Below are 71078 nucleotides of genomic sequence, written 5' to 3' on the forward strand. Positions count from 1 at the left end.
CTCTCCGCCGACGCGGGACCTGAAGATCCTCTACTTTGACGCCGCTCTTGAGCTTGAGCAGCACAGTCATGGTGGTTGAAGGCTTGTCCCCCATGCCTTGGACGCGCCACCTCTCCCGGCTTACCTCCTCCACCTTGGCGAAAGCCGCGAATGCCGTCCGGACGTCCTCATCGGCCACGCCGTACAGTAACCAGTGACGCCTTAGCTTCAAATGCTGGTCCTGCGGGTCAACGATGACGCACCGTCGTCCCTTCACCTGCAGTTCCTCGTGGGCTATCAGCCGTTTCGTGGCGGTCGCATCAGTGAGGGTCACCGCCCAGACATGGTTTATCTGGTTCGCGCCTATACATACCACCTCCGGCAGCAAGCCCGTTGGCAGCAGGGCGTCCCTAAAATCCTCGACCTTGTAGGGTCTGGCACGCACATCACCGTGCAAAAACACGGTATTATTCGCCACTCGTCCTTTTGGAAATTGAGGCAGAATAAATGGGTATTCATTATCATAGTCGTTGGTCCTGTTACCGCGGCCAAAAGTGAACGCTGCCGCTGCCCTGGAAGAGGCCATGATTCTACGACCGTTCAGCTCGGTGGCCGGAAGCAGAATGCATGAGCTATAACACAAATTGCACGATTGCACAGATTGCACGATTGCACAATGTCGCTTGACCCGATAAGATGTAAATTTATTCCGATATGAAGGTGCAGGACGTGAGCGCAACGAAAGCGATTACTTTAACTCAAGATGCGTGCCGTAATGTGCGCAGTTCGATGTAATTGATTTTTTCGATGTAATAATCACTTATGAAGACAAAAACAAAATAATTTCGGCAGAGTGGAGGTACCAGGGATCAAACCCGTGGCTTCTCGCATGCAAAGCGAGCGCTCCACCTCGGAGCTATGCCATCGCATTTTTTCCCTTATTGCCAGTCCTCGACATATAACAACACAAATTGCACGAACACTATACAAAAGTTAAAAGCAATATTGTCACGTTGTAGTGACGCTGAAGAAAACAGTCGTAAAACTGTGTATGACGAAACTGATTCTTTATTGGGCGAACCTGTGCCCACAAACGCAAGCTACACTCGAAGCACAACGATAGCGGCGAACACAGTCGGCGATCGCCGAAATCTGATCCGCGGTGAAACGCGCCGGCTTTTATACATGAGTCATCGAATGTTCCAGAATAATCCCTGGTACCCGCAGTGTCTTCCAGAAAGTTCTAGACAATTCGCGTCGGTCATACAATCAGATAACATAAGCGTCGGTGAAAACAGGCAACGGAAAGAAGCATCGATAACGTTCTAGAAACTTCCGATACAGGCGTGTCCTGCGCCGAGCGATAACGTTTAACATTTGTTAGCCGGTGGAAAGCGGCCACCGGTGAAAGATAAACATGTATACGTGTCAGTACCCTCCCCTTATAAAGCATCGTCCCGATGCTACAAACAAATGTGAAAGCGAAAACAAAACCACGCGTAATAAAGAAAAAAAAAAAAACAAAGTAACAAAGTACCTAAGTTCGTCAGCGGGCGTAGCAAGGCTTAAGACGCACCACGTGGATGACTTCACGTCGTGCGCGACGCCGCTGTGATTGCGAAATGCCGTCTGGCACGACCTCATAGTCCAGTACGCCAATACGTCGGATGATCTTATATGGTCCGAAATAGCGACGTAACAGTTTCTCGCTAAGTCCTCGTCGGCGTATCGGAGTCCAGACCCAAACACGGTCGCCGGGCTGGTACTCGACGTAGCGGCGTCGAAGATTGTAGTGTCGGCTGTCGGTCCTCTGCTGGTTCTTGATGCGCAGGCGGGCGAGCTGTCAACCTTCTTCGGCATGCTGCAAATAGCTGGCAACGTCGAGATTTTCTTCGTCGGTGACGTTCGGTAGCACGGCGTCAAGCGTCGTTGCCGGGTTCCTACCGTAGACCAGGTGGAACGGCGCCATGTGCGTCGTTTCTTGCACGGCCGTGTTGTATGCGAAGGTCACGTACGGAAGGATGGCATCCCACGTCTTGTGTTCGACGTCGACGTACATTGCCAGCATGTCAGCGATGGTCTTTTTAGGCTTTCGGTGAGGCCATTCGTCTGCGGGTGGTAGGCGGTGGTCCGGCGATGGCTTGTCTGGCTGTATCGCAGGACGGCTTGAGTTAGTTCTGCCGTAAAGGCTGTACCTCTGTCGTTGACGAGGACTTCTGGGGCACCGTGACGCAGGAGGATGTTCTCAACGAAGAGTCGGGCTACCTCGGCGGCACCGCCTTTGGGCAAGGCTTTTGCTTCGGCGTAGCGGGTGAGGTAGTCCGTAGCTACGACGATCCATTTATTCCCGGACGTCGACGTCGGAAAAGGCCCCAGTAAGTCCATCCCCATCTGCTGGAACGGTCGGCGAGGTGGTTCGATCGGCTGTAGAAGTCCGGCTGGCCTTGTCGGCGGTTTTTTCCGTCGCTGACAGTCTCGGCATGTCCTTAAGTGACGGGTGACGTCGGCACAGAGGCGAGGCCAGTAGTATTTTTCTTGTATCCTCGCGAGCGTGCGGGATAAACCGAGGTGTCCAGCCGTTGGGTCGTCATGAAGAGCTTGCAGAACCTCTGGACGCAATGCTGAGGGTACCACGAGGAGGTAGTTGGCTCGAAGAGGCGAGAAGTTCGTCTTTAAAAGAATGTCGTTTTACAAGAAAAACGACGCCAATCCTCGCCTGAACACCTTGGGCACAATGACGGTCTTGCCCTCCAGGTAGTCTACAAGGCTTCTTAGTTCCGGGACGGCTCGCTGTTTTTCGGCGAATTCGTCGGCACTGATGGGTCCCAAGAAAGTATCGTCATCCTGGTCGTCATGTGGCGGCGGTTTGACGGGGGCGCGAGACAAGCAGTCGGCGTCTAAGTGCTTTCGCCCGGACTTGTAAACGACGGATGTCGAATGCTTGAAGTCTCAGACTCCATCGTGCGAGGCGACCTGAAGGATCTTTCAAGTTAGCTAGCCAACACAAGGCGTGGTGGTCGCACACAGCTTTGAAGGGCCTGCCATAGAGGTAGGGGCGTAACTTTGATGTAGCCCAGATGATGGCGAGGCACTCCTTTTCTGTTGTGGAATAATTTGCTTTCGCCTTCGATAGCGACCGGCTAGCGTAACTTACAACCTTTTCTAGTCCGTCAGTCCTCTGCACAAGCACGGCGCCGAGTCCTACGCTGCTTGCATCGGTGTGGACTTCGGTATCGGCGTTTTCGTCGAAATGCGCAAGTATTGGCAGTGATTGCAGGCGTCGCTTCAGTTCTTCAAATGCTTCTACTTGCGGCGTCTCCCACTTGAACTCGACGTCGGCCTTCGTGAGGGACGTCAGCGGCTCCGCGATCCGTGAAAAGTCTTTGACGAAGCGCCTGTAATAGGCGCACAGTCCAAGAAATCTACGCATTGCCTTCTTGTCGGCGGGCGGATGAAAGTTGGAGATGGCCGCAGTTTTCTGAGTGTCCGGGCGCACTCCAGACTTGTTGATGACGTGGCCCAAAAACAAGAGCTCCTCATATGCGAAGCGCCACTTTTCTGGCCTTAACGTGAGTCCGGAGGTTTTGATTGCTTGAAGAACTATTTCAAGGCGCCGCAAGTGTTCTTCGAAGTTTGAGGCAAACACAACGACGTCGTTCAAATAGACGAGGCAAGTCTGCCACTTCAAGCCTGCCAGTACTTGTATCCACGACGCGTTGGAAGGTCGCAGGTGCCGAGAAAAGACCAAACGGCATGACCTTGAACTCGAACAGTCCGCCTGGTGTTATAAAGGCAGTCTTCTCCCGGTCCCTCTCGTCGACTTCGATTTGCCAGTAGCCGGTTTTGAGGTCAATCGACGAAAAATCCCTTGCGTTGTAGAGTCGATCCAAGGCGTCGTCAATCCGTGGGAGAGGGTATACGTCCTTCTTCGTGATTTTGTTGAGGCGACGGTAATCGACGCAGAAACGTAGGGTACCATCCTTCTTCGTCAGCACCACGTGGGACGCCCACGGACTCTTGGACGGCTGGATGATGTCGTCGCGTAGCATTGCGTCGACTTGTTGCCTTATGGCCTCGCGTTCACGCTCCGAGACTCGGCACGGGCTCTGACGGAGTAGACACCACTTTTTTTGCGTGCTCACGTTGGTTTCGACGGGAATTCAGGGCGCAGGCTCCTTTCCCAAACGTATCACCCCTGAAGGAAGCCGAACGCCAGGCCGGGGCACACTTGTACCCATTTGAACCAGTGGGTGCCCGGCGGCGGTGGGAATCGAACCCACAGCCTCCCGCAGCCGGGCGGGGCATATTCGTCGGTTATGATGCGGTGCTTGGCGACAGGTGTTTGTGGAATTTTTGATGACGACGAGAAGCAGTCCTTGTATCGCAGGAGCAGGGCTTTTAGCTGTTCTTTCTTATGCATGGGAAGGTTCTGATTGACGTCAAACGCTGGTTCAGGTACTACAGTCGTTGCAGGTGCGCTGGAATCCGTGAAGGCGAAAGCACTGCTGGCTTGTACTATTTCATCGATGTAGGCGACCGTGGTGCATTTGTTAATGTGCTTGTATTCGTGGCTGAAGTTCGTGAGCATCACTCTTGCTTTCCCTTCACGTAGCTGAGCTATATCTCTAGCGACGCAAATTTCAAGGTCGTCGTGGTTGCCACTGGGCTCCGGCGAGGTAGTCGGCGATGTCGCGCGGTCGTTCACCTCGCCGTCAACGCGCCGCGTCCAGTGCGAGGTGAACGACCGCGCGAGATCGCCGACTACCTCGCCGGAGCCCTGTGGCAACCACGACTACCCTCACGCTCGCCGTCATCAGGCCGCTACATCTCGCCGCATCGCCGTCAGTACACCGGTCCCACCCGGGGCCGATCTCCTACCCCGCACCTCCACCAGATGTCACGTTGTAGTGACGCTGATAACGAGTGGTAACGAGCGATAACGTTTAACATTTGTTAGCCGGTGGAAAGTGGCCACCGGTGGAAGATAAACATGCATACGTGTCAATATATACATTCTTTGCCATCCGCTACTCCGGCATGACGTTGTCATGTTAAAATTCCTTGAGTGCTGCCCGGAGTTCAAGCCTAGACAGCCACTCGGGAACAGTCTGTTGCGACTTCAACAGTTCTATATATATATACCGCTGCATGCATTCTCGGAAGTTTACACGCGCCGGTCTGGCATTAGGCTCACAGTGGTACCCCGCCATTCTCGAGCGCCAAAGACAGTGGAGGCCCGTAAGCATGATTAAATCATACGGGAATCCTTCGTCGTCATCTACTGGCAAAAATCTGATTCCCTACGGATTTATTTCTTAGCTCCTTTTTTAAAGCCATTTGCAACACGTCCCAGAAATAGACCCCCTCCCAACAGTGGATGAAGACATGATCTATGTTTTCTGGTTTTTTCCAAATAAGGCAGTTAGTTCCCCATGGCAAGTAGAACTTACGTTGCTCCAGGAATATTTGAACGTGTAAAGTCCCGGTATGTAATTTAAAGAAGAATGATTTGGTGGCTGGTTGCACTGGCATCTTTCTCACCCTTTTCAAAACGTCTAGGCCTGGGCCTCCACTGTACACGGCTCGGTACATGGGCACAAGTAAAACACTATCACACAAATCACGATATAACTTTTTGCGTTTTACAGTCCACAAATATGCATTTGAAGAACGAACACGTAAAACGGAAACACTATCGACTATTTCCCGGAAGAAACCAAGGACTGAACCTGTCATGGTTTCGGTACCGACAACACGCTCGGGAACTTCTCTTGATAGTCTAATTTGGATAGCGGTGCGCAGAAATGGGTCATTCGTATCACGAAAGAAAACGAACCTGTTAACAAGCTGACGCAAGAAGGCGTGCGCCAACCCTAGACCGCCATCCTGAACACGCCGCAAGAGATTATCTCGCCTGCATCGCTCCCAGCTTGATGCCCACACGAAAACAGCGAACACGCGGTGCAGTTTCTGCACATTAATCCGAGAGCACTGTAGGATCTGCATTACGTACCAGATTTTTGTCGCGAGAAACAAATTGCACGCGGTAGCTCTCCCGAATATTGACAAGTGGCTGGCTTTCCATCTGCCCTCTTTTTCTTTTATCTCTTTTGTCCGCTCCTTCCAGTACTCGCTACTGTCCTTGCAGGCATCAAGAGGTGCGCCAAGGTACTTAACTGGTGTCGTAACCCAGTTTACGTTAGAAAAGTGGTCTGGGGCAGACGCCCACCTTCCATGCCAAAAACCCAAACATTTCTGCCAGTTCACAAAGCTATTAGTGACTTCACCAAACCTTCTGACGATACTAACGGTATCCAATACACCCTGCGTATCTTTACAGCATACTGCCACATCGTCAGCATAAGCCAATAACTTGACCTCTAGTTAAAACCCGTTAATGTAATCATTTTGGATTATAGCCTGACAGAGTTTCTATCTCAACACAAAACAAGAGTGGGCTGAGTAGACAACCCTGGCGAACGGAGCGCTTCACATTAATGGGGCCCCCAACGTCTTAATAATTATAAGTCTCGTATAGCAGCTCCGGTACGCGATGATGTCGGGATATGGGGGGATTGCCCACGGCACCCTGGCTCGACACACCGAGCCCCGCGGTTGGCGCATGCCTGTGCATCAACCGCGGTCCGGTACAAGCTCGAGGAAACAAAAGACTACAACCACGTGTACGCTCGGAAAACATTTATTACGACTGCAACTAACACTTCGAGCAGGCCAGCTAGCTAGAGTTGACATCGCTGAGGGTTCCCTCGAAGAGAATAATACACTAGGTAAAGAAGGATAGGATAGGAATAAACTTTATATGTCCAACGGTTATGGCTGTTGGTACCCGGGGCTAGGTAAAGAAGGGCTCCCGACTTACCAACTGGGGAATACGGGCGGCCGCGGCAAGAACGCGGTTGACTAACCACGTGCGGGAATACGGGAGCGGCGGCGGAGACTTCCGCCATCGCCGCCTGCTGGGGACCAAAGAGACTCGGGCGATGTCAGCGGGATCTCACGTGACCCACCCGGTGGCGCTGATAGCGCTTGCGATGCCCGTGCGCCACCCGCGGAAGGAAAGTTTCCCCTCTCCCAACTCTCCCTGGCGCGCATGCGTCTGGCGCGCATGCGTCTGCCGCGACGTTCGCTGTGCGTGCGGCGGTCATGGGACCCGAGGGTTCCCACAATGGTCATTCCCTCTGTGATTATGCGGCCAAAATTAACATGTTTCAGGATGGTAAGCAAGAGCTCATGCGAAACGCAATCGAACGCTTTCTCCAAGTCCAGCTGGAGGATCGCTACTGCATCGTATATGGCGTCACAACACTCAAGCACACACTTCATCTTATGAATGTTAGTCAAAATGGTTCTACCTCGGATGCCGCACGTCTGGTGCGGGCCGACTACTTCCTTAATAACTGACTGCACCCGACGTGCCAGTACCTTCATCAATATTTTGTAGTCGCAGTTAGTCAGCGTTATGGGTCTGCTCGATGAAAGTTGCTTGAGCTTTTCGGTCTCTTCTGTTTTCGGTATTAATACTGTATGGGACTGACCAAAGGATGGTGGAAGCATTTTCAGTTCCTATGCTTCATTGAAGACTGCAGTTAGTCTAGGGGTTAGGTGGTCTTTGAATGTTTTGTACCAAGCGGCACAAAGACAGTCTGGACCTGGTGACTTACCAGGGTTGCAGGTCTTCGATAGCCTTCATCACTTCAAGTTCTGTTATTAGCCGTTCTAACGTGTATTTAACTTCACTGGACAGCTGCGGCATTCGCTCCAAAAATAAGTGTTTGAAACCTTGCATATTGACGGGCCTGAATGCGAATCGGTTTTGAAAATGGTAAAAAAAAAACACTTCCTATGGTATTGTTATCAGTTACTACCACCCCGTCGTGTTCGATGGCCTCAACCTGCTTGCGTCTGGAGTGCTTTTTTTCAAATCCCAGCGCTCTTTTCGTAGGCATTTCCCCACACGCTAGTTTTACTGCTGTCGCGCGCACGAGCGCCCCCCGATAACGCTCTTCGTCGAACGCCTCGAGTTTCTTCTTAACAGAGCACATATAATCTTGATAAGCGCCCGATTGCATGCATTCGAGCGTCGCAAATTTTTCCAAAAGTGTTTTTAAAGTCTGTTCTCTTGCCTTTTCTTGATATCGCAGTACACTACTCCTTTCGATAGCCTTCATTTTAATAATTTGCTTCATCAACTCGAATTCCTCGCCAAACTTAATAGAACTGTCTGTTCCGAGACTATTCAGAACTTCGTTAAACGTGTCATCACGTAGAAGCTGAGCGTTAATTTTCCACAATTCCCAGACAAATTCCTTTCGGTCTTTCTTATGGCCCACCCTGCATTTTACCAGGCAGTGGTCAGAAAACGATATTGCAGTCATGGCATAACTCTGGCATTTATCTACTAAATCGTAAGATAGATACACACGGTCCAATCGTGCGTGACTTGCACCCTGAAAGTGAATGTATCTCACGTCTCGGTCAGAACGAAAACACTCAGCGATGTCTTCTAGTTCAAATTCGCTTATAATCTGCGCCAGGATGTCGCTGCTTTTGTCATAAACAACACGTCGCGTAGACCTATCCTGGGAATTCAATACGCAATTGAAATCACCCACACAGGCTCTTATTTTGTTTGCAGAGAAGTGTTGCCTTAGGTTACAAAAGAAATTTGCCCTCTTCCACTGTATTAGGCGCATAAACGCACACCACGCGCCATTGGACATCACAATAGCTGAAGTAACAAATGACAAGTCGGCCAGAAGTGCATAAAAAGTAACCCTCTATGACAAGCCCTGGGAGCTTCTTCACGAACAATACACACCCATCCGACGTCCCTAAGGCGTGGCTCACTACCGCATAGTGCATATAGGTGAACCTTTGCACCATGCTCCCGGTCTGCTCCTTGCCGTCTCCCTTGGTTTCTTGCACGGTTAAAACGTCGAGGTCTTGGTCCACTAGTAGTCGGTACACCTGACTCTGTTTCCTTTTGGTGGCCAGACCTCGAACGTTTAGCGTGCCGAGGCTAAGCGACGTGTTGGAAGCCATTACTGATACAAAAAGGAGGGAAGAAGGCCCGGAGCATGGTGCTCACTTCAACGTCTAGCAGTCCGCTAGACGCCTCCGTGGCCATCCGGTGGCTGTCGGTCGAATTCGTCTGCGGTCGGCTTTGCGGCGGGCCTACGGTCGGCCTCCAGGTTCGGCTTAGGCTTGAGGGTCGAGCGCCTTCCGGACAACGTCTTAGCGGGCGGAGCCTCAGGATCACCGCCGGCCTTTCCGTCGACTTTCTCGTCCTGCTGCAGGGTCCTCTCGATCGATGCCAAAACGCCTTCGACGCGCGCGTTGGTGGGGGTTGTGCTGTCTTCCGCTGCCTGCATAGAGTCAGTAACCTGCTGGGGGCTCTCAGTTTCTGCCGGGGTCTTCGTCACGCTCCCGAGAGTTGCTGCTGGCTCCTTGAGGGGAGGGACATCATCCCGTTCTGCTTTCGTCGGGGTGGTCGTCCCACTCGCTTCTGCCGCCACGTTGCCGCTTCCGGCTCCCTTGGCCGCGTCCTCCGCCTCGATTACGTCCATCATGTGGTCTAATGTCAACGGCTCACTCTCCGACGAACCCGCGGCTACTGCGTAAGAGCGAACAATGTCCGCGTCGACGTGGCCGAAAAGCCTGCACCTGGAGCAACGGGGTACCTTACATTCTCGTCTAACGTGGTCAGAACCCTTAAAGCGCAGACACTGCATAAGGCGAGCCGGGGCGACCACAAGTGCGAGTTCCCCGGCGACGCGTATCTGATGGGGCAAGTCGTCGACGTTCATCCAAGTCTTCAGCTGCAGTAGCACTGCTCGAGTCGTCGAGCCCTTGTCGAAGACACCATCCACTCGCCAGCGCTCGCGGGTCACCTCGGTCACTTTGACGAAGGAAGCCAGTGCCATCTTCACGTTCTCGTCTTCCACTCCATGCAGAAGCCAGTGGAGACCCAGCTTCACCTGTTGTTCCTTCGGGTCGATGACCAGGCAGCGACGCCCCTTGACCTGCAGCTCCTTCAGCACCGCCAGCTTTTTGGAAGCCTTGGCTGTGTTCATCGTCACCGCCCACACATGGTTGATTTGGTACGCTCCAAGGGCGACGACGCCCTAGAGCATACCTACAGCTTGAAGCGCATCCCTAAAATCTTCTACACGGAACGGGCAAACGCGAGCGCGGAGACGCTCGTGTTCAAAACACCGTATTTAATAAGATGCGTCCTGTTGGTACTCGTGGCAAAACGATCTGGTAGCCCTTATCATTCCCAGTCAAAAGCCTGTTGCCGCGGCTGACAGCCGCATTAGCCGTTCCGCAGGAGCCCATGATCGCGCGATCCGTTTAGCTCGGAAGCCGGAAGCAGAATACAATGCTTGCAAGCATCAATAATACTCGCTTCATGCGGCTTAATAATGAAGTTCTTATACGGAAAGGTGAGCGTCTTGTATCGAATCACATATAATATCGCTTAAGCCGCTAAAATGTACACTGATTACGATGAGTAGGCGCAGGACGGGACTGCAAGGAAAGCGATTAGTTTACCGCCAGATGCGTGCCGTAAAGTGCGTAGTCCGATGTAATTGATTCCCTTGACGTAGTCACCTCCGAAGTCAAAAACAAAAAAGTATTTTCACGGAGTGGAGGTACCGGGGATCGAACCCGGGGCTTCTCGCATGCAAAGCGAGCGCTCTACCTCTGAGCTATATCCCATTTTTTTCTTTATTACCGGTAAGCAGCGGTACATAGGAATACCAACATAACTAACATATATACATACACAGGTGGACTTCACATCCGTTAAGTATAAATAATAAGCACACGCAGCCTGTCATACTGTAACAGGCTTTGTTCAGAATTTCTTAAGATTGGCCAGGGGTTCCATCCTGGCCATACAAGGTGGGGGACACTCTTGTGTTGCAACCACATCAAGTAAACGTCTTCTTTGTTCCCGGAAATACACATGGGCTGGTCTTCTATCGGGATCGCAATAGAAGCCTGCCATGCGGGAGCGCCATATACAGTAGAGGCTTGTCAGCATAATCTGATCAAAAGGTGTTCCGTCATCGTCATCTATCGGCAAAAATCTGATGCCATGTGGGTCAAGAGGAAGTTCTTTCTTTATTGTACGCTGTAAAACATCCCAGAAGTATACTCCCTCCCAGCAGTGTAAGAAAACATGGTCTATGGTCTCAGGTTGTTTGCAAATGACACATTGTGTGCCCCATGGCATGTAAAAGCCTCTTTCTTCTAGGAACGTTGTAACTGAAAGTGTACCTGTGTGTAGTTTGAGAAAGAAACTTTTCATACCTGGCGGTACCTGCATTCTTTTGACGCGTTTAAAGACATTCTGGCCTGGGCCTCGACTGCATATGGCTCTGTACAGAGGTGGGGAAAAGGCTGTCCATTAAATCACTGCGCAGCTTTTTCCTTGAGACCGTAAACAAATATTCTTTCGAATACCGTACAGCAAGGAAACGAACACTGAAAACAATTTCCATGTAGAAACCAAACACTGCCGCCGGCACACCTTGGGAGCATACAATCAACTCTGGCAACAAGTGCGCGAGTCTAACTCTACAGACTGTTTGCAAAAATGGATCACCGTTGTACCGAAAGAAAATAAAACGCCCAACTAATTGCCTAACGAATAGGTAGGCCCAGCCCCAATCCTCTATCTTTCACCCGTCTGAACAAATTGTTGCGACAACATCTCTCCCATCCAGATCCCCACACAAACACAGCAAAAACTCTGTGGAACTTCTGCACATTGGCCCTGTTACAGAAAATGAATTGCATGACATACCATAGCTTAGCGACGAAAAACAAGTTGCATACAGTAGCCCTGGCAAATACTGAAAGGTATTTGGCTTTCCACGCCTCAGCCTTCTCCTTGGCACTTTTAAGCTGGCCCTGCCAGTATTCGTCACTCTGTTTGTAAGCTTCGAGAGGTGCGCCTAAGTACCTTACTGGCGTTGTTGACCACTTGATTTCACCGAAGTTTTTTACAACATTAATCGTCTGTAAAACGCTCTCCTTGTCTTTGCAACACACAGCTACGTCGTCAGCATAGGCCAGGAGTTTGACTTCTGACGCTTGCATCTTAAACCCATGAATACATTTGTTCTCAATAACTGCCAAACACAAACTCTCTAGATAAATACAGAACAGAAGTGGGCTGGCTGGGCAACCTTGACGCACGGAACGTTGAATGCTGATGGGGGCCCCCAATGACTTGTTAATTATAATCTTAGTAGTGCCGTTCCGGTACGCCATGGCTACCCCGTAAGTAATTATGGACCCGACATTTATATGCTTAAGAATGGCAAATAAAATACTATGAGCAACACAGTCAAAAGCTTTCTCCAAATCAAGTTGGAGAATCGCAACTCGCGCCCTTAAGGCATCACAACGTTCTAGAATCGGTCTCATTATGTGTACGTTCGTGTTAATGCTTCGTCATTTGATTGCGCATGTTTGGTGCCGATCTACTATGGTTTCCCTTACTGTTTGTAACCTGTCTGCGATGATCTTCATGAATATTTTGTAATCACTGTTGGTAAGTGATATTGGTCTGTACGATGTTACATGTTTCAGTTTCGCAGGCTGGTCAGTCTTGGGGATAAGTACGGTGTGCGCTTGCACGAGAGAATGTGGCAATGCGTTTACTTCATACGCTTCGTTAAACACGTCAGCGAGTAGAGGCGATAGATCTGATTTAAACTGTTTATAAAAAGTGGCACACAGGCCGTCCGGACCGGGTGATTTTCCGGCTTTTAAGTTTTCAATTGCTTTTTCAACTTCATGAGCTGATATCGGTGCCTCCAGTCCGCTCTTCGTCTCGTCGCTTACTTGCGGCATACGTCCCAAAAACGCAGCTCTAAAGGCGTCTACGTCAACAGTTCTTGATGCAAAAAGTTGTTGGAAGTTCTCGAAAAATGCTTTTGCTATCTCCTCAGCGTCGGTTATTTCGTTACTATCTACTTCAATAGTATCTATGTGATTGCGCCGCGCATGCGTTTTCTCCAGACCAAGCGCGCGTTTAGTTGGCGTCTCATCTGCTGTCAGTGCCTCTGCCCTCGCGCGTATAATCGCTTCTCGATATCGCTCTTCATCGCATAACTCCAATTTCACTTTGATGCTGCGTAAATCGTCTTTGTATGCGCCTGGCTGGCTGCACTCTAAGGCCGTTAATTTTTCCAACACTGCCCTTAGTTCTTTCTCTTTAGCTCTTTCTTCGTACTTTAATTTACAGGAACGGTCGATGGCGGTTAATTTAATTCGTTGTTTAAAATTTTCCCATCTTTCAGTGATTTGCGCCACGTTGTTTTCTACTTCCTTCAGATGTTCCTGTACATTGCTTAGAAAAGACTCGTCCTTTAACCAATTTGGAATTCATTTTCCACATTTCCCACGTGAAAGTGTTGCCTTTTCCTTTGCGTCCAACGCATGTCTATACCAAAGTGGTCGGTGAAAGAGAGAGGCATGACATCGTAGCTGCAACATAAGCGTATAACATCTAGTGTCATGTATATCCTGTCTAGACGAGCGTGACTATTGCCTTGGAAGTGCGTGTATTGAACCTGGCGTGTTCCGACTAGGCCATCAGCTACGTTGTCCAAGTCACACTCGGCTAATAATTCACTGAGGACATGACAGCTGTTATCACTTGTTCGCTTGCCTGTTCTATCTCGATCGCTGAGTACACAGTTAAAATCTCCCATCATAATTACTTTTCTATGCATGTATATATGCGCCTTTAACGAGGAAAAAAACTTCTTGCTTTCATCGCATATATTGGGTGCATATATACATATCACCCGCCCCGAATCATCACCGAGAGCGAAGTCACAGTACACTAGTCTGCCTGAAGAGCATGAAAAATAATTTTCGATCAATAGCCCGGGCAGCTTCTTAATAAATAAAATAACACCTGCCGACGCTCCTTTGGCATGGCTCACTACCGCGTAATACAAAGGCGTAAACCTTAGCACCATGCCCCGGGTCTCCTCCTCCCCTTCGACTTTTGTCTCCTGCACGGCTAGAACATCGAGGTCTTGGTCCACCATCATCCGGTACACTTGGCTTTGCTTACGTTTGGCGGCCAGACCTCTCACGTTTAGCGTGCCCAAGCTAAGCGTCGGGTTGGATGCCATTGCTACTACGGGAAAGAGAGAAAGGCCCGGAGCATCGTGCTCACCGCAACGTCTAGCCAGCAGCTAGACGCCCCCGGGACCGTCCGGTGGTCTGGCATGGTCCGTAGTCGGTGGTGGCTTGTCGCCCTCCTTCCTGTCCCGAGGGATGTTTGGACAGGGCTTGAAGCTGCTCCTTGTTATCATAGTTGACTTTGCAGGCGGACCGTCGGCGTGATTCTTAGCAGTTGCTTTGCCGTCGGTGGCGTCTAGCGGCCTTTTGAAGGGAGTGTTGCCACTCACATCCATAGCGTCGCTGTTGGGGCCGGGTCACCACTTTCTGCCACGTACGCGGATTCATCGGATACCAGGCGGTTTTCACTGCTTTTCTCCGGTTCTTCAGGAGGACCTGAAGGCTCGTCTTTCTTTTGGGGAGTAGCAAGTACGCCTTCCATACCTCCCTGTGTTGTTGTCGCCTCCGCATTGTTGGCGCTCACCTCGTCACCCGCCCCTTTGGCGGCGTCCTCGGCTTCAGCAGCATCCGTCCTCATCTCTGCGGTGACTTCGCTTGCTGGTGGCCCCATGGCTGTAGCGTACGTGCGTACACACTGATCTTCAGTATGGCCAAAATTACGGCATCGCGAGCATTGCGACACCTTGCACTCGCGATGGACATGCCCGACACCTTTGCATCGTTGGTACTGCATCGGCCGTCCAGGCACCACGATAAGGGCTAGTTCACCTGCAACTCGGATTTGGTGCGGAAGGTCGTCTACTTTCCATTCCGCTCTTCAGTTTCAATCGAACGGTTCGAGACGTTGAATCCTTATCTCCGACGCCTTTGACGCGCCATCGTTCTCGCGTCACTTCAATGACCTCGCCCAAGGGCTGCCAGCGCTGTCTTTACATCTTCGTCCTCCACCCAGTACAGCAACCAATGAAGGCGAAGGCGTACCTGTTGGTCTTGAGGGTCGACGACTACGCAGCGACGCCCTTTCACGTTGAGTTCTTTCAATGCCAGCAGTTTCTTCGCCGCCTCGTCGTTCGAGAAGGTGACCGCCCAAACATTATTGATCTGGTAGGCACCAAGGGCCACGACTTCCGGTAGCAATCCAGTCGGGACGAGCACGTCTCGGAAATCTCCGACCCTGTAGGGCCTTGCTCGCACGTCGCCATGTAAAAACACGGTGTTATTTACAACACGTCCCTTGGGCAGAGGTGGCAAAATAAACTGATAACTCGCTTCCTCGTTATCGATAAGCCTGTTACCGCGGCTGGTGGCGGCAAAAGCTGCTCCTTCGGAGCCCATGATTCACACGTCCGCACAGCTCGGCTGCCGGAAGCAGAATCTGAGCTATACCCCCACAATGCTTGCAAGCGTCAATAATACTGGCTTCATGCGGCTTAGTAATGAAGTTCTTATACGCAAAGGTGAGCATCTTGTATCGAATCACATATGATATCGCTTGAGCCGCTAAAATGTACACTGATTACGATGAGGAAGCGCAGGACGGGACTGCAAGGAAAGCGATTAGTTTACCGCCAGATGCGTGCCCAAATGTGCGAAGTCCGATGTAATTGATTTCCTAGACGTGATCGCCTCTGAAGTCAAAAAGAAAAATACCCCCGCAATGCTTGCAAGCGTGAATAATACTTACTTCATGTGGTATCGTGATGAAGTATTTATACGCAAAGGTGAGCTACTCGTATCGAATCACATATGATATCGCTTGAGCCGCTAAAATGTACACTGATTACGATGAGGAAGCGCAAGACGGGACTGCAAGGAAAGCGATTAGTTTACCGCCAGATGCGTGCCCTAATGTGCGAAGTCCGATGTAATTGATTTACTTGACGTAATCACCCCGGAAGTCAAAAAGAAAAATACCCCCGCAATGCTTCCAAGCGTGAATAATATTTTCTTCATACAGTATCGTGATGAATTTTTTATACGCAAAGGTGAGCTACATGTTTCGAATCACATATGATATCGCTTGAGCCGATAAAATGTACACTTCTCACGATGAGGAGGCGCAGGACGGGACTGCAAGGAGAGCGATTAGTTTACCGCCAGATGCGTGCCCAAATGTGCGAAGTCCGATGTAATTGATTTCCTTGACGTGATCGCCTCTGAAGTCAAAAAGAAAAATACCCCCGCAATGCTTGCAAGCGTGAATAATACTTACTTCATGCGGTATCGTGATGAAGTTTTTATACGCAAAGGTGAGCTAGTTGTATCGAATCACGTATAATATTGTCACGGGGATTCACAAGTGCACTGGAGAGACAATATATACAGGCTGCTGCTACCAGAGAATGGCTGACAGCATCTCACGAAGCATGTCCCGTCTTCTTCCTCTTCGCGTAGCACAGCGGTCCTTTAATGGCAGGCTCATACGCAATGCCTCGTAACATCACCCCCGGCGGACTGAGCGCCGTCACGGCGCCTTCTAAAATGAGTCAGCACTGCTGGTGTAGTGGGGTTTTAGCCGCGACACATGGACAACATCAGCAGCAGACGCAAAAGAAGAAGATGGGCGATCTCGGAGCGGAGTGATGAGGTAGTCAACATCGTTGAGCTTGCGGAGAACCTTGTAGGGTCCTGTGTAGCGACGGAGGAGCTTCTCGCACAGGCCTTGGCGTCGAGACGGCGTCCAGAGTAGGACCAGAGATTCAGGAGGGTACTCTACTTCGCGGTGCCGGCTATCATAGCGCTCTTTTTGGGAGGCCTGCGACGCACACATCCTAGTGTGAGCAACCTGGCGAGCCATTCTGGCTCGGGAGAGGACGTCCTGAGCATATGCGGTTGGTACGGATGGATCAGCAGGAAGGAGCGTCTCGAAGGGCAACGCAGGGTTGCGGCCGTACAGGAGAAAGAACGGCGAATAGCCGGCAGTTTCATGTCGGGACGAGTTGTAGGCAAAAGTAACGTAGGGTAGGGCGGCGTCCCAATCGCGGTGATCAGTAGAGACGTACATGGACAGCATATCCGTGATAGTTCGGTTGAGCCGCTCGGTAAGACCGTTGGTCTGTGGATGATAGGCTGTCGTAAGGCGATGTTCAGTAGAGCAGCTACGCAGAATTTCGTCAATGACCTTTGCAAGGAAACAGCGTTCACGATCCGTAAGAAGCTGACGCGGAGCTCCGTGTCGAAGAATGACGTCATTGATAAGAAAGTCTGCAACGTCGGTAGCGCAGCTACTGGGCATGGCGCGCGTGATGGCATATCTGGTGGCGTAGTCAGTTGCGACGGCAATCCATTTGATGCCGGATACGGACGTAGGGAAAGGTCCGAGCAAGTCAAGGCCGATGCGGAAGAAAGGCTCCGGTGGAATGTCGACAGGTTGAAGCAGGCCAGCCTGAGGAAGAGCAGGACGTTTGCGCCGTTGACAGCGTTCGCAGGCAGCAACGTATCGGCGCACCGAACGATATAAGTCAGGCCAAAAGAACTGCTGTCGCACGCGGTCGTAGGTGCGTGAAACGCCGAGGTGTCCGGCAGTTGGAGCATCATGTAGATGTTGAAGAATGGTGGTGCGCAGGTGTCGGGGAATAACTAGCAAGAATTCTGGACCATCAGGTTTCATGTTGCCACGGTAAAGGACGTCATCGCGTAGGACATACTGGCGTAGAGCAGGGTCGGAACGCGCAGAAGAGAGTCGCTGAATGGTGAGCTTTAGGGCTGCATCCCGACGCTGTTCGTTGCCGATGTCGCGTAGATCACAGATGGCCAGCACACAGGAATCATGCTCATGGTCAGCGAGGCTAGCAGGGTCCACAGGATAGCGCGAAAGACAATCGGCATCCTGATGTAGCCTACCCGATTTATAAAGTACCTCAAAGGTATATTCCTGTAGCCTCAGAGCCCAGCGACCAAGGCGACCAGTTGGGTCCTTGAGCGAGGACAGCCAACAAAGAGCGTGGTGGTCGGTAAGAACCGAGAATGCGCGGCCGTACAAATACGGGCGAAATTTTGCGACAGCCCAAACCAATGCAGGGCACTCGCGCTCTGTGATAGAATAGTTCCGTTCTGATGTGGAGAGCAGGCGGCTGGCGTATGCAATAACACGTGTGTGGCCATGCTGGTGCTGAGCGAGGACGGCGCTGATTCCATGCCCACTAGCATCTGTGCGAACCTCAGTAGGCGCGGATGGGTCAAAGTGAGCCAAGATAGGCGGTGAAGTGAGCAAGTTGGTCAGCGCCGAGAATGCGGTTGCTTGGTCGGGGCCCCACAAGAAGGGCACGTCCTTCTTGAGAAGGTCGGTGAGGGGTCGGGCTATGATGGCGAAGTTGCGTATAAAACGGCGGAAGTAGGAGCATAATCCAACGAAACTTCGAAAGTTCTTAACAGCGCTAATCTTGGCAGGGTCAGGTTGGACACCTGTAGCACTTACAAGATGACCAAGCACATTGATTTGTTGCCTGCCGAAATTACACTTTTTGGAGTTTAGCTGGAGTCCTGCTCGACGAAAGACAGCTATAATGGTCGCCAAACGAGTAAGGTGGCTTTAAAACGTTGGGGAAAACACAATGACGTCGCCTAGGTAGCAGAGGCAGATAGACCATTTGTAGCCACGAAGGAGAGAGTCCATCATGCGTTCGAACGTTGCGGGGGCGTTGCACAGTCCAAATGGCATAACTTTGAACTGATAGAGGCCGTCCGGTGTGATAAAGGCAGTCTTTTCTCTATCGAAGTCATCAACAGAAATCTGCCAGTAACCCGAGCGCAGGTCGATGGATGAGAAGTACTTCGCACCGTGAAGACAGTCCAGGGCGTCATCGATCCGTGGCAGCGGATATACGTCCTTGCGCGTTATTTTGTTTAAGGCACGATAGTCGACGCAAAATCTCCAGCTGCCATCCTTCTTTTTGACCAAGACGACAGGTGACGCCCACGGACTTGAGGAAGCCTCTATGACGTCTTTAGAGAGCATCTTGTCGACTTCTCGTTGTATGACCTGGCGTTCGGAATGGGACACACGATAGGGTCGCCGTCTGATAGGAATAGCATCTCCGGTATTTATTCGATGACTTACGAGAGACGTTTGACCGAGAGGGCGGTCATCGAAGTCGAAGATATCCCTATAGGTCGTTATCAGGTGGTGGAGTTCCGTGGCTTGACAAGTCGGAAGATCAGGGGCAATCATCGTGGTAATTTCGTCGGGGAGTGGACTTGCCGGACCGCTTGCGAGAAAGGACGAACAAGTGTCCGCGCCTAGTGCCGCGACGTCGCATCCATCAAGCGCAGACACGTTGGCCACTGAGATGCCTTGCGGGAGAGCTTGAGTCGAGTTGCTGAAGTTCAGAAGCGGGAGCTGGACGTGGTTGTCGACAACAGTCACGAGGGTGTGTGGCACAGCAATATTTCTGGTCAACAGTACTTCAACTAGTGGAGACACTATGTAGTCGCCGTATGGAACTGGAGATGCCGTCGTCAAGGCAACACACGTGGCGGCTTGCGGTGCCAACCGAACATAATCGACAGAGCATAAGCGGTATGATGGTAAATCTGGATCATCCGCCAGTTGAGGAAGCTCAAGTTGAAGGATGCCGGTTGCACAGTCAATGAGAGCGGCATGGGCCGACAAGAAATCAAGTCCGAGAATGACGTCGTTGGGGCATTGCTCGAGAACCGTAAACAAAACAGATATATGGTGACCGGCGATGGTGATGCGAGCTGTGCACATTCCGATGACTACGGGACTTCTTCCATCAGCGACGCGAATAATACCAGTAGCGGCGGGGGTAAGTACTTTCTTAAGGCGACGACGAAGGTGATTACTCATCACGGATATTTGTGCCCCAGTATCGACGAGTGCGGGAACAGTTAAGCCGTCAACGTCAACGTCGATCAAGTTTCGTCGCGTCGGCAATACGAGGAGAGGTTTTGAGGTGCAAGTCGAAGATGCAGCGTCACCTCTAAGAGCTGCATCCCTTAGTTTCCCTGTTGAAGGTTGAGCGGCGATGTCGGACGTCGTCGTAGAGGCGAAGGAGACGACGGCCGACGCGCTGGCGGCGAACGGGACTGATGACCTCGGGGCGACGGGGAACGACTGTGCGGCGTAGGGGTGGCATCGACGTTGTACGGCTCAAAAGGCTGGAAGCGGCGGTAGCTATCAATGTTGTATGGTTGGTATGGCTGAGCGGGCTGAAAACGGCGGTAGTTGTCGGTGCGGCTAGCAGTGTCATCCCGGGTTAACGGCGACACCCAACGGTTGTTGCAATGGCGCGCAACGTGACCGATACGGCGGCAGTGGAAGCAAATCGGCCGATCATCTGCCATCCGCCATTCAGCCGGATTACGAGAGCGCGGATAAAACCATTGTTCCTGGGGCGGTGATCTCGGGCGAGGCGGCGACCTAGGGCGAAAGTCAGTTGTCCGAGACTGAGAAACGGTGCAGACGGCGAAACCCAAGTTGCCGAGTTCCTCCCGCACAATGGACTGGACCAGGGAAATGGCGGGCAAGTGAAAATCGCCGAGGCCGTTGTTGGGGAGAGCAGGAGCAATAGCTTCGATTTCCCGACGGACGATTCGTGTAATTTCCGACGGTGGCGATGACTGCAGACGAGAGGCCTGTCCGTCTTCGCATGATGACGTCGGGTCGGTGTTCGGTAGCCGAGCGAATGACCTCGCAATACGCCGACTTTTGGCCTGCTCAAAACGCCGGCATTCGTCAATAATTGCGTCGACGGTCGCACAACTTCAGCACAGTAATAGGTTGAACGCATCGTCTGCGATTCCCTTTAGTACGTGACGAACCTCGTCCGACTCCGTCATGTTCATGTCCACTATACGGCAAAGAGCCAAGACGTCCTGAATGTAGGAGATGTATGGTTCCGTGGACGTCTGAGCGCGGATGGACAGCTCTTGCGTAGCGGCCGCCTTTCGACCCATGGGCTTCCCAAAAAAGGCACTAAGTTTTGTTTTGAAGGTGTCCCAACTTCGAATTTCTGCCTCATGGTTATCGAACCACACCTTTGCCGTTCCTTTGAGGTAAAACAGCACGTTCGCCAGCATCATCGTCGGGTCCCAACGACTGACCTCACTGATGCGTTCATAATTGGCAATCCAATCGTCGACGTCAACTTCATCCGTACCGCAGAACGTTCCCGGGTCTTTAAGGTGCGTAACGACGATCGTTGACGTTGTGCTCGGCGCTGGTGCAGGCATCGCACTGGCCGGCGCAGGCGGCGTGGTCGTGGTCTCGTCTGTCATAATGATGACCCCGACTCGACGACCACTGCGGAGCTCCGTTGTACAGCGCGTCTTCTGGTACCCCGCAGCTCCACCAAATTGTCACGGGGATTCACAAGTACACTGGAGAGACAATATATACAGGCTGCTGCTACCAGAGAATGGCTGACAGCATCTCACGAAGCATGTCCCGTCTTCTTCCTCTTCGCGTAGCACAGCGGTCCTTTAATGGCAGGCTCATACGCAATGCCTCGTAACAATATCGCTTGAGCCGCTAAAATGTACACTACTCACGATGAGGAAGCGCCAGACGGGACTGCAAGGAAAGCGATTAGTTTACCGCCAGATGCGTGCACTAATGTGCGAAGTCCGATGTAATTCATTTACTTGACGTAATCGCCTCTGAAGTCAAAAAGAAAAATACCCCCGCAATGCTTGCAAGCGTAAATAATACTTACTTCATGCGGTATCGTGATGAAGTTTTTATACGCAAAGGTGAGCTAGTTGTATCGAATCACGTATAATATCGCTTGAGCCGCTAAAATGTACACTTCTCACGATGAGGAAGCGCAAGACGGGACTGCAAGGAAAGCGATTTGTTTACCGCCAGATGCGTGCCGTAAAGTGCGCAATCCGATGTAATTTATTTCCTTGACGTAGTCCCCTCTGAAGTCAAAAACAAAAAGTAATTTCATGGACTGGAGGTACCGGGGATCGAACCCGGGGCTTCTCGCATGCAAAGCGAGCGCTCTACCTCTGAGCTATACCCCCACTTTTTTTTCTTTATTGCATGGAAATATTAGTAGTTATATGCGAAAATTAGTTGTGTTACATATATACATACATGGCTATACCCCCACAATGCTTGCAAGCGTGAATAATACAGGCTTCATGCGGCTTAGTAATGAAGTTCTTATACGCAAAGGTGAGCATCTTGTATCGAATCACATATGATATCGCTTGAGCCGCCAAAATGTACACTGATTACGATGAGGAAGCGCAGGACGGGACTGCAAGGAAAGCGATTAGTTCACCGCCAGATGCGTGCCCTAATGTGCGAAGTCCGATGTAATTGATTTACTTGACGTAATCGCCTCTGAAGTCAAAAAGGAAAATACCCCCGCAATGCTTGCAAGCGTAAATAATACTTACTTCATGCGGTATCGTGATGAAGTTTTTATACGCAAAGGTGAGCTAGTTGTATCGAATCACGTATAATATCGCTTGAGCCGCTAAAATGTACACTTCTCACGATGAGGAAGCGCAAGACGGGAATGCAAGGAAAGCGATTAGTTTACCGCCAGATGCGTGCCGTAAAGTGCGCAATCCGATGTAATTTATTTCCTTGACGTAGTCCCCTCTGATGTCAAAAACAAAAAGTAATTTCACGGACTGGAGATACCGGGGATCGCACCCGGGGCTTCTCGCATGCAAAGCGAGCGCTCTACCTCTGAGCTATATCCCCACAATGCTTGCAAGCTTGAATAATACTGGCTTCATGCGGCTTAGTAATGAAGTTCTTATACGAAAAGGTGATCATCTTCTATCGAATCACATATGATATCGCTTGAGCCGCTAAAATGTACACTGATTACGATGAGGAAGCGCAGGACGGGACTGCAAGGAAAGCGATTAGTTTACCGCCAGATGCGTGCCCTAATGTGCGAAGTCCGATGTAATTGATTTACTTGACGTAATCGCCTCTGAAGTCAAAAAGGAAAATACCCCCGCAATGCTTGCAAGCGTAAATAATACTTACTTCATGCGGTATCGTGATGAAGTTTTTATACGCAAAGGTGAGCTAGTTGTATCGAATCACGTATAATATCGCTTGAGCCGCTAAAATGTACACTTCTCACGATGAGGAAGCGCAAGACGGGAATGCAAGGAAAGCGATTAGTTTACCGCCAGATGCGTGCCGTAAAGTGCGCAATCCGATGTAATTTATTTCCTTGACGTAGTCCCCTCTGATGTCAAAAACAAAAAGTAATTTCACGGACTGGAGGTACCGGGGATCGAACCCGGGGCTTCTCGCATGCAAAGCGAGTGCTCTACCTCTGAGCTATACCCCCACAATGCTTGCAAGCTTGAATAATACAGGCTTCATGCGGCTTAGTAATGAAGTTCTTATACGCAAAGGTGAGCATCTTGTATCGAATCACATATTTTATCGCTTGAGCCGCTAAAATGTACACTGATTACGATGAGGAAGCGCAGGACGGGACTGCAAGGAAAGCGATTAGTTTACCGCCAGATGCGTGCCCTAATGTGCGAAGTCCGATGTAATTGATTTACTTGACGTAATCGCCTCTGATGTCAAAAAGGAAAATACCCCCGCAATGCTTGCAAGCGTAAATAATACTTACTTCATGCGGTATCGTGATGAATTTGTTATACGCAAAGGTGAGCTAGATGTATCGAATCACGTATAATATCGCTTGAGCCGCTAAAATGTACACTTCTCACGATGAGGAAGCGCAAGACGGGAATGCAAGGAAAGCGATTAGTTTACCGCCAGATGCGTGCCGTAAAGTGCGCAATCCGATGTAATTTATTTCCTTGACGTAGTCCCCTCCGATGTCAAAAACAAAAAGTAATTTCACGGACTGGAGGTACCGGGGATCGAACCCGGGGCTTCTCGCATGCAAAGCGAGCGCTCTACCTATGAGCTATACCCCCACAACGCTTGCAAGCTTGAATAATACAGGCTTCATGCGGCTTAGTAATGAAGTTATACGCAAAGGTGAGCATCTTGTATCGAATCACATATTTTATCGCTTGAGCCGCTAAAATGTACACTGATTACGATGAGGAAGCGCAGGACGGGACTGCAAGGAAAGCGATTAGTTTACCGCCAGATGCGTGCCCTAATGTGCGAAGTCCGATGTAATTCATTTACTTGACGTAATCACCTCTGAAGTGAAAAAAGAAAAATACCCCCGCAATGCTTGCAAGCGTGAATAATACTTACTTCATGCGGTATCGTGATGAAGTTTTTATACGCAAAGGTGAGCTACTTGTATCGAATCACGTATAATATCGCTTGAGCCGCTAAAATGTACACTTCTCACGATGAGGAAGTGCAAGACGGGACTGCAAGGAAAGCGATTAGTTTACCGCCAGATGCGTGCCCTAATGTGCGAAGTCCGATGTAATTGATTTACTTGACGTAGTCCCCTCTGAAGTCAAAAACAAAAAGTAATTTCACGGACTGGAGGTACCGGGGATCGAACCCGGGACTTCTCGCATGCAAAGCGAGCACTCTACCTCTGAGCTATACCCCCACAATGCTTGCAAGCGTGAATAATACTTACGTCATGCGGTATCGTGATGAAGTTTTTATACGCAAAGGTGAGCTAGTTGTATCGAATCACGTATAATATTGCTTCATTCTGCTTCCGGCCACCGAGCGTGACGGTTCGTAGGATCATGGCCTCTTCAAGGGCAGCGACAGCGGTCACTTTTTGCCGCGGTAACAGGACCAACGACGATGACAACGAATATCCGTTTATTCTGCCTCAACTGCCCCAAGGACGAGTGGCGATTAATACCGTGTTTTTGCACGGTGACGTGCGTGCCAGACCTTACAAGGTCGAGGATTTCAGGGACGCCCTGCTGCCGACAGGCTTGCTGCCGGAGGTGCTATGCATAGGGGCGTACCAGATTAACCACGTCTGGGCGGTGACGCTCAAGGATGCGACCGCCACAAAACGACTGGTGGCCCACAAGGAGCTCCAGGTGAAGGGACGACGGTGCGTCATCGTCGACCCACAGGACCAGCAGGTAAAGCTTAGGCTTCACTGGCTTCTGTACGGCGTGGCCGATGAGGACATCCGGACGGCGTTCGCGGCTTTCGGCAAGGTGGAGGAGGTAAGCCGGGAGAGGTGGCGCGTCCAAGGCATGGGGGACAAGGCGTCAACCACCAGGACCGTGCTGCGCAAGCTGAAGAGCGGCGTTAAAGTGGAGGACCTCCCACATCAGGTCCGCGTCGGCGGAGAGTTGGCCTTGGTAGTTGTTCCCGGCCGGCCCATGCAGTGCTTGCGTCGCCAGGGCACGGGACACGTCCGCCGTGAATGTAAAGTCCCCCGCTGTTCACGGTGCAGACGTTTCAGCCACGTGGACGCTGACTGCGTGAAATCCTACGCCGCCGTGACGGGCCCTGCTGCGACTGACGTTGCGGCGGAGCACGTCATGGACGTGGTGGAGGCGGAGGACGCTGCGAAAGGAGCCGGAGACCCGGTACCACAACCGACAGGCAGTGCTGCGTTGGACGTAAATGCAGACGTCAAGGTGGCTAAGGCCGCTGCGAAGCCGAGTACGTCGGCACAAGTCGCGAATGCAGAGTAGCAGGTGACGGGGATCGTTAGTGAAGACGCACCCTTTGACGACATGGCGGCAATGGAACAAGACGAGGGAATCAACGACGGCGACCGGACTACGACTCCCGCTCCAGTCAAGCGACCCCACGACGAGACAAAGGACCGAGAGGAGGGTGCAACGAGTTCCAGCGAGGGGCCGCCGACAAAGACGCCTCTTGGGAGGCGATTAGGCTTCAAGCCAAAGCCCAACATCCCGCCGGAGAGAACGCCTGGCGACAAAGCGCCTCCCACGAACAACGCCGGCAAGCCGGAAGGTCCCGGAGGCGGCTAGCCGAGGGCTAGTCGTGAAAGGTAAGCACCATGCTCCTGGGCCTACCTCATTCTTTAGTACAGCATGGCACCTGAACCGTCTCTCAGTATTGCCACACTAAACGTGCGAGGCTTGGCGGCTAGCCGTAGGCAAAGTCAAGTCCTACGGTTGGTCACTGACCACGACATAGACGTTCTAGCTGTCCAGGAGAGCAAGGTAGACGGGGAGGAGGAGACTGGGAGCATGGTGCGGCGTTTCACGTCTAGATATTATGCGGTCGTGAGCCACGCGGTAGGGACGTCCGCTGGATGTGTCGTGTTGGTTAACAAGTTACGAGAACTGGTTGTTCAAAGTGTGTTTTCATGTCAGTCAGGAAGGATTGTTATGTGCGATTTTGTTTATTGTGAAGTTGAATTCCGAGTCATATGCATATATGCGCCGAATGGTGTAGAAGAACGTGCATTATTTTTTTCCAATCTTTTTCAGTATATTAGCAGTGAAAAGTGCATGCTTTTGTTGGGGGATTTCAACTGTGTTTTGAGTGCTCGGGATAGATCGAATAATGCTGGTATCCGCGATAAAAGCAGTCATATATTGTCTAGGCTGATTGTGAAAGGGAACTAGACGATGAATGTGAGTGTCTGGAGGGGGAGAGGGAAGTGATGTATACGCGATTTCAAGGTAGTAGCCATGCGCGGTTAGACCGCTTGTACATGTCACAGGACATGATTCCAAAGTGCCACAGTTATTCTGTTGCACCTGTGTCGTTCTCCGATCACTGCTTGGTGATGTGTACCATAGGAATGAAGAAGAAGAGTCAATCTTTCAACTGGGACCAATGGAAAATGAATGCCTTACTACTAAAAGACGCGCCATTTGTAGACGCAATTCATGAGGCCGTTATGGAATTAAGCGATGTATGTATTGAAACAATAGCAGAGAAATGGGAATGGTTCAAACAGAAGGTAAAAATGAAAGCAATAGAAAGATCGAGCTGCTTAAGTGTGCGAGGGAAATGAAAGAACGACACTTACCAAAGATACTTAAACAGCTGTCAGCGCTGGAGTGCGAAGAGCCAGGGGCGTATAAGGAAGATATGCGAACCATTAAAGAACAAATTGAACAGTTGGACAAAGCACGCTATCAAGGTGCTATTGTGCGCGCAAGAGCAAACGCATTAGTAGCGGGGGAGACGCTCACCAAAAGGGCGCTTGGACTTGAAAAAGCTCATGGTCGACGTAATCATGTCGATAAGATCTCGTGGAACGGCACGCTTGTCGACGATAATAAGAGCATTGGCCGAGCGTTTTTAGACTATTACCAGTCACTGTTTGCATATCAAGAAGCCAATGTAGATGAGTTCAAAAAGGTTTTTCTCAGTCGCATGCCGCGATTGAGTGACGACACGAAGGACCTATTAGAAGGGAATATCAGAGAGCACGAAGTCGAAAAAGCAATAAATGATTTGAACAATGGCAAATCACCCGGACCTGACGGTCTCAGCGCATGTTTTTATAAAGCCTTCAAGAAAGAACTGTCGCCCTTGCTAACAGACATGTTTAACGCTGCGTATGTGAACAAAGCTTTGCCGCCTTCTTTTGGTAAAGCGCATACCATCTTGATACCTAAGAGTGACAAAGCGGAGAAACTTAGGCTCGTGACATCTTATAGGCCGATATCGTTAACCAATGTTGATTATAAGATTTTCATGAAGGTTTTCGCAGCCAGACTTCAAAGCGTCTTCAAAGAAATAGTTGCAGACCACCAAACGTGTGGGATCAAAGGGAGGTCAATTTTTTCGAATATTCACACGATGCGGTGCGTGCTCAAGTGCTGTGACATCACTTACGATGGCGTCGCAGTGCTCCAGCTTGACCTCGAGAAAGCGTTTGACTGTGTGTCTCATGATATTTTGTTTGCCATTCTGGATCACGTTAATGTAGGTGCCATCATCACTGAGGGAGTGGCGTTGGCGTATCAGAACTGCACAACACGCTTAATTGTGAATAAATCATTGGGGGCCCCCATTAACGTCATGCGTTCTGTGCGTCAAGGCTGCCCCCTCAGTCCTCTTTTGTTTGCAATTTATATAGAAACGATGTGTTTGGCAATAATTAAGAACGAGCAAATACGAGGTTATAGCTTGGCAGCCACAGAAGTCAAGCTCCTGGCATATGCAGATGATATAGCCGTGTGTTGTACAAACAGAGAAAGTGTAACAGAAACGATACGCGTTGTGAAGCAGTATTGTGATGTGCCGGGCAGTAAAGTGAACTGGGGTAAGTCCCTCCGTTTGTGGCACGGAGAGTGGTCTTCGGCCCCGGACAACTTTGCGAATGTGAGCTGGGTGAAAATCCCTACCAAGTATCTCGGTGTTCCCATGGACAGTTACAAACATAGCGAGGGATACTGGACGAACCAAATAAAAGAAACAAGAGAAAAAGCAGACAGGTGGAAAGGCATCAACCTGTCCATTTTCGCAAGGGCAACTGTATGTAATATGTTTTTCATTACGAAGTTGTGGTACGTCATGCAGACGTTGTTTTGTTCAAGGGTAAACGTGCAAACGTTGCACAGAGTGTTCGCCGTTTTTATCTGGGACTCCAACTGGGAAAGATGTAGCCGAACAAACCTGTTCAGGCGTGTGAAGGAAGGGGGGCTGGGCTTGGCGCATCTTTTTGTACGACAGCTTGTCAATAGATTTTTGTTTTTTCGGGATGTGCGCGATCCGTTTCTGCGTACGGTATTACAGCTCAGGTTAAGAGCCGCTTTGCCGGCACTCATTGTTAGTACCAACAGTATGCCCGGAACGATTCGCGGCTATCTAAAAGAAGTTGTTGATAGTGTGCGCTTTCTTTCTGTGCGTTTTTCTTTCGATTATTTATCTGGCGTGAAAAGAAAGACGTTATATAGAGATGTATGCGATATTGTATTCCCAGTGCCATTGTACAGAGCGGTATACAGTGGAGGACCAGGACAGGATGTCCTTAAACGGGTGAAAAGAATGGAGGTACCTACTGGGGTAAAAACATTCTTTTTTAGGCTACACTCAGGAACACTGTCAGTGAAAACATTCATGGAAGAATGTGGCTTCCTGGTACCATGGGGCTCATATTGTTTGATCTGCAAGCAACCTGAAACCATAGATCATGTGTTCTTGCATTGCTGGGAAGGTGTCTACTTCTGGGACGTCCTAAAACGGACAATGAAGAAGGATTTTCCATTGAGTCCGCATGGGATAAGGTACCTAGCGATAAACAATGAGGACGGAGTTCCATACGATTTAATAATGCTCCAGGGCCTCCACTGTTTATGGCGGGCGAGGATGGCTGGGTACCATTGCGACCCAGACGCTAGGCCTGCACGCATTTATTTTCGAGAGAGTATGTCTCGCTTTATTGCAATAAAGAAAACACAAGATTGTGTACCCGATTGGCTGTCGAGGCTAGAACCTTTGACAGCTTTAAAAGAATTTTAGATAGACAACGCCAGTCCATGTAGGACAGGTGGCTTTTCTGTTTTTCAATATGTTTTGTAGTTATTTTTGTGCTATTGTTCTCTAGTGTGTGCTCTGTAAACTGACAAAGACCGGCAATAAATAAAATACAAAAAAAAACGTATAATATCGCTTGAGCCGCTAAAATGTACACTGATTACGATGAGGAAGCGCAGGACGGGACTGCAAGGAAAGCGATTAGTTTACCGCCAGATGCGTGCCCTAATGTGCGAAGTCCGATGGAATTCATTTACTTGACGTAATCACCTCTGAAGTCAAAAAGAAAAATACCCCCGCAATGCTTGCAAGCGTGAATAATACTTACTTCATGCGGTATCGTGATGAAGTTTTTATACGCAAAGGTGAGCTAGCTTGTATCGAATCACGTATAATATCGCTTGAGCCGCTAAAATGTACACTGATTACGATGAGGAAGCGCAGGACGGGACTGCAAGGAAAGCGATTAGTTTACCGCCAGATGCGTGCCCTAATGTGCGAAGTCCGATGTAATTATTTACTTGACGTAATCACCTCTGAAGTCAAAAAGAAAAATACCCCCGCAATGCTTGCAAGCGTGAATAATACTTACTTCATGCGGTACCGTGATGAAGTTTTATACGCAAAGGTGAGCTACTTGTATCGAATCACATATTTATCGCTTGAGCCGCTAAAATGTACACTGATTACGATGAGGAAGCGCAGGACGGGACTGCAAGGAAAGCGATTAGTTTACCGCCAGATGCGTGCCCTAATGTGCGAAGTCCGATGTAATTGATTTACTTGACGTAATCACCTCTGAAGTCAAAAAGAAAAATACCCACGCAATGCTTGCAAGCGTGAATAATACTACTTCATGCGGTATCGTGATGAAGTTTTTATACGCAAAGGTGAGCTGCTTGTATCGAATCACGTATAATATCGCTTGAGCCGCTAAAATGTACACTTCTCACGATGAGGAAGCGCAAGACGGGACTGCAAGGAAAGCGATTAGTTTACCGCCAGAAGCGTGCCCTAATGTGCGAAGTCCGATGTAATTGATTTACTTGACGTAATCACCTCTGAAGTCAAAAAGAAAAATACCCCCGCAATGCTTGCAAGCGTGAATAATACTTACTTCATGCGGTACCGTGATGAAGTTTTTATACGCAAAGGTGAGCTACTTGTATCGAATCACGTATAATATCGCTTGAGCCGCTAAAATGTACACTGATTACGATGAGGAAGCGCAGGACGGGACTGCAAGGAAAGCGATTAGTTTACCGCCAGATGCGTGCCCTAATGTGCGAAGTCCGATGTAATTCATTTACTTGACGTAATCACCTCTGAAGTCAAAAAGAAAAATACCCCCGCAATGCTTGCAAGCGTGAATAATACTTACTTCATGCGGTATCGTGATGAAGTTTTATACGCAAAGGTGAGCTAGTTGTATCGAATCACGTATAATATCGCTTGAGCCGCTAAAATGTACACTGATTACGATGAGGAAGCGCAGGACGGGACTGCAAGGAAAGCGATTAGTTTACCGCCAGATGCGTGCCCTAATGTGCGAAGTCCGATGTAATTGATTTACTTGACGTAATCACCTCTGAAGTCAAAAAGAAAAATACCCCCGCAATGCTTGCAAGCGTGAATAATACTTACTTCATGCGGTATCGTGATGAAGTTTTTATACGCAAAGGTGAGCTAGTTGTATCGAATCACGTATAATATCGCTTGAGCCGCTAAAATGTACACTGATTACGATGAGGAAGCGCAGGACGGGACTGCAAGGAAAGCGATTAGTTTACCGCCAGATGCGTGCCCTAATGTGCGAAGTCCGATGTAATTCATTTACTTGACGTAATCACCTCTGAAGTCAAAAAGAAAAATACCCCCGCAATGCTTGCAAGCGTGAATAATACTTACTTCATGCGGTATCGTGATGAAGTTTTTATACGCAAAGGTGAGCTAGTTGTATCGAATCACGTATAATATCGCTTGAGCCGCTAAAATGTACACTGATTACGATGAGGAAGCGCAGGACGGGACTGCAAGGAAAGCGATTAGTTTACCGCCAGATGCGTGCCCTAATGTGCGAAGTCCGATGTAATTATTTACTTGACGTAATCACCTCTGAAGTCAAAAAGAAAAATACCCCCGCAATGCTTGCAAGCGTGAATAATACTTACTTCATGCGGTATCGTGATGAAGTTTTTATACGCAAAGGTGAGCTAGTTGTATCGAATCACGTATAATATCGCTTGAGCCGCTAAAATGTACACTTCTCACGATGAGGAAGCGCAGGACGGGACTGCAAGGAAAGCGATTAGTTTACCGCCAGATGCGTGCCCTAATGTGCGAAGTCCGATGTAATTGATTTACTTGACGTAATCACCTCTGAAGTCAAAAAGAAAAATACCCCCGCAATGCTTGCAAGCGTGAATAATACTTACTTCATGCGGTATCGTGATGAAGTTTTATACGCAAAGGTGAGCTAGCTTGTATCGAATCACGTATAATATCGCTTGAGCCGCTAAAATGTACACTGATTACGATGAGGAAGCGCAGGACGGGACTGCAAGGAAAGCGATTAGTTTACCGCCAGATGCGTGCCGTAATGTGCGCAGTCCGATGTAATTTATTTCCTTGACGTAGTTCCCTGTGAAGTCAAAAACAAAAAGTAATTTCACGGACTGGAGGTACCGGGGATCGAACCCGGGGCTTCTCGCATGCAAAGCGAGCGCTCTACCTCTGAGCTATACCCCCACAATACTTGCAAGCGTGAATAATACTTACTTTATGCGGTATCGTGATGAAGTTTTTATACGCAAAGGTGAGCTAGTTGTATAGAATCACGTATAATATCGCTTGAGCCGCTAAAATGTACACTGATTACGATGAGGAAGCGCAGGACGGGACTGCAAGGAAAGCGATTAGTTTACCGCCAGATGCGTGCCCTAATGTGCGAAGTCCGATGTAATTCATTTACTTGACGTAATCACCTCTGAAGTCAAAAAGAAAAATACCCCCGCAATGCTTGCAAGCGTGAATAATACTTACTTCATGCGGTATCGTGATGAAGTTTTTATACGCAAAGGTGAGCTAGTTGTATCGAATCACGTATAATATCGCTTGAGCCGCTAAAATGTACACTTCTCACGATGAGGAAGCGCAAGACGGGACTGCAAGGAAAGCGATTAGTTTACCGCCAGATGCGTGCCGTAAAGTGCGCAATCCGATGTAATTTATTTCCTTGACGTAGTCCCCTCTGAAGTCAAAAACAAAAAGTAATTTCACGGACTGGAGGTACCGGGGATCGAACCCGGGGCTTCTCGCATGCAAAGCGAGCGCTCTACCTCTGAGCTATACCCCCACAATACTTGCAAGCGTGAATATACTTACTTTATGCGGTATCGTGATGAAGTTTTATACGCAAAGGTGAGCTAGTTGTATCGAATCACGTATAATATCGCTTGAGCCGCTAAAATGTACACTGATTACGATGAGGAAGCGCAGGACGGGACTGCAAGGAAAGCGATTAGTTTACCGCCAGATGCGTGCCCTAATGTGCGAAGTCCGATGTAATTCATTTACTTGACGTAATCACCTCTGAAGTCAAAAAGAAAAATACCCCCGCAATGCTTGCAAGCGTGAATAATACTTACTTCATGCGGTATCGTGATGAAGTTTTTATACGCAAAGGTGAGCTAGCTTGTATCGAATCACGTATAATATCGCTTGAGCCGCTAAAATGTACACTGATTACGATGAGGAAGCGCAGGACGGGACTGCAAGGAAAGCGATTAGTTTACCGCCAGATGCGTGCCCTAATGTGCGAAGTCCGATGTAATTATTTACTTGACGTAATCACCTCTGAAGTCAAAAAGAAAAATACCCCCGCAATGCTTGCAAGCGTGAATAATACTTACTTCATGCGGTACCGTGATGAAGTTTTTATACGCAAAGGTGAGCTAGCTTGTATCGAATCACATATTATATCGCTTGAGCCGCTAAAATGTACACTGATTACGATGAGGAAGCGCAGGACGGGACTGCAAGGAAAGCGATTAGTTTACCGCCAGATGCGTGCCCTAATGTGCGAAGTCCGATGTAATTCATTTACTTGACGTAATCACCTCTGAAGTCAAAAAGAAAAATACCCCCGCAATGCTTGCAAGCGTGAATAATACTTACTTCATGCGGTATCGTGATGAAGTTTTTATACGCAAAGGTGAGCTAGCTTGTATCGAATCACGTATAATATCGCTTGAGCCGCTAAAATGTACACTGATTACGATGAGGAAGCGCAGGACGGGACTGCAAGGAAAGCGATTAGTTTACCGCCAGATGCGTGCCCTAATGTGCGAAGTCCGATGTAATTGATTTACTTGACGTAATCACCTCTGAAGTCAAAAAGAAAAATACCCCCGCAATGCTTGCAAGCGTGAATAATACTTACTTCATGCGGTATCGTGATGAAGTTTTTATACGCAAAGGTGAGCTACTTGTATCGAATCACGTATATTATCGCTTGAGCCGCTAAAATGTACACTGATTACGATGAGGAAGCGCAGGACGGGACTGCAAGGAAAGCGATTAGTTTACCGCCAGATGCGTGCCCTAATGTGCGAAGTCCGATGTAATTGATTTACTTGACGTAATCACCTCTGAAGTCAAAAAAGAAAAATACCCCCGCAATGCTTGCAAGCGTGAATAATACTTACTTCATGCTGGTATCGTGATGAAGTTTTTATACGCAAAGGTGAGCTACTTGTATCGAATCACGTATAATATCGCTTGAGCCGCTAAAATGTACACTTCTCACGATGAGGAAGCGCAAGACGGGACTGCAAGGAAAGCGATTAGTTTACCGCCAGATGCGTGCCCTAATGTGCGAAGTCCGATGTAATTTATTTCCTTGACGTAGTCCCCTCTGAATGTCAAAAACAAAAAGTAATTTCACGGACTGGAGGTACCGGGGATCGAACCCGGGGCTTCTCGCATGCAAAGCGAGCGCTCTACCTCTGAGCTATACCCCCACAATGCTTGCAAGCGTGAATAATACTTACTTCATGCGGTATCGTGATGAAGTTTTTATACGCAAAGGTGAGCTAGTTGTATCGAATCACGTATAATATCGCTTGAGCCGCTAAAATGTACACTGATTACGATGAGGAAGCGCAGGACGGGACTGCAAGGAAAGCGATTAGTTTACCGCCAGATGCGTGCCCTAATGTGCGAAGTCCGATGTAATTGATTTACTTGACGTAATCACCTCTGAAGTCAAAAAGAAAAATACCCCCGCAATGCTTGCAAGCGTGAATAATACTTACTTCATGCGGTATCGTGATGAAGTTTTTATACGCAAAGGTGAGCTAGTTGTATCGAATCACGTATAATATCGCTTGAGCCGCTAAAATGTACACTTCTCACGATGAGGAAGCGCAAGACGGGACTGCAAGGAAAGCGATTAGTTTACCGCCAGATGCGTGCCCTAATGTGCGAAGTCCGATGTAATTGATTTACTTGACGTAATCACCTCTGAAGTCAAAAAGAAAAATACCCCCGCAATGCTTGCAAGCGTGAATAATACTTACTTCATGCGGTATCGTGATGAAGTTTTTATACGCAAAGGTGAGCTACTTGTATCGAATCACGTATAATATCGCTTGCGCCGCTAAAATGTACACTGATTACGATGAGGAAGCGCAGGACGGGACTGCAAGTAAAGCGATTAGTTTGCCGCCAGATGCGTGCCCTAATGTGCGAAGTCCGATGTAATTTATTTCCTTGACGTAGTCCCCTCTGATGTCAAAAACAAAAAGTAATTTCACGGACTGGAGGTACCGGGGATCGAACCCGGGGCTTCTCGCATGCAAAGCGAGCGCTCTACCTCTGAGCTATACCCCCACAATGCTTGCAAGCGTGAATAATACTTACTTTATGCGGTATCCGTGATGAAGTTTTTATACGCAAAGGTGAGCTACTTGTATCGAATCACATATTTTATCGCTTGAGCCGCTAAAATGTACACTGATTACGATGAGGAAGCGCAGGACGGGACTGCAAGGAAAGCGATTAGTTTACCGCCAGATGCGTGCCCTAATGTGCGAAGTCCGATGTAATTCATTTACTTGACGTAATCACCCCTGAAGTCAAAAAGAAAAATACCCCCGCAATGCTTGCAAGCGTGAATAATACTTACTTCATGCGGTATCGTGATGAAGTTTTTATACGCAAAGGTGAGCTAGTTTTATCGAATCACGTATAATACCGCTTGAGCCGATAAAATGTACACTTCTCACGATGAGGAAGCGCGAGACGGGACTGCAAGGAAAGCAATTAGTTTACCGCCAGATGCGTGCCGTAAAGTGCGCAATCCGATGTAATTTCTTTCCTTGACGTAGCCCCCCTCTGAAGTCAAAAACAAAAAGTAATTTCACGGACTGGAGGTACCGGGGATCGAACCCGGGGCTTCTCGCATGCAAAGCGAGCGCTCTACCTCTGAGCTATACCCCCACAATGCTTGCAAGCGTCAATTATACTGGCTTCATGTGGCTTAGTAATGAAGTTCTTATACGCAAAGGTGAGCATCTTGTATCGCATCACATATGATATCGCTTTAGCCGCTAAAATGTACACTGATTACGATGAGGAAGCGCACGACGGGACTGCAAGGAAAGCGATTAGTTTACCGCCAGATGCGTGCCCTAATGTGCGAAGTCCGATGTAATTCATTTACTTGACGTAATCACCTCTGAAGTCAAAAAGAAAAATACCCCCGCAATGCTTGCAAGCGTGAATAATACTTACTTCATGCGGTATCGTGATGAAGTTTTTATACGCAAAGGTGAGCTAGCTGTATCGAATCACGTATAATATCGCTTGAGCCGCTAAAATGTACACTGATTACGATGAGGAAGCGCAGGACGGGACTGCAAGGAAAGCGATTAGTTTACCGCCAGATGCGTGCCCTAATGTGCGAAGTCCGATGTAATTTATTTACTTGAGGTAATCACCTCTGAAGTCAAAAAGAAAAATACCCCCGCAATGCTTGCAAGCGTGAATAATACTTACTTCATGCGGTACCGTGATGAAGTTTTTATACGCAAAGGTGAGCTACTTGTATCGAATCACATATTATATCGCTTGAGCCGCTAAAATGTACACTGATTACGATGAGGAAGCGCAGGACGGGACTGCAAGGAAAGCGATTAGTTTACCGCCAGATGCGTGCCCTAATGTGCGAAGTCCGATGTAATTCATTTAATTGACGTAATCACCTCTGAAGTAAAAAAAAATACCCCCGCAATGCTTGCAAGCGTGAATAATACTTACTTCATGCGGTACCGTGATGAAGTTTTTATACGCAAAGGTGAGCTACTTGTATCGAATCACGTATATCGCTTGCGCCGCTAAAATGTACACTGATTACGATGAGGAAGCGCAGGACGGGACTGCAAGTAAAGCGATTAGTTTACCGCCAGATGCGTGCCCTAATGTGCGAAGTCCGATGTAATTCATTTACTTGACGTAATCACCTCTGAAGTCAAAAAGAAAAATACCCCCGCAATGCTTGCAAGCGTGAATAATACTTACTTCATGCGGTATCGTGATGAAGTTTTTATACGCAAAGGTGAGCTACTTGTATCGAATCACATATGATATCGCTTGAGCCGCTAAAATGTACACTGATTACGATGAGGAAGCGCAGGACGGGACTGCAAGGAAAGCGATTAGTTTACCGCCAGATGCGTGCCCTAATGTGCGAAGTCCGATGTAATTGATTTACTTGACGTAATCACCTCTGAAGTCAAAAAAGAAAAATACCCCCGCAATGCTTGCAAGCGTGAATAATACTTACTTCATGTGGTATCGTGATGAAGTTTTTATACGCAAAGGTGAGCTACTTGTATCGAATCACGTATAATATCGCTTGAGCCGCTAAAATGTACACTTCTCAAGATGAGGAAGCGCAAGACGGGACTGCAAGGAAAGCGATTAGTTTGCCGCCAGATGCGTGCCCTAATGTGCGAAGTCCGATGTAATTTATTTCCTTGACGTAGTCCCCTCTGATGTCAAAAACAAAAAGTAATTTCACGGACTGGAGGTACCGGGGATCGAACCCGGGGCTTCTCGCATGCAAAGCGAGCGCTCTACCTCTGAGCTATACCCCCACAATGCTTGCAAGCGTGAATAATACTTACTTCATGCGGTATCGTGATGAAGTTTTTATACGCAAAGGTGAGCTAGTGTATCGAATCACGTATAATATCGCTTGAGCCGCTAAAATGTACACTGATTACGATGAGGAAGCGCAGGACGGGACTGCAAGGAAAGCGATTAGTTTACCGCCAGATGCGTGCCCTAATGTGCGAAGTCCGATGTAATTAATTTACTTGACGTAATCACCTCTGAAGTCAAAAAGAAAAATACCCCCGCAATGCTTGCAAGCGTGAATAATACTTACTTCATGCGGTATCGTGATGAAGTTTTTATACGCAAAGGTGAGCTAGTTGTATCGAATCACGTATAATATCGCTTGAGCCGCTAAAATGTACACTTCTCACGATGAGGAAGCGCAAGACGGGACTGCAAGGAAAGCGATTAGTTTACCGCCAGATGCGTGCCCTAATGTGCGAAGTCCGATGTAATTGATTTACTTGACGTAATCACCTCTGAAGTCAAAAAGAAAAATACCCCCGCAATGCTTGCAAGCGTGAATAATACTTACTTCATGCGGTATCGTGATGAAGTTTTTATACGCAAAGGTGAGCTACTTGTATCGAATCACGTATAATATCGCTTGCGCCGCTAAAATGTACACTGATTACGATGAGGAAGCGCAGGACGGGACTGCAAGTAAAGCGATTAGTTTGCCGCCAGATGCGTGCCCTAATGTGCGAAGTCCGATGTAATTTATTTCCTTGACGTAGTCCCCTCTGATGTCAAAAACAAAAAGTAATTTCACGGACTGGAGGTACCGGGGATCGAACCCGGGGCTTCTCGCATGCAAAGCGAGCGCTCTACCTCTGAGCTATACCCCCACAATGCTTGCAAGCGTGAATAATACTTACTTTATGCGGTACCGTGATGAAGTTTTTATACGCAAAGGTGAGCTACTTGTATCGAATCACATATTTTATCGTTTGAGCCGCTAAAATGTACACTGATTACGATGAGGAAGCGCAGGACGGGACTGCAAGGAAAGCGATTAGTTTACCGCCAGATGCGTGCCCTAATGTGCGAAGTCCGATGTAATTGATTTACTTGACGTAATCACCTCTGAAGTCAAAAAAGAAAAATACCCCCGCAATGCTTGCAAGCGTGAATAATACTTACTTCATGTGGTATCGTGATGAAGTTTTTATACGCAAAGGTGAGCTACTTGTATCGAATCACGTATAATATCGCTTGAGCCGCTAAAATGTACACTTCTCAAGATGAGGAAGCGCAAGACGGGACTGCAAGGAAAGCGATTAGTTTGCCGCCAGATGCGTGCCCTAATGTGCGAAGTCCGATGTAATTTATTTCCTTGACGTAGTCCCCTCTGATGTCAAAAACAAAAAGTAATTTCACGGACTGGAGGTACCGGGGATCGAACCCGGGGCTTCTCGCATGCAAAGCGAGCGCTCTACCTCTGAGCTATACCCCCACAATGCTTGCAAGCGTGAATAATACTTACTTCATGCGGTATCGTGATGAAGTTTTTATACGCAAAGGTGAGCTAGTGGTATCGAATCACGTATAATATCGCTTGAGCCGCTAAAATGTACACTGATTACGATGAGGAAGCGCAGGACGGGACTGCAAGGAAAGCGATTAGTTTACCGCCAGATGCGTGCCCTAATGTGCGAAGTCCGATGTAATTAATTTATTGACGTAATCACCCCTGAAGTCAAAAAGAAAAATACCCCCGCAATGCTTGCAAGCGTGAATAATACTTACTTCATGCGTTATCGTGATGAAGTTTTTATACGCAAAGGTGAGCTAGTTGTATCGAATCACGTATAATATCGCTTGAGCCGCTAAAATGTACACTTCTCACGATGAGGAAGCGCAAGACGGGACTGCAAGGAAAGCGATTAGTTTACCGCCAGATGCGTGCCCTAATGTGCGAAGTCCGATGTAATTGATTTACTTGACGTAATCACCTCTGAAGTCAAAAAGAAAAATACCCCCGCAATGCTTGCAAGCGTGAATAATACTTACTTCATGCGGTATCGTGATGAAGTTTTTATACGCAAAGGTGAGCTACTTGTATCGAATCACGTATAATATCGCTTGCGCCGCTAAAATGTACACTGATTACGATGAGGAAGCGCAGGACGGGACTGCAAGTAAAGCGATTAGTTTGCCGCCAGATGCGTGCCCTAATGTGCGAAGTCCGATGTAATTTATTTCCTTGACGTAGTCCCCTCTGATGTCAAAAACAAAAAGTAATTTCACGGACTGGAGGTACCGGGGATCGAACCCGGGGCTTCTCGCATGCAAAGCGAGCGCTCTACCTCTGAGCTATACCCCCACAATGCTTGCAAGCGTGAATAATACTTACTTCATGCGGTATCGAGATGAAGTTTTTATACGCAAAGGTGAGCTAGTTGTATCGAATCACGTATAATATCGCTTGAGCCGCTAAAATGTACACTGATTACGATGAGGAAGCGCAGGACGGGACTGCAAGGAAAGCGATTAGTTTACCGCCAGATGCGTGCCCTAATGTGCGAAGTCCGATGTAATTCATTTACTTGACGTAATCACCTCTGAAGTCAAAAAGAAAAATACCCCCGCAATGCTTGCAAGCGTGAATAATACTTACTTCATGCGGTATCGTGATGAAGTTTTTATACGCAAAGGTGAGCTAGTTGTATCGAATCACGTATAATATCGCTTGAGCCGCTAAAATGTACACTGATTACGATGAGGAAGCGCAGGACGGGACTGCAAGGAAAGCGATTAGTTTACCGCCAGATGCGTGCCCTAATGTGCGAAGTCCGATGTAATTCATTTACTTGACGTAATCACCTCTGAAGTCAAAAAGAAAAATACCCCCGCAATGCTTGCAAGCGTGAATAATACTTACTTCATGCGGTACCGTGATGAAGTTTTTATACGCAAAGGTGAGCTACTTGTATCGAATCACATATTTTATCGCTTGAGCCGCTAAAATGTACACTGATTACGATGAGGAAGCGCAAGACAGGACTGCAAGGAAAGCGATTAGTTTACCGCCAGATGCGTGCCCTAATGTGCGAAGTCCGTTGTAATTGATTTACTTGACGTAATCGCCTCTGAAGTCAAAAAGAAAAATACCCCCGCAATGCTTGCAAGCGTAAATAATACTTACTTCATGCGGTACCGTGAAGAAGTTTTTATACGCAAAGGTGAGCTACTTGTATCGAATCACATCTTTTATCGCTTGAGCCGCTAAAATGTACACTGATTACGATGAGGAAGCGCAGGACGGGACTGCAAGGAAAGCGATTAGTTTACCGCCAGATACGTGCCCTAATGTGCGAAGTCCGATGTAATTGATTTACTTGACGTAATCACCTCTGAAGTCAAAAAGAAAAATACCCCCGCAATGCTTGCAAGCGTGAATAATACTTACTTCATGCGGTATCGTGATGAAGTTTTTATACGCAAAGGTGAGCTAGTTGTATCGAATCACGTATAATATCGCTTGAGCCGCTAAAATGTACACTTCTCACGATGAGGAAGCGCAAGACGGGACTGCAAGGAAAGCGATTAGTTTACCGCCAGATGCGTGCTGTAAAGTGCGCAATCCGATGTAATTGATTTACTTGACGTAATCACCTCTGAAGTCAAAAAAGAAAGATACCCCCGCAATGCTTGCAAGCGTGAATAATACTTCATGCGGTATAGTGATGAAGTTTTTATACGCAAAGGTGAGCTACTTGTATCGAATCACGTATAATATCGCTTGAGCCGCTAAAATGTACACTTCTCACGATGAGGAAGCGCAAGACGGGACTGCAAGGAAAGCGATTTGTTTACCGCCAGGTGCGTTCCCTAATGTGCGAAGTCCGTTGTAATTGATTTACTTGACGTAATCGCCTCTGAAGTCAAAAAAAAATACCCCCGCAATGCTTGCAAGCGTAAGTAATACTTACTTCATGCGGTACCGTGATGAAGTTTTTATACGCAAAGGTGAGCTACTTGTATCGAATCACATATTTTATCGCTTGACCCGCTAAAATGTACGCTGATTACGATGAGGAAGCGCAGGACGGGACTGCAAGGAAAGCGATTAGTTTACCGCCAGATGCGTGCCCTAATGTGCGAAGTCCGATGTAATTAATTTATTGACGTAATCACCCCTGAAGTCAAAAAGAAAAATACCCCCGCAATGCTTGCAAGCGTGAATAATACTTACTTCATGCGTTATCGTGATGAAGTTTTTATACGCAAAGGTGAGCTAGTTGTATCGAATCACGTATAATACCGCTTGAGCCGCTAAAATGTACACTGTAAAAAAATTCCGTAATTTTACAGACGAATCCTACGTAAAAATACAGACTCCAGTTCTGTCTCGCAAAAAACGGAGGGAACATACGTAAAAAAACGGACGCTACTACCGTTTCTTGAAAAAAACATAGCGTGTCCGTAAAAACGAAACGCATGAAAGACGAGGCTCAGCGTGCATATTCGGCTGGACACTATATATACAGATCTACAGAGTGTGCTTATTTATTTGATTCGCTTTGAATCAGCCGGCGAATAACAAAAAAAGACTTTTCGTGCGGCTGCTGCGCTGCTTGCCACATTTCCTCGAGCGTACTACTGCTTCATTGTATTTATCCATGGGTATAAACGAGTGCTAACATCCATTGCATGTTATGGTGTGGCGGTAGCTATATATGCTAGTGCCGATTTGTTCGGTGCCCTTTTGCTTTTCTACTCGTTTGCGGAACACCACGGACAATTTTGTGCCAGCATCGGAGCCGCAGAGATTTTGACAAGAGATCGTCGCTCGATTGCAGGTAAGCTTGACTTCAGCTTTGTCATATCTGGCGCGTCGTGTGCGAAATGTGTGTATTAGTCATTTCCTGTCAAATTGTTACGATGGGTACAATGCAAGTTCTTTGTTGCTCAACGACATCGGTGCACAAGCCGTACAGTGGCAGGAAAACCTCGTGCTCCCTTTGTCGTCAGTGTGCTGCACAACTCTAGACTCGCTGTACCGTGCCTGTGTTTGCGATTAAGCATAGGGTCCACCAGCTGCTAGTTCTACATATACTGTATATGTTCGGTGCTGTAGTGCGAGCTTGTTACGAGCTTTTTTTTTTCTTTTATAGAAGGAAAAAAAGAAAAGGGGGGGGGGGGAGATAGGCCTTGCGGTGTTCACGTCAGACGGGCATAACATCGTAACGTGCCATAGCGTCACACTGCGATGTTTATTGTAGACACGGTGACCTTGCACGCGTGCAAAACTGTTAGTGTTCACGCGAGAATTTTACAGGCGTCTTTGCATAATGGGGTGCATATGTAATAAGTTGAAGTACGATGCCCATGTCACCGTTTTCCAGTTTACCGAGAGGTGCAGCCGTTTTCTTCTTACATGCAGTCGGTCAGCGATTTATATTTTGAAACGGTTGAGTTTGCATTGTTTTCAATTGTGGGAGCAAGGACTGCAGAAAACTTGCTGCCTCTCCACTGCTACCGCTCTTATAAAATTTATCTGCAGTAATATTATTAGCATTGTTTTGTATCGTGCATTGTATTTATGAAATTGAAATAAGGTATCTATACCTTCAGAGGAAGTCACCCAGTTGATAATTCCAAGCTTATCAGTCATCCTTCATTTATGAAGTCAATCATTTCATATGTAAAACTAGATTACACTTGCATCAATCTTACATAATGCTCATATTTAAAATGTGTCAAAGTATACTGGGTTGTGTGCTTAGCACATACAGTTAAAGGTCAGCTTCTACCTTAGAGTTTTTTTTTCCTTATTCGTTGCAGCTATTGCATTTTACTCCCAATCAAAAAATGTGCCATGGGCAGGAAAAGTCAGTTTATTAATGCATGCTGTTTTATTCACAAGGATGGGTACATACGAGTTGTGTACAGAGGTGAACATAAATGCATGAACTGCAGCTTCCACAGGAATGTGGAATTACCTACCCAGGTGTGCATCCTGCAATTCAGGACTGCAGCCTCAACTAGGCAATGCGAATGCCGAAATGCATTCCACTTTGCATGCCGTAGATTTCAAAGAAATTCCAATTTTTTGAACCACGTGTTGCATTAAATTGGGACCTTTGCATAGCAAGTGTGTTCGTTCATTTGTGATTGGATGTGCAAGTAAATTAAATATTTCAGGCTATTAAACTGGGAATCATTCAGAGAGTGGGCTTTCTTGAATAGCGAAGTTGATTGCTGTATCTCCATTGCAGCCACATGAAGAATGTCGGCATGCCGTCTTTGTGTACAAACTTTCTCCACGTTGCCAGCCTACTTCAATCACTACAAGTACCACAGCAGTGTGCTGGGTGGTGCCCTCTGCCCTAGTGAGCCTTGTGATGCTGTTTTAAAGAACTATGAAAGCCTGAAAAGCCATCTCTTCAGACATCACAGAAAACGACGAAAAGAAGAAACTGCAGTTTACATCTGCCCGGTGATCTCATGTGAAGCAAGTGAACTGACCCGCACAATGTTTTTGTCGCACATTGCTACACACTTTAGTAGTGGCACAGACTCTGTCACATGCCCTTTCACAGGTTGTGTCAGTGTGCTGACGACAGCTCAGTCATTCAGAACGCATGTGTCAAGATACCACAGTGGCACTACAGATGCTCTACAGCACTTGCAAGGGCCAGATGCTGACATTGAAATGGAAGCAGGAACTGCTGAAACTGAAGAATCTAGTCTGTCCATGAGCGTAGTGCGAAGCCATGATGTAGAGCCTAGTAGCAGCAGCCATTTCGATGAGAACCTTTTTACTGATAATTTTGCACTGTTTCTTCTGAAACTTGAGAGCCAGCATCACGTACCTGCTAGTACTGTGCAAAACATTATCAAAGAGATGCAGAATCTTCATAGCCTGAATCGTACTTTGACTTTACAAGAGGTTTCAAAAGCTGTCTCAAATGATACCCTTGCTGCTGTAAATTCGGCACTTTCTATAGACCCTTTTGGAACTGCATCTCTCGTCCTCAACTCATCCTATTCTAGGCACAAATATTATAAAGCAAACTTCTGTTTCGTGCCACCTGTAGAGATCACCCTGGGTATGAACAAGCAGAATGTAGCATCAGTTTGCTGTTATGTTCCAATTGAAGACCTGATATGTTTCTTGCTCTGTCATGCACCTACTGGTCAACCCAGTGCGTCAGATGGGTGCTACCATGATTATATTTTCTGCCAGCCTTTCAAACAGTCCGATGAAAATGTCATACGCATAATCCTGTATCAGGACGAGTTTGAAATTGTGAACCCACTGGGCTCATCAAAGGGCCATTTCAAGTTGCTTGCGGTGTATATGACCCTTGGGAATTTGCCACTGTACTGCAGGTCACGTGTAGAGAGCATGCAGCTAGTGATGCTTTGTCGCCAGAAAGACGTAAGAGAATTTGGGCTCCAGAAGGTTTTACAGCCATTAACCGAAAGTTTAGTGATGCTGGAACAGAAAGGACTGCCAATTAATGGAGTGAACCACCATGTACGGTTGGACTTCGTAGTGGGTGATAACCTTGGAAGTCATATGATTGGTGGCTTCACCCAGAACTTCAGCACATCCGCATTCATTTGCCGTTTCTGCCTTTTGACTCGTTTAGAATTTCATGAGAAACCACATCTAGTTGGGGAAAGGCGGACCCCAGAAAAGTATATGCAGTCACTTGAACGGCTTGAAAGCAGTAATGAACAGAGTGACTGTGGCATTGTAAATAACTCCCCGTTTCATGTACTGAGGCACTTTCATGTGTGCCGGTCAGGATTGCCTCCATGTATTGGACATGACCTTTTTGAAGGTGTAGTTCGACATGACTTGCCGTTATACATTCGGTATTTTGTCACCAAGAAAAGGTGGTTTACTTATGAATATCTGAACAACAGGATTTCTACTTTGAAATACAGCACTCATGACCTGCGAAACAAGCCAGCCAAGGTGCCCAGCCAAAGTGACAAGCTTGGGGGCCATGCAATTCAAAATTGGACGCTGTTAAGATTGCTTCCTTTGTATATAGGCACAAAAGTGGCCGATACAAATGACCCAACTTGGGAGCTCGTGGTCAAACTCATGGAGGTAACCGATCTCATTATGGCACCAAAAATAACTGCAGCTCAAGTTGCATATCTGAAAATTTTGACCGAAGACTACATAGTGTCTCGAAGTATCCTGTTTCCCAGTGCCAAACTACGGCCAAAGCATCACTACATGCTACATTACAGTGAACTTATTCAGGAGTTTGGCCCACTCTGCCACGTGTGGACTATGAGATTTGAAGGCAAACATCAATATTTTAAACAGTGCATACGCAGTTCACGAAACTTCAAGAATGTCACAAAGACATTGAGCGAACGACACCAGCTTTATCAATCATTCCTGGCTGCCCGAGGTTTATTCCGCACTTCTCCAGTGTTCACAGACATGAGCCAGGATGAGCAAACAAGGATTCAGAGTGAGGTTGTGCATTTTCAGATTCGTGAGCATAGTGTCCTGCTAAAGAAAGCCACTGTGGATGGTTGCATGTATGCAGTCGATGACTATGTTCTTGTGTCGGGAACAAGGTTTGATCCTGTGTTTGGTTTAATAATTGCCATTGTGAAAAACATCTCTGCAGAAATATTTCTGTTAGTTAAGTGTGTTCGTTCAGCATGCTTGCCAGGTCTCTCGTTGTATGTGTTGCAAAGTTCAGCTTGCACAACAGAACTCCTATGCCCTTTTGAGCTGCTAGACAGGACAGCCTACCAGCCCTACGCTTTCAATGGTGCCACTGTTATTAGACTGAACTTTTCATTTCCTGAAACGCTGTGAGCACTATCAGGCTGGTTTTGCATGCTCAATTGTGTATCGAAATTCTGTTGTTATACCTCACTGTGAAGTTTGTTATAAAAGTTGAATGAAAAAGCATGCCTTGCAATAGCAAAAAAAAGTTTGCCTTGTTGATAGGGCTTCATATAGTATTTTAGTCCTACATTGTTTTACTGCAGACACTCGATATACAGCAAAGCCACTCAGTATGGTACATTATACAGTAGAACCGTGTTACAGTGCAGTTGTTGATACAGGGAAGACCTTCACTATATTGGTATCTTCACTACAGCTTTAGTTCACCATTTTGCTTTTCTGTGACTACGATTAAGCTTTGCCATGCACAGTGGGTTCTAAAGGAGTGCAAGTTTGCTACTTGTTGAAATGTAGTGCCTATATTTACAGAAAAGTTCTTACTGTAGAAAGAATGGTGAATGCTAATTCCAAGCAATCCTGTTAATGCACAAATCGTTATTCAAGGTGACCAGACAATGGCAAAAATCGCTTGCAAAAGGAAAGCTTTCTCGGCCCCATATTTGCAGGCTATCATTGCATGTATGGATTCTGCCACCATTTCTGTAATAGGAAAGCATAGTTACCACTCTGATGGGACTTCAAAGTTCAAAGCAGCCAGTGTGTGCATTCAGGCATAAATTGTAAATTGAAATGGTTCGCTGAAATAACCATGGTGAGTGCAAGTATTGTTTACTCCCATAATTTTCTGAAAACTGTACTTTTGTTTATGGCACAACTACCCACGGTTTCATATATCAGTTTATTCGTTATGACCATCTTAACTATATCAATTAAAAAAATTAATGGACACCTGTCTGAGTGTAATCACAAGCAGTTGTAGCAGCACCAGCAATGCCACCACCTTCTCGCCTTGCAACGTTTCTATATAAATTAGTTTGTATATGTGTGCTTACTCGTGCTTAAGCAACGCAGTATTTCTCTTCAACACAGATGTTCCCTATATGCGGCTTTGCTCTATCAAGATTCTGCTGTATCATACTAGAAAGACGGCTACTGTTGTCGATGTTCCAATATTTGTATCAGTTTATAGTTGTACTGTCAGAGTAAAATATAAATTGTAGCCTGCAAACTCTGATATAGTGCTGTCTTGAAGCAAAGCGTGCTTTGTGGTATGCTTGTTATTATGTAAAAAACTCTTTTCAATTGTTATGTTAAGCCAAGTTGCATTTCTTGTGTGAATTGCCGTGTGAAACTTGCTTGCCCAAGTAGGCAATATTGATATCAACTGCTCTGTATGTGATGTTAGATGTACTGGACAGTCTGTACTCTTTTCCATGCCCCTGGGCTTGGAGCATGTAGTTGCATTGTTTGCTTTGCAACACATTTGCATTTGTCTGTTACCTGGTGTTTTGTGATTTATACTGTTAGATGGAACTTACAAGTTCTGAAAGTTCCAGTTATTTGGTGTGGCAGCTCGCATAAGTGTCATCACTGACCAGTGCAGTGAATACTGTAGGTTCTTCGCTATACAAAAGTGTTTCTTGATGCTTCTCAACAAGCTTCTCGCCACTGCACTGCAGGAAACAGTCCACTATGCCACTTATTAAAATTTGGAGTGGCGATCAAGTGGTGAAAAAGGTGGCTCATGCTACCACTTTAGCAGAGGTGCTTGTTCAGGCAAACGAAAAAGGAGTCTGCAGTTCTCCAAATGCAAAGGTAACGTCATTATTTTGTCATAATAGCTACTGTTCTGTAGCCACTTCAATATTTGTGTGTTAGTCGGTATGTAATTTTGGAAGACAAAAAAATATTTTCTGTAAACCTCTGATGTATAGCGCTTCTGCACGCAAAATTTGTTTATTCAGTATCAGCCCTCAGTTAATATGCTACATTTTATATAATGTTTCCCATGGCAACAGCTTATACATCATCTTGCGACATTTTCAACTTCTGTTATTTATATTTCTATCCACGTTGAATAACCATTAAAATCTTTTTACGTCAAGCACATTTCATGTCTATTGCACTAGCGATTACATGTATCTTTTCATTTTGTCATTTGACATTTCAAGGGTGGCTCTTGTAGCTAAAGCCTGTTAAACATAGACATTGATGCTGTAGTGTGTCATGCTATTGGAAAATGTGATCTTAAGCAGGTAAGAAACTTGGAAGATGGGGCTGCCTTAATGATATGTTACCATGAAAAGTGTACTAGTACTTGTCTCCTATTCTATAGAGAATCATGTTTAAGGTGATGCTGCATTTTGCCACATTAAAATTGTTTACACAGGTAAACTATTTTTCTGCTGTAAAGGTGAAAAATAACTGACAGATCGGAGTGGTGAATTAGGAGTACGGTTGTGTATACATGCAGCATTATTAGGTGCGTGCTGTTAACTTTTGGCAGTACTTCTAAAGCTATGGTATCAACCACTGTGGTAATGCATCCGTCTCGGAGGGGAGTTCACAACGTAGCTGAGAAACTTGGAAGAAAAAGGGCTTGCGCACTTCAACAACAGCACTGTTCTGTTCTGCACCACTCCAAAAAAATGAGTACGCATGCACGAACAATGAGAACACTAAGAGAATGCCACAGTTTAAAGGTGCATGGCTGTATTCCTTGCTTTGCTCTTCATCACTTTTCATCTTTAAGCGAAATGAAAAATCTTTCGCCCAGCATAGCCAGCCACAGTGGGCATGTTCACTTGTGGCTCTTTCAAGGCCTAATAATCGTGGTGATAAGCAACTGCAGATTTGCACCATTTCAAAATTGAAACCCTGACATGTACATTATAATGAAAATACATTTTGCACTTGTACATGCAAGTCTGCCAAAGCCATGTAAGGGTGTAAGGGCAATGCCTTAGAATAACTTAAGAGGTTTTGGTACTGCAATACAAGGTGAAGAAAAGGCCTGTCAAGTTCTCGGGAAAGAAAAAGTAAAGAGAACGGGGAAAATTGGGCGAGTTGGTTTCGATTCATTGCAACAGGTAGTGGCAACAATGAAGTTAGAGAAAGAAATGAATTGGAAGAGTGCTAAACTCCAGCTACATTTTATTCACAGAAATCGTTTCCTTGAAAAGTAACAAAAACTGTGCTTCCAGCTTTCACACATAACAGAAAAAGTGTAGACTGAGAAAGAACTTAAAAAGATGAATCGCAAAAAATGGATCACGGGAGTAAGCTAAAAATGAGTACCTTATTGCTGACATCATCGTGACATCCTACTTATAAATCAATTATGCAACACTGTGCACATGCTTAGCCTTTTCTAACGTTATTTCACTATCCAAAGGTGACGGAGATGTCTGGCTGGAGCATGCACTCCCTCCCTCTCTCTCTCTTGGCCTTGCATTGCAAGAGTTGTCGTCACGCTGGTTTTAATGCTGATGTGCTTTCCAGCATGAAAATCTGAGAGCACGTTAGCTGGTAGAAGCATACCACAGCTAGAAACCAGGGAGTGCATGCAGCAGCCTGACAGCTGTGTCACTTATAGAAAGTGAACCCGGTTAGAAAAGGGCTAAGCATGCGCACAGTGTTCCACAATTGATTTGTATGTAGCATGTCCCCAATAATGTCTACGTATAAGGTTCTTATTTTTAGCTTATTCCTGTGATCGGTGTAATTTTATTTTTTAATTATTTCTCTCTTGATCTACTCTTTCTCTGATATTGTGATATGCAAAAGCTGGGAGTACAGTTTTCGTTTGTTTTCAATGAGGCGATTCCTGTGAATAAAATGTAGTTGAAGTTCAGTGCTCATCCTGTGTTTCTTCATCGTTTGCAGTACTCATAACGATCAATGTACATAACGATCAATACACATAACGATCAATGTAGGTACCAACAATATCTGCCATGCAAGATATGATTGTCAAGTTAAAAATGGAAAGCTTGAGTTTTTTCCTTTCTGAAACATCAGGACATTGTGGAAGCTAGCTTCTGTGAAGATTGCTCAGCTGGCCATGTTTACCTGGAAACAGGAGAACTAAGTGCAAGAACCTAAAAGCATTCATTCACTTTGATAAAAAAAAATGCCTATTCAGAAGAAATTGTTAGCCCTCAGGGAGCCTGGCATACAAGTGAAAGGCATAAAACGCAGCCAGCTTGTCATGTGTGCCTGCATGGCATTCAGTTGCCTAAGTAGCAAGCCACTCTTCTACCTGTAACAGTAGTTTGTGATCTACAGCAGACTGTAGTAGTAGTGCTGCTGTATGCATCAAATCTATGCACTGGTACAGCATTGGCGTTATTATTAAGTTAGAGCAACATGGAAAAACTGATACAGCATTGTTGCTCAATACGTGCTACGTAAGTGTTTTTCCGAGCGTGAAAGAAGCCAACAAATACACGCAAAGTACCTTGAGCGTCCAGTCTTGCGTGGCAATTGATGTTGCTCCACAATATTCTCGTTAGCACTTTTCATTGAATTATAATATTCGAGAAGTTTAAGACTATTAGGCAGAATGCAACAAAATCTTGAGTATCTCCAAGCGATGGCAAACAACGTTACCTTGGTTCTGTCCAGCTACGTGGTATTTGCATATTTTTAAATGGTACTGCATGTAGGTTGGGACACCCTGTATATGGTAATCATTGAACTTTTTCATAGTTTATATCATAAAAAAATATCATGGCATATTTACTTGTAATCTGTCATGTCTAGCAAAAAAAAAAACAAATTGTAACATTGGAAATAATTTTAAGTTAATTCTTCTTTCAATGTATGACATAAGTTGAATGTGTAACATGAAAAAAAGCTAGTAAACAGTTTATTTGAGAAATTTTTGCACTTTGAATGACTGCACGAAAATTTGTGAGCGGGTTTGCTTTTTTGTTAACCTGAAAATGATACAGCATGAATATGGGTTTTCTGTGGGGAGCTTATTTTTACTTGCTAGAAGAACTTAGCACGAAGTGTTTTTACAAGCCATAAAGTCTCTTAGCGCTATCACTGTCATGAATATGTTGCACGATAAAAGCACTGGCGGTACAATAAACATGCCATGTTGCAAGATCAAATGACAGCAGCAGAAATAAACCTTTTTGGAAAAAGGCGGAAGCCATTCTTAGGTTGCATAAGTATCCTAAAGACTTCACAAAGGACAAATTAACATAAAAGTATAGTGTTGCTTACGTTCAATCAAGGAAATCGTCAAATTATAAAAATGTTCTGTGATGTGCTTTTCTAGCTTTTTTTTCAACTTTTTTTCTCCAGGTTTTGAGCTATTCAATTGGTTTTTGTATCATGACAAAACATTGCCGTACCTGCATGGAATATTATACATGATGGGCAATGACATTTGCTCATAAAATTGCAACTGTGTATTTTATCAAATTGTGATTTGTTCTTTTTAAATAACAATTCCTTTTGCTGAATAACCCCATTTTTTTCTGATGCAGACGTGTGCAAACTTTTTTCCAAATGTAAACATTGGTTAGGCATTTCCTTCTCGAAAACAGATTACGTATGAGACACAAGGAATCGTACATTTTTAACTGTCATATTTTGCTTGCAGCACACATGCATATGTGGGGGTCGTGTATCTTAGTGAGTGTTTTATTTTTGTTTCAGGCTGTGTTTGAGGAAAACATGGCAGCATGTGCACCGCTGCTGCATAAGCACTTGGCACCTGTGCTGAAGAAGGACACCATGTACTTGATTTTTCAAGTTGAAGAACAACAAAAAAGAGGCAATGCTAAGGCATCGGAAGAAGCACTGATGCCACTTCTGTGTGCCTACTTTAAGGAAAATGAAAGGCAGCTTTTCCAAGTTTTTGAAGTAAGTCGCATTTTATTACTTGGTTTCCTCCTTAGTACTGACATGAAAACATTGTCCTACTCCTGATGGTAGCTCTCCTGAATGTAATTGTCATTTGACGGCTAAATTTTTTGAGATTGCTACAAATAATTGATGTCATGTGCGGTAGAGTCGCTGTTCTATAGGTGCATGTCTTTTTACGTTTCGCAATGTATTCGGCACAAATATTGCAGAAAAGCGGTGGGGAGGCACGTTTTCTTTCCAGCAAGCAGGTGAGTTTGGTTAAGAGAATAAGCTACGAGACTGTTCCAATGCAGTACTCAATCACCATATGCAAATACACTGCTAGAGACATACTTGAGGTTATGGTGTAATGAGATGTTTAGGCATGTTGGGTGCAATATGTGGATTCACAGCAAAGTGTCCTTTCTATGCCCAGCAAAGGCGCGAGCGGCAATGCTTGCATAACATGCATTTGCTGCCTTTCAGGCATCACAAGTAACCAGTCGGTTACATATAATAAAAACGGGCTAAACAAAATCAATGCATAGAACGCATTGTAATTTGAAATAGTTTAGTGTGCATATTTGAGATTTCATTGCACCTAAACTAGGCACCTCCAAAACCCCCATTTTAATGCCTAAAATTTCACCCTCTGCTCATTACTACTGAACTTAAGTATTCATAATCATAGCCTCGAACTTTCTTCCCACTTAGACTTTGCTAGCTGTGGTAGCCTTTCAAATTCCATAATACACTTTGTATCTCAGTGCTACCCTTGGAATCACAATGTTCAAGGTTTGGCTTGTAATTTAATCAGATGCGTGAAATTGTTAGCAGAAAATTACGTGCAAAATTAACAATGTTTATGACATACAAAGCTGTTGCTGTAGCATTGTTCAATCATTTACAAACTCGATCTTTATTTTTTTTTCACATAACTGTAAAATGCCAAAGCAATGAGGCTAAAAAGAAATGCTGCTTGCTGTGTAGTGGCCTCCTGATTGCATTCAACCTACCATTGATTGTGCACAAATTTTCAATCAATTTGTGCTACATAAGTGTTAGGATATAAGCACGCACTATAACATTTGCAGTGCAGGGCATCGAAGTTACTTTTGTAAAAGCATGTAGTATGAAATATTATGCAAGTTAATATCAACCACTTGAGGGGTAAAATGAAGTGGAACCAGAAGCTGTAAACATAACTTCTCACTTCCATTGCACTAGCACTGTATATTTCGTTTTATCACTGTGTAAACAGCTCACTTCACCATAGGCAGCAGCATACCAGGTGACATTCTGTTTCTGTACTAACTGATGTCTTGAAAGGAAAACAGTTCACTAAGTGCTTGGTGCTACTGGTGCAAATCGCACCCCCCCCCCTTTTTTTTTCTTTCAGGAAGGAACAAGCATAACGGAAAAGCTGGAAGAGCTGCCTCTCACACCTACTGTCATCGCACTGGGTAAATGGCCATATAGGCTTCAATTTGCACTGTTGTCATGTATTTGCATGCGTCTTGTAGGAAAATATTAACTCGAAGTTACGAAAAAATAATCAATCTGAGCATGGGCATTTATTCCAAGCACCCCCTGTCTAGAGGTATGTGAATGAACAGTATCCCTTCACTCGCAGATTGTGAGACCATCAATAAATGCATCAACGATACTCATTACAGTTGACTCCCGTTAATACGAAGTTCACGTGCACTGCGAAAAACTTCGAATTAAACGAACTTCCAATTAACCACAAAAAACAAAAACGGATATTTTTATTCGAAAAATGACTGAAAAAAAATCGGTTATTGCCGTCTGCTTCTGCTTGCGGCATCTTGCTACGGAGAGCAAGTTCTGCAGGCTGTAGACGTGGCCGAGTGCTTCGTCGGCATTGCTCTCTGCAGCAAAAAACCGCTGCGCGATGGCAAGGCCCGCAGCTACATCAGCAGCCGCAGGTTGTGGCTCACTTAGAATGTTGTCCCCGTCAATTTCGTTAGCAGCCTCGTTGGGCCGAACCATTTAAATAATTTCACTGTCCGTCAGTGCACTGCACGTTTCAACAGTGCCATCAACGGCGACGTACTCTTCGAAAGTGACGTCACTGAGAGCTGCTTGAAGAGTTTGGTCGTCAAGCTCGCTTCTGTCTGCTTCCCCCGCTGGAGAAGACGAACCAACTCCCGCCAAAAAGCACATGCCCTGTGCAAAAGCACATGTGCAAAAAGCACATGCCCTGAAGCAGTTTGCAATTGTTTCTTCTTTAACGCGGCCCCACGCTTGCGCTAACATGTGGATAGCACTGAGGACGCTCACCTCGTACTGCATGGAGCTCTCCATGCACAAGAGCATCCGCTCGAGAAGGTGCTTTCGGTACAGCACCTTCACATTTTTTATGATCCCCTGATCCATAGGTTGCAACACCGATGTTGTGTTGGCTGGCAAGTAGGCGACGCGGATGGCACTCAAGGCCGGCACATTCATGTGGGCACTGCACTGATCAACAAGAAGCAATACCTTACGGTTAGATGATGCGAACTTGCGATCTAGTTTATGTAGCCAGTCTTTAAATAGTTCCGACGTCATCCACGCCTTTCTATTGGATGCGTAATAGACGGGCAGCGTTTTGACGCCCTTAAAACATCTAGGCTTAGCGGCCTTGCCGAGCACCAGCAGGTGACATCGCTCCCTGCCAGTCATGTTCGTGGCAATTAAAACGGACACTCTCTCTGTGCTGCTTTTCCCTCCAGCACAGTCATCGTCCTTGAAGGTCAATGTCTTCTCGGGTAACATCTTGTAAAAAAGTGCCGTCTCGTTGGCATTGAAGATGTCTTCCGGCTTATATTCGCTCAAGTATTCGCGAAGCTGTTGTTCTCTCCACGTCGCACATGTTTCCTGGTCGACGGACGCCCTTTCGCCACTCACGCTTTTGAACACCAGGTCGTGACGTTGCTTGAAACGTGTCAACCAGCCATCTGAAGAGGCAAAGTTTTCAATTCCTAACATCGCCGCAAGCGATAAGGCTTTCGCTGCAACGATATCGCCACTGAGCGGAAGGTGATTGCTCCGTGCCTCCCTAATCCAAATGAGCAACGCTTGCTCTAACTCCGGATGGGCGCCGGTGCGCATTCTCTTGCGAGACATCTTGAACTGGTCTTTTTCAACTGCTTCGAGTCTCGAGCGCTTGCTCTTCAGGAAGTTTGAAAGAGTGTTGGGCTTGATGCCGTACCTTCGCGCGATGTCCTGCTTGGCAATGCCTCTTTCCTCAACTTCTTTCATAATCTTTACTTTCGTCGCCAAGTCAAGCGTCCGATAAGGTCCGCGGGTTGCCATTGTCGCGACTGCAGGTGAAATGCGGCGCGCCGCAAGCGGAACCTCTGTGCAACGAGGCCTGACGCACTACAACACTCGAGGAAACAAACGGAGAGCACAGAGAGGCCTAGTACGTCAACGCCACAGAAAGACCACGTGACGCGGCTAACCTTGCCGCCTGATGATCTTCGGCGCTGTCGTCAGCTGCGATGCCGAAGACGCCAGTACCTAACATTGACGCTTCATGAGCTGTGGCGCTGTAGTCAGCTGCGATGCCAACGATGCCCGTGCGGCATGCAAAGCTGATTTTCACTTTAAAAATAGGAAATTTCTCTAACATTACGATCACGTGGAGACATCCGATTGAGAAATAACTTCTAATTAACCACTATTCTAGACTTCTAACTTCTAATTACCGAGCATTTTTGTCTGTTAGTTTGCATGCAAAACTGACGGGACCCCTGCTTCACTTCCAATTAACCGAAATTTCCAATTAAGCGACTTCGAATTATTGGGAGTCGACTGTATTGTTCCAAGACACGCAGGCTCAGTTGATAGAAAATCAAGATGGTAGGATGGTACTTGGTGCCTTTTGTAGTGAGTGCTTATAGTTAAGAAGCAATTAAGTATGAACTTGATTGTGTGAAGCAGTACTTTGCACATAGAAGCGAAATGCAGCCATACTGAGTTCAATTTATGTGCATCTCAATATGCATTTTTTTTCTTTGCCACCATGTTAGAGCTGGCAAAAAAAATAGTTAAGTATCGTACTTACTCGACCCTAACCTGCATCCAATTTTTGCGGGTTTAAAGGCAGGAAATAAAAATGCACCTGAATATAATGCACTCTTGATTTATGAAAGAACATATTTGCACCAAAATGCACAACGTACATTTTTGTTTTGCTTAACTGACATTGCAAGCATACAATAAAGATCCCTCAAAGTTCTGTCTACACAGACTTCTGTGTGTGGAAAACCACAGCTATTGCTAAAAGATGGCCATTAGTTTGCAGGTGCATTTGAAAATTGGAAAGCAGAAATATTTAGGAAGCACCCCTCGGATTTCACTCAAGAAATGATACACGACCTTGCTACAACAATTCATTTGAGACTTCAGCCTGATAGTATTTATAGATTTTTTTTTCAATTGCCTTCGACCACATCTTACACACATCATACTAGTCTTAAAACTCAAAACTGTTAGAATTAGTGTCAAAATTTGTTTCATGGATTGAAGCCTATCTGCCCAATCAGTCTCCGATTGTTTGCATAAATAATGCTGAATTGGACCATCTTGGTGTTTTTTCTGGTGTGCTGCATGGATTGGTACTAGGTCCTGCACTATATTAACGACATCTACTAATGTATGGAACGAGGGGTAACAAGGCTTTTCACCAATGAGTCTCCTGTTTATATTTACAGTCCTGTCGAAACAGCCAATGACCAGATAAGTGTCTAGAAAACATTGCGACTTGGTGCTACAATTGGAGTATGCAAATTAAAACAAGCAAAACCACGTGTGACTAACTTGTAAAAAAATGATTTTCAACTAATGAATACCTCTGTGGTATGAGTCGATTCGGTAAAATATCTTCGCACCACAATAACGAGGTCATTGAAATGGGAGATTCACGTCAATGATGCATACACGCATACTTTTAAGCAACTAGGATTTCAGCATAGAAAAATAGTGGCGACTACCCCGTCAGTAAAATTGCTGCTTAGAAGGCACTGGTTAGGTCAATATTACAATATGACAGCTTAGTATGGAACCCACATGAACAGTACCTAAACTTGGCACTAGGAAAGATTCAAAATGGGGCGCTCAGATTCATTTACACCAAGTAAACAAGGAATGACACCATAGCTGCACTTTGCATCCAAGCAGGCAAACCAACACTAGCATGCTGGAGGAAGTTGGACTCTGAAATTTCTTTACCACAACCTCTTAAACTTTACAAAAAATATCAGTTTCGCCTTAAGGGCGAAGCAATGAATGCGATAGCAACACAGCGATGTCATACGAAGTAAGGCGAGCGGCTTTGGTAGCAATATGAATTGTAGTAAACATGAGCTTAGTAAGTAAGCAGGTGTGCTGCGGCGTAAGTAGACCGACAGAAGAGGCGCGTGTGAAACGGTGGTGTTGATGAGAAGCGCTTCCCGTGGGCAGCACGTGCGGGTGCGAAGGGATATATACACACCTGTAGCGCTGCACTGCCGATCCGGGCAGCATTGCATGTGTAGCGCAGGCTGGAAAATGAGCATGTGAGATAGGCTCGACTATTACTAACTGAATTAACAAGCGTGGTGTCAGCACACAAGCAAACATGAATAGATCACACTGAATGACTGCAGACGACTGTCAAAACGCTGGCAGCAAGCTTAGCCGCCGCAGCGGGCGAAGGTTCGTGCGATCTATTGCTTCAACGGAAACTGAGCAGTGAATGCACAGCGCATACAAAGGTCACAGCCGTGTGGAGATAAGAGACGGAGCAGGTGACCACCACAGCTAACGTACGAGCACGGTTGTTGGCAGAGTAGAAGCTGCGCCCCCCCCCCCCCGCCCCCCGCTCCCTCCTGCACTGCCTTGGTTGCAATATACGCCTTTGGTGCCGGAGCACAGTGTCGCCGCGCCTCCCTCTCTCCCTGCCATACCCCCAGGGCCTTTCGCGCAATGGTCGCGTTTGCTTTCCACGGAGCGTTCGCCCTCCGTGATAGCGCGCGGGGGAGTTCGCCCTGCGTGATAGCGCGCGTCCCCTTGGTAACAAGCCATGGTAAATATATACCATTTTCATCATATTATGACAAACCAAAATACTTTTTTCTTTCTGTTAATGGTAGAGCTCTGGAATTGCCTCTTGAGTGATGTTCACAATCTAAATTCATTTGTGTCGTCGCTTGGATTGCACCTCAAGGCATTGTCAGAGTGCTGTACGCATTCTCGTTGTCTTGGCTTAGCGCTAACTTATCAATAATTTTATCGATGATGCATTTTCTACATGTACTGATGTATGTCCATTTGTTTCTTTTTTTTAAATTGTATTTTTTAACCCTTCTGCATACGTTCATGTCTGTGTTTCTTTACCACACTCTCCACTGGATCTGCATGTTGTAATCTTTCATTTCCATTCACTTACTGTTTGTGCCTTTCATGCTATACACAATATTTCTTTTGCCTTATTGAGCTTTACTGATATCCTGTATGGTAAAGTGCTATGCTCTAGAACCAGCACTGATTTGCCCAGAAGAACCTATTTTGGATTGGCACATAGTGACAACTTCTGCTATGCATCATAACTGATTAACATGACTTCATGGTTGCAGAAGTCATTCATTGCAGACGTTGCTCATTTTCAATTGCCACTAGAATCCAGGTAGTACTTTATACGACACATGTGCCCTTGTACTCTGTTAAAATTAATGCCATCCATGCACACTGGCATAGCTTATGTAATGGCATTTTCCGAGTGGGGATGCATTTAGTTAAGTTAAATTGCTGTAGGAAAGTACTGTAGGTTACTCTGATCATCCTAACACCATCCAAGAGATTAACCACATTGAATGCTTTGTTATTCCATTTTTACAGGTAGCATTTTCAGCAAGCAATGCTTTGTGACATGCGACCACGAGGTCCTCTTCTCGCAAGCGTTGAGCTTCACGGAAGCAACTTGCCTGATGTTTTTGTGCTATTATGTGTTTAATATCACATATGCCGAGGAGGGTTCAACCACACTAGAGTTTCTCCAAAGGTACTGGACACTGCTATTTAGTTTACCAACATGTTACTTTTAAGCAGTTTTTACGCTTCAGTGCAGGCTTGCATATTTACCCATCTTTAATGTTCCTTTGACTTCCATTATTTCTGACATAGTTCAATACGTTCATGCCAGCAGATAAGGGATATGATGAAATTTTAGCATAGGGGACTCAAAGCAGTTTGGGCTAGCCAGATAGCATTTGTATAACATACTTTAGCGGGCTCTAATGGGCCTTGTCTTGCCTGTAGCATCACTGAATTGTTAAAGCAGCCGCCACGTATTTAGGTAACATGAGTGCTTGAACCAAACTAAAAATGATACTGTCATTTATTCAGTCACGTTTCATTCTTTTTCATTTTGGAGTCGTCTTGTTAGCTAATTATGTTTATGTAAAATTTTAAATATTGTATTATGGTACAAGACTTAATTTAAAAGTTGTAGAATCTACCCAGAAATACCCAACGAAGTTGTTTTCAAGATGTCAGCTCTTAGTACTTCTGGGGCTCTAAAGAAAGCTTGCAAAATATTTTTGGGGAATCTCACTGTGCACTTGCACGTCTGAACTTCAGGGCCTTCAATTTGTTTCAAATAACGTGGAGTGCATGATAATCACTAATCAGAAAAAAAAGCAAATAACCATGGCCTCGTTGGCCCCTTTGTTTTGATAACCTGGCACAGCTCTCGAATGGAAACTCTTGTCAACAGTTTTTATGGCAGGTATGCAGGCCTCATTCATCGAAAACATTTTACTGTGCTGAAAACTAGATGTGCTAGCATTCAGCAATATTTCTTCAGTGACCCCAGAAAGAAGTACTACGCAAGAAATTTTATTGGTTGTTTCTCAGTACGCTGTACAGCTTTTCGTCACTCATTAGCTAACCTCCTCTGCTTCAAAACGGTCTGTTTTACTTGAGATGAAAATACGTTGACCTAATCTGCCTGAAGTGTACCACTTTATTTTTAAACTTTACGTGGTGTTTTCTGAGGCACACAGTATAAGCCGCATACATGACCCTTTAATTTTTGTATAATACAAGTTTGTACGCATGGATACTTAACTGGTCGAGGCGAGATATTCAGGTGATAGATTGCATTAGTACTAAATGGTTGTTTATTTGAAGAAATATATATATTCAAAATAAAGGAAAGAAATTTTTACTGCTGACTGCACCGTAAACTGTCTAGTATGCACGGCTGACACCTGAACAACGATCAGCAGTGGGTGTGGGAGTAATGAACAGGGAGAGAGAATAGAGGAGACTTTTTACATATGTACAGAGAAGCACATATCTCATAGCTCGCTTGTGGAGTGACTTTCATGAAACCCCCTCCCCCACCCATACACTGGCACTGTTTTTTGTCGTGTTGAGTATCCGGCTGGCGCGGTTAGACTGCTCGAGCAAGTTGCACAGGGTGTTAAGAGCTGCCTCTCGGGCACGAGAGGGACTGAGTGACCATAGGAGCAGCCCCTGCGGGCGGTAGCAGCTCAGATTGCATTAAGGAAGAAAGTGCTTTGATGGTACCCGATATGTGTATTAAAGGAAATGTATTTGTCTTGCAGGCTGCTATTTCACATACAACCTTCAACGGGCACGAAAGCACAAGGGAAGAAGTCTCGGACAAGTGTACATAACAAGATTATGTCATTAGCCCGGAAGCTGCAAGTGAAATGTTGAAGCTGTGAGTGGTTATATCTAAATTTTTTTTCACGGGGCATTTTTATGCATGTTGTGTGTCATTTTTATAATGCTGTAAATACCATGCTTCGACTTGACAATGAGTTAAAACTGTTCGAAGTAAATGTTCAGTTTTAGGATTTAGGTGGGGTTTTATTCGGCAATGTTTTTAAAAATGTGGGAGCTACAGAGATGCCATACCCTTTAGGCAGTTCTTATTTAGGCATAAAGTTATTAATTTTAGCAAGAACCATTTGATGCATCTGTTGGCTCGAATAAATGCCCTACCTGATAACGTAACCACTTAGCCCCTTTTTGAAGGGTTACTGTAGGTCCATTCCACTTAGTCTGCACTTGTCTGTTTCACACTTGACGTGCAGGCAGATTTAGCTTGCACTAGCATGATTGTGTTGGGCTCGTACCACTTGTCATGCCAGTGCTGCATGAGTAAGGACTGGCATTGAACTAGCTAAAGCTAATGCACTAAATCAGTTAAATGGATGAATGGACCATGTGATGACACAGGCCTGACACATTTTTTTTTCAAAGCATTGACTCGCTTTATGTGATCACAGGGCCGGCTGTACTTGTTTTTCACTGCTTGACAGAGGTCATTGCATGCAATGGGTGCTTCTTACTGGCTGATATTTCTGGGGATGTCATAAGTGCATCACCATTTAAGGAAAACCAATTAAGTACTGGTTCTGAAGTTTGACAGTGCAGCAATATTCAAATGAGATGCCATATATGCAGTTGTGAGCAAGTCTAGAGACCACAGGGTGCCATCAAATATTTTCTTCGCAGCCTTGGTGGACACTAAGTGCTAAGGCCTGTGTGCTCCTGTTAGACCAGTGTAATGCATTGACTATTTCACGCTGCATTGCTTGCTAGGCAAAAAATTTACATTTTTGCTTATACCATGGTCTCTAGACTTTTGCTCCCAACTGCACTTCATGCTGTCTTCTGCATGTCATTTCTGTTTTGTTCTCAGCCCCACCCTCCCCATTGCAAGAGATATTGCACTTGGCATGTAGGTTTCAGTAGGCAACACCTGGCGCTTTTTAGTTAGGAAGGTGGTTTTTCAGTGGTGGCAAATAGTGCCTGCACGTGGAGACTGGTTTATGGGCTAGCACTTCCTAGTACTTTACAGCTGAGGAAGTGTCTCCTATGGTGTCTGCTTGATGTATTTGGGGGGGGGGGCTAATGAAGGCCCTAATAACTTACTCTATTCATTTCTTTTCAGGTAATGAAGCTTCCGGAATCCTTCTAGTCCTGCAGTTTTTTTCTCTTTTTTCTTCATCTATTTTTTGTAATAAATATAACTTTTGTTCAGACCAGCAGTTGGTTGATGGGTTGGGTTCACATGAAGCTGCGCAAGTATGCTTTATGTATGCCATTGACAGCCCAAGTATACAACACAATGACATGACGAAAGTAAAGCAGTGGATGCAAGAAGGGAACATGCGAACACTGTTTTTACATGGTTTCAGTCTATATAAATCTTTATGTTCGGGAGGAAAACCATTTGGTCATTATGAACCATTGAATAATTTCTGTACTTCGCGCTATGATAGTTGGTTTGCAATAATTTGTTTTATGTAAAACTTGAAATGAAACAGGAAAGAGTATGGATGATGCTGTTTCCTGTATTATATGATCTTCCCATCATCTTGCGTCTTTTATGCTGTGTAAAAAAAATGTGCAGAAGCATCTACTCTCAAACCTTTTTTGCCAACTGTATAGCCGCAAGTTCTGCATAGTGTCGGTACATTTTTTTTCTTCAGTATACCATTCTTCATTTCCAATAAATGGGCTGTTTCTGTAATTGCTACAAGAAACCTTGCTTTACATTGTACGCGTTCTATGGACTGTCTGTTGTCTTACAGCGTTAGTTACAGCATGTCTGTAATTGATAAAACGGGCCTCATTTTACAGTCTGTTCTATAGAACAGACAGACCGTAAAATGAGGCCCGTTTTTTCAATTACAGACAGACCGTATATATATACGGTCTGTCCGTTATTTCTAGTATCACTTAACCGACAGGTTCTGTAATTGCAGACTTCGGTTTACGGACTGTCCGTAGTCTGTCCGTTATTTCTAGTATCGCTTAACGGACAGGTCCTGTAATTGCAGACTTCGGTTTACGGACTGTCCGTTATTTCCAGTATCACTTAACGGACAAGTTCTGTAATTGCTGACCTCGGTTTACGGACTGTCCGTTCTACGGAGCACACCGTTTTCTTTCTACGGAAAGTGTCCGGCAACTTTTTACCTTCAGTTTTTTCCGTAGACTGCAGCTTTTTTTTTTTTACAGTGTAACCAACCTAGCTTTCCTTGTTTCTCTGTTTTATAGAAAACAGTTTAGACCTGACATTAGACAGAATACCACTCAGAATACAATGCATACAATGAGCATGCATACCTCAGCAACCTCAGCAACCTCCGCTTTGCAGATGACATTGTGCTATTCAATAATAACGGGGACGAATTACAGCAAATGATTCAGGATCTTAACCGAGAAAGTGTAAGAGTGGGGTTGAAGATGAATATGCAGAAGACAAAAATAATGCTCAAAGCCTGGCAAGGGAACAAGAATTCAGGATCGCCAGTCAGCCTCTAGAGTCTGTAAAGGAGTACGTTTATCTAGGTCAATTACTCACATGGGACCCTGATCACGAGAAAGAAATTCACAGAATAAAATTGGGTTGGAGTGCATACGGCAGGCATTGCCAAATCCTGACTTGGAGCTTACCACTGTCGTTTGAAAAGAAAACTGTACAATCATTGAATTCTACCGGTGCTAACATATGGGGCAGAAACTTGAAGGTTAACAAAGAAGCTCGAGAACAAGTTAAGGACAGCACAAAAAGCGATGGAACGAAAATATTAGGACTAACGTTAAGAGACAGGAAGAGAGCGGTGTGGATCAGAGAACAAACGGGGATAGCCGATATTCTAGTTGACATTAAGCGCAAGAAATGGAGATGGGCAGGCCATGTAATGCATAGGATGGATAACCGGTGGACCATTAGAGTTACAGAATGCATACCAAGAGAAGGAAAGTGCAGTCGAGGACGGCAGAAAGCTAGGTGGGATGATGAAGTTAGTAAATTTGCAGGCACAAGTTGGTATCATCTAGCGCAAGACAGGGGTAAGTGGAGATCACAGGGAGAGGCCTTCGTCCTGTAGTGGACATGAATAGGCTGATGATGGTGGTGAATACTAAAGAGTCTAAAAAGTGCTGAAACACATTTTCTGCCCACTTAAAGTCAGAAAATACCACCACATCATGATTGTGCGATTACAGGGAACACATCATGGACACCATTTTGTTTGTTGACTGCTACGAGAATTGTGACAGTAAACTTTCGTTTCCATCGCCATTCTTGTCTGTACGGTCTCAATTGACAATTCTTGAAAAGTGAATTTTTTCGTGCTGCCTATCAATTTTGTCATTCCAGGGTTCAATTGCACTATTTTACCAGTAGAACATGGTAGTGTCTGCGTGCCGCCATTTTATTTGACGTGGTGCAGGCTCCATGCAAAATAGATCCGCAGTGGCCTCTGTACTTTCAAACATAGGAGTACACCTCTTTCGCAGGAGGCACACAGCTCTGTCCGCACAGCATGTCTCTCATACTGAGTTGGCATAAACTAGAGCACAAATTATTGGAAAATTCAAGCAGGCCAACTGCGAGTATATGCGTGGCAATATTAGTTCAAAATACACATTGCTTAACTAGAGGAAACAAAAACTTTGTTACAGTTTTTCTAGCAAGCATAGTGATTTAGCAGCTGCAAATTATCGGGATAAATCTACACACTCACATTTGTGGAAGGCACACCATCAGCTTCCTTGGTGCCTGGCAACTGTGCACGAGGCCCAAGGACACAGCTGGGCTGTGCTGAATGGCAATTGACAGGCAGCATCTTATACACTACAGGAATCTCGAGATCCCACTCGTCCTGAACACAAATAGCAATTTCATACATCATAGCAACGAGTGCCTTCAGGGTGTACAATGGATCCAGAGAGCAGAGAACAAATACAAATTGAGCAATAGTCAGTATGGCAACCCATGCAGAACAGCAAAAAAATGATGCAGATCAACACACATTGGAATCAACGTGAAGCAAAGCCTTTGTGACATGCTTAATGAAGTGCTATAAAAGTAAGGGTTCATACAATAGTGTTTACTTGCACCCTATGGGACCAGTAATCTTAATTATGCATTGTTTATGTTTGTTCACCATAAGCTTATGTGCACTATTCTCATGCAATTATTATATTTATGCACTACATTGTTTACAAGCTACGCCATACTGCAAATGCCGAACAAGGCAGATACAGATACACAGTCCGAGATTTTCACTGTATTCAGCGATGTAACAATGACAAAAGCAACGTCATGTTTGCACGACATACATCTAGCTAAATTTAAGAATTCTAAACCCCTTGTAGCACAGTGGCACATAATGAATGCCTAAACCAACCCTGAATACAATGCGTTGTTCCATAAAGGCGCACCCGCATGCACGCGATTTTAAAGCGACAGCAACAAGCGACGGCGACAGGTTTTGCCGTCGCGGAGGGTAATCCGTCGCTGACGCTGGTCACGTCGCCTGTTTCTGGCCAGCCAAAAAATATCCCTCGTAGCCCGGTAGTCAGCACGATGACATCCGCTGGGGACAGCGATTTCGCAACAACATAGCAGCAATCAGTCTGCCCGCTTCGATCTGAATTCGCTCTTGCAACTTGCTCTCTGCTGTGACAGCAACAAAAAAATTAATGCTACAATCAGTCATCGCTTCGTCTCATCGCTAACTGAGGACTAAGTATCAGCCCTCTCTTGTCATTATTATTGACATTGGTTGTTTGTTTTGACGCTGTTAGGGCTGAGACGACACCGAGAGCCGAGAAAGTGTTTTAACTTTTACTCAACAAATGGCGCCACGGCATTTTACGCTGGCAGCATATCACGGATTTCCACTGGGGGTGATAGCATATTTAGCTAAATCTAGATAAAACCTTGACCTTTAGAATAAAGTTCAGATTTCTTTACGCGCGCATGATAATACTTATTCGCACAACAATGTAAATCTGTCACTACTCTTTTCGCGATGTCGTGCTCATGTGGTTGCTCCATGCCGCAACACGACAACGCGACAGGGTGTGCCTGTCGCGTCGCTTGAATACCGCGTGCATGCGGTTGGGCCTTTAAGAGGTCCGTACGATTTCAAAATACGTTCACACCATCATTATGTCCAGGTTTAAAATCGCAACTTTCTTTTTGTGCAGAACATGACAAGCTAACTGGCATTACCGAATTCGAGAGAGTTCAAGATTAATGTCAGCCCAAGTGCTGGACCCTGCAATTTGTGCACATAAACCTTCATATACATATTCACAATCATATCCACAAAGGTGCCACAGCCAAACCCAGGCTAGGGGGAAGGTAGAAAAATGGAGGAAAAAAAGCTTAGCTTTTAAGAAACAGGTGCTTGTGATCCAAACAGATGAAGATCAATGTTCCCTAGATCATTTTATTCTGCTAAAACTTAACCAGACAGTACTTTTGCCTGCTCTCTTCAGAGTCTACTCTCTAGAGATAAAGTGTTGAAAGCAACGATATCATTCATAGTCTCTAGCAGCCATGGCTTCGTTGTAGAGCGCCCGCCTCGGCTGCGGGTTCGATTCCCACCACCGCCAGGCACCCACTGCTTCAAATGGGCACAAGTGTACCCCGGCCTTACGTTCGCCTTTCTTCAGGTGCGATACACATGGGAAAGGATCCCGCGCCCGAATTCATGTCGAAACCCTCATGAGCATAAAAAAGTGATGTTTGGGCCGCTCCTATGGCGGCCATTTCCCATGTGGTGACTCAAATGCACCTATTGAGGTGGGGATGTTTTACCGGTAGGCACCCGGCGGGCAGCACTTGCCTCCCACAGCTGCGGCGGATGCTCTTCAACAAGACCATCTGTGGTTGGATAAGCAGGCATGCCCAGAGACAACTAGCAAATCTCTATTGAGCGCCCTTTTTAGAGATGTGAACAACCCCCATGTGAGCCGAGCACCAGGCTAGGGGACCTCTACCCATTGGAGAAAAAAAGAGTGGATTTCCAGTGGCACCAGGATTTGAACTCGGTACCTCCCGAATACGAGGTGGATGCTGTACCGCTACGCAACCGCTGCAGTATAGTCAATACGTGTGTGTGTGTGCGTGCGTGTGTGCGGTATAGTACATAGGCATAGTTAAATGCCAATGAATATGTCTCCTTCTTGGCTGTTCAGCTTTCCAGATCTTAACTTATCTTTCACAGCCTCATAGAAGACTTACAAGATGGGTTTTAATGTATTATGTATACATACCTCATGCAGCATGGCAGGTTCTGGTTGCACAACACTGGCCACCTGCTGTGATGTCCCCTCTCTGCACACATTGTCTTGAAATCCAGAAACCAATAACCTTGCGATTGTCCATCACCACAAATCATAGTTATTTGAATGTGTAGGCCACAGACTCATTAGCATAGTACATGAAATATAAAGCTTTGTGTTTTGTCTAAGAGCAATGGCAAAGTTCTTTTGAACACTTTTCTAGAGTTGAACAATACCTGAAATTAAACATAACCTAAGCTGCTACCTTTCTTGTAATTGACCCAGAACACAGATCTGGAGTGAAAAGTAAGCAGCATGCTTGTGAGCTGGTATGTGAACATATGTCTGGACTAGAAAAAAAGGTTGGTTGGGAACCGAATGTAATAATGACCCAGCATAAGTACGAGAAACATCAAACACTGACTTTTCATTTCATGGATAACCTGAAGTGTGAATGTTTTTCAGACTAAATTCAAAGCAAGATTACACTATATTTAAAGCTTTATATCATGCAAAAATTTGTATAACACTACATGGTGCTCTTAATCTGAAATGCATAAGGTTATCTTGCTGGTCAAAATATTGCAGCCCATCTTTTGCCTCATGTGCATGTGCAGAGCACTACATGCTGTCACTACTACTGAGAACTAGTCAAAGTCCTAGAAACATATAGTGATTATACTATTGCACTTTCCTGCACTGGAAGAAAACACGAGCTGGGGATTTGCATAGGTCAAAATGTTCAGGAGTATATTGACTCATACTTGCTCCACACTTATTGTACAAGCATAGTAGGGAGCTACTGATTGATAAAAGGTGCGAGGATTAAAGTATGAACAGCAGTGAGTGCTGATAAACATGACTACGAATGAAATTTAGTGACACTAACTTTCAGTGAATGCGAGTATGAAAACAGGGGGGGGGGGGTCTGCAAGTGTGAGTGAATGTAATGCGAGCGAGTGCCAGTGAGTGGTTGTGGATGTAAGAATTAGCATTACTGGGCACCAATAAGTGCCAATGGAAGCAACTATGAATGCTGTAACTGCAAATGTGAACAATATAAGTACACATGAGTGTGAACGAGTGCACGCCTCCGAGAATATTGATGAGCAAGTATGAGAGAGTATCCTCTTATTATGCCTATGGCTGTTTAAAGCAAAGGAGATATAATAATCTACTGGTGTCATGTACGAAGGCCAGACAATGAAAAAGCGATATAAAGGGATCCATATATTTTGAAAACCTCAAGTCCATCAATGTACACATAAATCTACACATGAGCAGTTTTGAATTCTGGTCCATTGGATTGTGGCTGACAACACTGACAATTTGTTTTTGTGACCTTGTGCTCTGTGGCAGACTGTCGCAGCCGCTGAACTACTGTGGTGGGCAAAACTTCCATAATTTTGAATGGGAAGTAACAGCTAGTGCTACACGCACATTGTTTTTAGCCTGTGTCGGGCATTTTTTGTCCCTTGCTGTTAGTGCTGTTATTACAACGAATCCCAATTAGCTCAATTTACCATCCTGTTAACTATACTGCTACTGCTTTAAAACTTAAGTATTAATCAAAGATTACACACTATTTCTTGCACTGCGAGAGAGATTTTTCTCTCGGAAAAGAATTAAAATGATACTGCAGTGAAAGCTTTACTCAAGCGATGTCGCTGAGGAATCTGCACTGTAGACATATTAGCAGGATTCGATGCATTGCGCAACAATGCCACTGAATAATATGTGGTTTTTATTGGCGCAAGGGCCAGATATGGCCAAGAAGCGCCATGACAAATTGTGATGGTTTATCTGTGTACTATGAATAGAGTGGTCTATGAGTTAAATGGTTGAGGTAGCGTGGCTGTAAAAGGGCCTAAAAGGAAGACGCTGTAAATTGCGTAAAATATATTGATATTAAAATAATGACAATGACTAATGATTAGAGTTATGACTATAAGAATTCCGTTAGGAATTAATGATGTACTAAAACGTATACAATAGCACTAGTGCCTCAAGAGATTCCTTGTATGTATAGTGTAACTTTTAATATATACCTGGTGGTGGCGCATAGCTACGCACTAGATGGTAGATGTGCTAACTTCCAACTACACATTTGCATGTTACATATGTGCTGCCGCCAACAAATGAAGAAACGCAACACCACATTAAATGTTGGTTGAAATATGCACTTAGCTTTATTTTTTGGGAAGCGTCGCAATAAGGACAGGAAATGCCGAACATGCATGGAACATGCGCTAAACAGAATACAGAGCCGCTGGGGAGATGATGCAGAAAAGAAATAATAGAAACCGCATGTGATTAATTGAAGAAAAAAATGTGATGCGGATACAGGAATTGCCATTCTTTGATAGCAATGAGGGCGTAGAGCACAGCGGTGCTGTTTGACCACCACTTCCATAGTTGATACAATTTTGCTTTCTCAGTGCATGTACACCGCTGCTTATTTGGGCTCAATTATTAACATTAAATGTTCTGTGGTCTTCCCTAGTTTTTTAAAGCCACTCGCTTTGGCCACAGCTTGCTATGAAGAGCTTTTATATCCAGCATATACCTTTTTCTCAGTGAAGTGATTGAACGTAACCTTTCTATTTAAAAAAATGAATGCATTGTATAATGGAGCTAGAATTGGCTTAGATTACATGGCATATATGTAACGCAAGTGCCTTGTCGTAAAAGAATTAATGTCTACTCCAGCTGCCCGCTCATCCTTCCTGACACTGTCAATATTGAACATTTTGTTATTTTTGTCTGTGGGATAGTTTATGTTGCTTCAAAGAAAGTGTCATCCACAGAGAACCTGACTCGGTGCGTGTACTGTCCAAGACGGGACACATACAGAGGTGAAACAGATGAGTGACCTTTTGACTGAAAATCACAATTTTTCATGCTTTGTTTGTTTATTATTCTTAAGTACACAATGAGCTCTTATGGACTGGCTCACCTATTATATGCAATGCTGTGAACTTGCACTGTACTCATTTTTCATCGACATAAGTGTTATGAAGCTTCTTTGTTGTGTCAAGCTGTTTCAGAACTATTTTGCTAGGCCGAAGTGACAATATGTGTTCTCATTTGCAACCATTTCTGTCCCTTCTACCTGCTACACACATGGATGTAAGGAATGGCTGCTAAAGTAATTGTTCACATTGTTTATAATTGCTGTACACCTGGTATATGCACCTGCATCATGAGACACTACTGTGACATTGTACAATACATCGGTTAAAACCATGAATACATGTAGTATTATCATGAAACTATGAATTCACCGCACACTATATTGTATGGGTCAGTGTGAATAAACTGCTTTGGTTGGTGACTTTGTTGTCGCTTCCCACACAGCTATCATGCCTTCAAATTCATTCTAGATCTCATTGCTTGTTCGAAGCCAATTCGTAAACTTTTTTTCAGCTCGTGCAAGAACTCGTTGCTTGTAAGAAGTCAATTCGTAAACTTTTTTTCAGCTCGTAGTTATCGTGCAAGATCTCGTTGCTTGTACGATGCCAGTGCGTATACTTTGATGCAGTTCGTAGTTCTCGTGCAAGAACTCGTTGCTTGTACGAGCCCAGTGCGCACACATCGCATATCACATCGTACAATTTGTACGCAATCTCGTTGAATCTGCGTAGCTTCTCGCACACATCGCACATTTTTTTTACGAGATGCGTACATCTCGCACATTTCTCGCGTAATTCTCGTTCATGTTTTTCAATAGGGCGCACTCTGCCGGCTAGAGCATGCTCAAGCTCCTTAACTTTACGTGCC

At 45.8% G+C, this 71078-nt stretch overlaps 1 protein-coding gene and 14 non-coding genes across 15 annotated transcripts; 1 reads left to right on the top strand and 14 right to left on the bottom strand.

Annotated features, from left to right (window-relative positions):
* Positions 1–22032: 22032 nt before the first annotated feature.
* Trnaa-ugc (transfer RNA alanine (anticodon UGC)) lies at positions 22033–22104 on the bottom strand. Its single transcript has one exon. It is a non-coding gene; the product is annotated as a tRNA-Ala (tRNA).
* Positions 22105–22726: 622 nt separating this feature from the next.
* Positions 22727–22798, bottom strand: Trnaa-ugc (transfer RNA alanine (anticodon UGC)). Its single transcript has one exon. It is a non-coding gene; the product is annotated as a tRNA-Ala (tRNA).
* Positions 22799–23333: 535 nt separating this feature from the next.
* Trnaa-ugc (transfer RNA alanine (anticodon UGC)) lies at positions 23334–23405 on the bottom strand. Its single transcript has one exon. It is a non-coding gene; the product is annotated as a tRNA-Ala (tRNA).
* A 535-nt stretch (positions 23406–23940) lies between these two features.
* On the bottom strand, positions 23941–24012 carry Trnaa-ugc (transfer RNA alanine (anticodon UGC)). The gene has a single exon. It is a non-coding gene; the product is annotated as a tRNA-Ala (tRNA).
* Positions 24013–24545: 533 nt separating this feature from the next.
* Positions 24546–24617, bottom strand: Trnaa-ugc (transfer RNA alanine (anticodon UGC)). Its single transcript has one exon. It is a non-coding gene; the product is annotated as a tRNA-Ala (tRNA).
* Positions 24618–32131: 7514 nt separating this feature from the next.
* Trnaa-ugc (transfer RNA alanine (anticodon UGC)) lies at positions 32132–32203 on the bottom strand. The gene has a single exon. It is a non-coding gene; the product is annotated as a tRNA-Ala (tRNA).
* Positions 32204–32738: 535 nt separating this feature from the next.
* Trnaa-ugc (transfer RNA alanine (anticodon UGC)) lies at positions 32739–32810 on the bottom strand. Its single transcript has one exon. It is a non-coding gene; the product is annotated as a tRNA-Ala (tRNA).
* Positions 32811–34404: 1594 nt separating this feature from the next.
* On the bottom strand, positions 34405–34476 carry Trnaa-ugc (transfer RNA alanine (anticodon UGC)). Its single transcript has one exon. It is a non-coding gene; the product is annotated as a tRNA-Ala (tRNA).
* Positions 34477–35275: 799 nt separating this feature from the next.
* Positions 35276–35347, bottom strand: Trnaa-ugc (transfer RNA alanine (anticodon UGC)). The gene has a single exon. It is a non-coding gene; the product is annotated as a tRNA-Ala (tRNA).
* A 537-nt stretch (positions 35348–35884) lies between these two features.
* Trnaa-ugc (transfer RNA alanine (anticodon UGC)) lies at positions 35885–35956 on the bottom strand. The gene has a single exon. It is a non-coding gene; the product is annotated as a tRNA-Ala (tRNA).
* A 1586-nt stretch (positions 35957–37542) lies between these two features.
* On the bottom strand, positions 37543–37614 carry Trnaa-ugc (transfer RNA alanine (anticodon UGC)). The gene has a single exon. It is a non-coding gene; the product is annotated as a tRNA-Ala (tRNA).
* Positions 37615–38412: 798 nt separating this feature from the next.
* Trnaa-ugc (transfer RNA alanine (anticodon UGC)) lies at positions 38413–38484 on the bottom strand. Its single transcript has one exon. It is a non-coding gene; the product is annotated as a tRNA-Ala (tRNA).
* A 536-nt stretch (positions 38485–39020) lies between these two features.
* On the bottom strand, positions 39021–39092 carry Trnaa-ugc (transfer RNA alanine (anticodon UGC)). Its single transcript has one exon. It is a non-coding gene; the product is annotated as a tRNA-Ala (tRNA).
* Positions 39093–39890: 798 nt separating this feature from the next.
* On the bottom strand, positions 39891–39962 carry Trnaa-ugc (transfer RNA alanine (anticodon UGC)). Its single transcript has one exon. It is a non-coding gene; the product is annotated as a tRNA-Ala (tRNA).
* Positions 39963–51907: 11945 nt separating this feature from the next.
* LOC125943883 (uncharacterized) lies at positions 51908–62572 on the top strand. Its single transcript, XM_049663439.1, has 5 exons — positions 51908–52196; positions 53578–53641; positions 59067–59229; positions 60800–60918; positions 62158–62572. The coding sequence occupies exons 1-4, from the start codon at positions 51939–51941 to the stop codon at positions 60912–60914; spliced, it is 600 nt and encodes a 199-aa protein (XP_049519396.1). The 5' UTR covers positions 51908–51938; the 3' UTR covers positions 60915–60918; positions 62158–62572.
* The last annotated feature ends 8506 nt before the right edge of the window (positions 62573–71078 follow it).

Source organism: Dermacentor silvarum, chromosome 3 (assembly GCF_013339745.2).
Source record: "Dermacentor silvarum isolate Dsil-2018 chromosome 3, BIME_Dsil_1.4, whole genome shotgun sequence".
Classification (NCBI taxonomy): domain Eukaryota; kingdom Metazoa; phylum Arthropoda; class Arachnida; order Ixodida; family Ixodidae; genus Dermacentor; species Dermacentor silvarum.

Bases quoted from the DNA above. Each gene is read 5' to 3' on its own strand.
- LOC125943883 (XM_049663439.1), top strand. From the start codon at position 51,939: ATGCATATGTGGGGGTCGTGTATCTTAGTGAGTGTTTTATTTTTGTTT. The intron at 52,197-53,577 runs GTAAGTCGCATT...TTTTTCTTTCAG, and splicing joins AGCTTTTCCAAGTTTTTGAA to GAAGGAACAAGCATAACGGA. The intron at 53,642-59,066 runs GTAAATGGCCAT...CCATTTTTACAG, and splicing joins ACCTACTGTCATCGCACTGG to GTAGCATTTTCAGCAAGCAA.